A 69,252-nucleotide genomic window follows, 5' to 3' on the forward strand; every position below is an offset into this window, starting at 1 on the left:
GGTGCCTTCCTCCCTACGGCCAATGTGGGTCTGTGGTTGTCAGCGCTCACCTGCACACCTCACCCCACAGCAAATGGCAGAGGCATGTCCCACCCCAGCAGTACCAAACCCCCTGGCCCCACCCACAGTTCACAAACCCTGCCCACTCCATAGCCCCTACCCCTTACTGGTTCCTCCTACCTCCCTCTGATCCTTGACCCACAAAATGGCCAAAAATATGGCCAGTATCATAGAATCACAGAATCTTAGGGTTGGAAGAGATCTCAGGAGGTCACCTAGTCCAATCCCCTGCTCAAAGCAGGACCAACACCAACTAAATCATCCCAGCCAGGGCTTTGTCAAGCCAGGCCTTAAAAACCTCTAAGGAAGGAGATTCCACCACCTCCCTAGGTAACTCATTCCAGTGCTTCACCACCCTCCTAGTGAAATAGTGTTTCCTAATATCCAACCTAGACCTCCCCCACTGCAACTTGAAACCATTACTCCTTGTTCTGTCATCTGTCACTACTGAGAACAGCCTAGCTCCATCCTCTTTGGAACCCCCCACCAGGTAGTTGAAGGCTGCTATCAAATCCCCCCTCACTCTTCTCTTCTGCAAACTAAATAACCCAAGTTCCCTCAGCCTCTCCTCGTAAGTCATGTGCCCCAGCCCCCTAATCATTTTCGTTGCCCTCCGCTGGACTCTCTCCAATTTGTCCACATCCCTTCTGTAGTGGGGGGACCAAAACTGGACACAATACTCCAGGTGTGGCCTCACCAGTGCCGAATAGAGGGGAATAATCACTTCCCTTGATCTGCTGACAATGCTCCCACTAATACAGCCCAATATGCCGTTGGCCTTCTTGGCAACAAGGGCACACTGCTGACTCATATCCAGCTTCTCATCCACTGTAATCCCCAGGTCCTTCTCTGCAGAACTGCTGCTTAGCCAGTCGGTCCCCAGCCTGTAGCGGTGCACGAGATTCTTCCTTCCTAAGTGCAGGACTCTGCACTTGTCCTTGTTGAACCTCATCAGATTTCTTTTGGCCCAATCCTCCAATTTGTCTAGGTCACTCTGGACCCTATCCCTACCCTCCAGCATATCTACCTCTCCCCCCAGTTTAGTGTCATCTGCGAACATGCTGAGGGTGCAATTCATCCCATCATCCAGATCATTAATAAAGATGTTGAACAAAACCGGCTCCAGGACTGGCCCCAGGGGCACTCCGCTTGATACCGGCTGCCAACTAGACATTGAGCCGTTGATCACTACCTGTTGAGCCCGACAATCTAGCCAGCTTTCTATCCACCTTATAGTCCATTCATCCAATCCATACTTCTTTAACTTGCTGGCAAGAATACTGTGGGAGACCGTTGTGACGCTGTACCCCATAATGCTTTATGGGAATATGACATAACTGGAATATGTTTTGTGCTGCCTGTGCCATATAACATATCTCTGTAAAGGTTATGGTCTACTATATCTATTCATCCTATTTGTACACATATATCATTTTTGTACTTGAAGTTAAGAATATTGGCTGTATACTTGCTTGATTTCTAAGTAAGCTTTTTGAGGCTTTTGGTCAGCTTCTTTAGAAAGGAATTTGCAAGGTTAAATACCCGATCAGGAAGCACTTGGGGAACAATGCATCTTGGAATGCTCCAATCCACATAAGAAGTCTTCCTGGAGACATACAAGATACCATGTGGGCAATGGCTTCTGCCTGTAAAGACTGTGAGTCATGCATGGACATGTGACTTGCCCAGGTGACTCCAAAACTCCATCTTGGAGCTGGACTTTGCATGGGAGGGAGGAAGGGGTCTCCACCCACAAGAGAAAGTCTATTTAAGCCTGTGGGAGACCCCTCCAAGGGTCTTCAGCTGGCTAAAGAGAGGGCCTCTCCACCCCCAAAGATACCTGAAAGAAACTGGAACAAAGGACAGTGACTGCAAGGGGTCCCAGACTAAAAGGAGATTAGTCTGTAAAAGGAAGCATTCTGGAACTGGTGAGGATCTTATCTGTATTCAGTTTCTTACTGTATTAGACATAGATTTGCGTGTTCTATTTTATTTTACTTTGTAGTTCACTTTGTTCTGTCTAGTATCAGAGGGGTAGCCGTGTTAGTCTGGATCTGTAAAAAGCAACAAAGAGTCCTGTGGCACCTTATAGACTAACAGACGTATTGTTCTGTCTGTTACTACTTGGAACCACTTAAATCCTACTTTCTGCATTTAATAAAATCACTTTTTACTTATTAATTAACCCAGAGTATGTATTAATACCGGGGGGGGGGGGGGGGCAAACAGCTGTGCATATCTCTCTATCAGTGTTATAGAGGGCGAACAATTTATGAGTTTACTCTGTATAAGCTTTATGTAAAACAGATTTATTTGGGTTTAGACCCCATTGGGTGTTGGGCATCTGAGTGTTAAAGACAAGAACACTTCTGTAAGCTGCTTTCAGTTAAGTATTCAGCCTTTGGGGCAAGTAATTCAGACCCTGGGTCTGTGTTGGAGCAGACGGGCGTGTCTGGCTCAGCAAGACAGGGTGCTGGGGTCCCAAGCTGGCAGGGAAAACAGGGGCAGAAGTAGTCTTGGCACATCAGTTGGCAGCTCCCAAGGGGGTTTCTGTGATCCAACCCATCACAACCGTATCAAAAGCTTTGCTAAAGTCAAGATATATCACATCCACCGCTTTCCCCATAGCCACAGAGCCAGTTATCTCATCATAGAAGGCAATCAGGTTGGTCAGGCATGACTTGTCCTTGGTGAATCCATGTTGACTGTTCCTGATCACCTTCATCTCCTCCAAGTGCTTGGATTCCTTGAGGACCTGCTCCACAATTTTGCCAGGGACTGAAGTGAGGCTGACTGTTCTGTAGTTCCCCGGGTTCTCTTTCTTCCCTTTTTAAAATATGGGCACTATATTTGCCTTTTTTCAATCATCCGGGACCTCCCCCAATCGCCACGAATTTTCAAAGATAATGGCCAATGGCTCTGCAATCACATCAGCCAACTCCCTCAGCACCCTCGGATGCATTAGATCCGGACCCATGGACTTGTGTATGTCCAGCTTTTCTAAATAGTCTTTAACCTGTCCTTTCACCACTGAAGGCTGCTCACCTCCTCCCCATACTGTGTTGCCCAGGATAGCAATGTGGGAGCTGACCTTGTCTGTGAAGACCGAGGCAAAAAAAGTATTGAGTACTTCAGCTTTTTCCACATCATCTGTCACTATGTTGCCTCCCCCATTCAGTAAGGGTCCCAGACTTTCCCTGACCTTCTTCTTGTTGCTAACATACCTGTAGAAACCCTTCTTGTTACCCTTCACATCCCTTGCTAGCTGCAACTCCAATTGTGCCTTGGCCTTCCTGATTACACCCCTGCATGCTCTAGCAATATTTTTATACTCCTTCCTAGTCATCTGTCCAAATTTCCACTTCTTGTAAGCTTCCTTTTTGAGTTTTATCCCACAATCCTTTTCGGCTGCAGAGCATTATGGGGGATGGGTTGTGGGGAGATTTGTTAGCCCTTTTGTGGCTGAGAACCACTGGGCTGGAGGGCTGGGCTGTGGAGAAAGCTTTTCCCTAAATATTCCCCCCATCCCCCACCCCCTCTAGGCAGGAACTGGAGGGAGTGTGTTTCATGGTGTGCCCAGGAGCCTTTGGCACAGGCTGATGGGGAATACAATGAGGCTTTTGTTGTCGTCTCATTATGAATTTAGTGCTGCTGCAAGGTGCGGTTTGGCCCTGGAGGCAGAAATCTGCCCTTCCTCCACCCAGCAGGGACATCAAGAGCAGCAGCAGGGCTCCATGCCTCCTCTCTGACTAGAGGGGCTGCTTTTGTAGGAGAGGCGGACGCAGGAGCTCAGAGTGACTCAGCTCAGCACAGCCAGAGTCTGCCTCGCATCTTCCTCAGTCTGTGTCCTCAGGCCACATCCCTGGCCATAATGGAGAGATTAAGTCGGAGGGAGGGGGCAATGTAGAGGGATAAGCCAGGGAGGGAAAACACACCTTCTAATAGGATCTGAAAAGAGATGGAGTCAGGGAGGCTGACAATGACTGTTCAGTCCTGGCCCTGCCACCAAAGACTGCTGATCACTACAGGCCTGAGGCCGGGTTTGCACCCTGGATGGACAGGTGAAAGGATGCACATCCTGCTGTGCTGAGCCACCAATGTCCCCGGGTGCACTGTGGGGGTGCTGTGTGCAGGGGTCCCACCGTCTCCTCCCCTTTGTACCTCACTGCCCCACCTCGAGATGCAATGCAGTCAGAGCCATGCTCTGCCTGAGGTGCAGCTGGGTTTGCTTTTCCTCGGCTACAAAACGAGGACAATATTCAATTAAGTAATTGATTTGTATAACAGCAGCCCCCATAATTGGAGCCCATTGTGCTAGACACTGCACAAAAAGCGAGACACAGCCCTGCCCTGAGGAGCCTCCAGTATGAACACTCAAGGCAGACATGGGGTGGGAGGGGACACTGAGGCATCAAGCAGGGAAGTTACTTTCTCAGGGTCTGTGGCAGAGCCAGGACTAGACCCTGGCTCACCTGACTCCTGTTCATGCCCCTCTCTCACACCAACAAAGGGTTACATTATAAAAAGAGAATTGTTTGAAACAAGATTGATGCTGATTTCTCTGCAGCTCACAATCATTCCATGCCAAAGACTGGAGCTAGGGACCAAATCCTCAGCTGGTGTAAATCAGCAGAGTCCTATTGACTGATTTACACCAGCTGAGAATCTGGCCTTAGAATTATAAGTGTCCTTGGCACAAAGAGACTCATCTCAAACCCCATTTAGCTATTCTCCTGCCCTGCGGACATTTCCTTTCCCATCACTGCTGTTTCTGTGTCCACTCTCCTTTCTTCTCAGCTTCCTCCTCCTGGAATGTCTCAGCTTCCTGCTCTCCCTCCAATGCCCCCCTCCCCTGCATTCAAATCAATAACAATCTCTTTCTCTGGAGGGGAGGGCAGGATATGGCCTAGGAGGTGCATGGGTTCAAATCTGGACTCTGCTGGCTCCATCCTAGGTTAATATACCTCAACCCTGACCTCCAGCAACCCTGCTATTCCAGACCTCACCTCCCCCATAATGTGATCGAACCTGGGACAGCAATGCCCCCTTTTATTCCAGTCCTGGATCCCCCCACAGCTTTCTCAATATATCTCAGTCCTGTCCTGTATCACTCCCTGCTACTCTCATTCTGTTGATTGAGAATCTCCTACTCATTTCACAAAGGCTACTGTACAGACATCATCAGATGTCAGATTGCTGCCGACTTGCACTGGATCCAGACACGTGACCTAAAGCCGCAGCACATCAAAACCCCTTGCCAGCCCCCCGAGCTATCTAGTCTCCCTGGGAGCATGCACTGCTGAACACTCTAGCGAGCTGCAGACTGGGGGCATTAATAAACAGACAGTTATCCCAAATGTGCACAAACAAAGCTGGGATTTTGCAGGAAGCCCCGTGCAGCGAGATCGGGGAGGTCAATGCTGTCTGTGGGATGGAGTGGGAGGGGGTTATACAAAGCGCACGGTCTTGGGAACCTACCGAATGTTCCACTGCAGAGACAACAGCTGATGAAAGTGCAGAACCCATCAGCCAGAGCACTTCCACACGGCTGACCTCAGCCGATGAGCCTCACATGAGGCTGGCATGTGATCCTGCCAAGCTGGGTGGAGGAGAGCCTGGAGAGTCACTCACCATCGCTATCCCCTCTCAGGACGCATCCCCCGATGGCCTGCAGCGGGCACCTGTCCAAGCAGTCCCTAAGATTCTCAGGTGCAGAGGGCTCATTATGCTTGTGCCATTTGTGCCCGGCTTAGAGGCTGCCCAACAACACTTTCCCCTGGAATACGCCTGCAGTATTGCAGTGCACAGATAGCTCAGCGTAGGCAGCTGCTTCTGGTGGACACAAAATACCCAGTCAAGTTCTTCTGTTGTTTGTAAAGGTGGAAAAGCTTGGGGTGGGTTTGCTGATTATCCTTTTCAAGTGAATGGTCACTGGGACCCAACTGAGCCCTGGAGACCAGACCAGAGCCCTCTGTTTACAAAGCCAAACAGGTGCAGCCTAGACAGCAGCAGTGCCAGCTGTCCCGGACTGCCCCTCTCGGTGGAGAAGCGCAGCTGAATCCCCATAGCCCATTCCGTCCATGCTGAGAAGAGGCCCAACTCTGCTGATGGGGTCACCTGTCCACTGGGCAATGGACTGAAGCCTCCAACTCATTTCACCCAAACAGCCATCAGATGGGAACGACTTTCAGTTACTACCAGCCTGCGCTAGATTCAGGCCAGTGACCTAGGGGGGAAAAGGCCTGCACCCCATCTGCACTGTCTCACCTAGACTCTAGCAGTAATAACTAGGAAATGCCAGGTAGGCCCAAGCAGGGCAGTAGGTGCTTTGGCAATACCTCCGCTGTCATGGTTTTGATTTGTAATTGTAACACACACTGCTGGGTAGGGCACTGGCACCAGGGACTGAACCTGGCACTTCTGGATCGAGCAGCATGAGCCCCTGTGGCCCGAGCTAAAAGCTCCACCTCGGTTAACCAAGGCTGTAGCTGGCTCAGCAGCTGCTATATATGGCCTAGCCGCCATTAGCGGGGATCAGAGTGCCACTCTAAGTGGGTGTGGGTGGCACAGTTATCAGGTGGGGCCTCCCAGGGTTAGACTAAAGGGTCCCAGGTCCAAGTCATGTGCCTCAGCACAAACACCAACCCTGCCTCCTAGGGGGTTGGAGTTAAGCCCTGGAACAAGCCCCACACTTAACAATAGAACAATGCATTTAAATAACCCAGGCAAAGCCAGGAACAGACCTAGGCTAGGATCTCTAGCAGGGGTTGCACAGCCTCCCGTGCTTCCGGCACAGCCTGCAGCAAAACAGCTCTTCCCCCCGCCACGCCACATCTAGCTAGACATGCACAGGCTCTCTGCCCCGTGCCAATGCACTCCCCCCTCCATGCGGGTTGTCCAACTTATCCATGTGCTCTGCTCTGCTGCTGGCATGTGATATGAGCTCTGAATGGTGTGTCAGTTACGTGATCTCAGCTGTCCTGTCAGCTCCAGGCTGAGAGTTTACAAGAATTCCCTTTTGCCAGCAGCTGGCTCTCCTCCCAGCAACTTCCTCTCTGCCCTAGCTCCGGGCTCTTGCTTCTCCTTTGTTGCACAATCCAAGGGCAAAGCCACCCCTGGTGCTGGTTTTGGATTCAGAGCCTAATCCCTTCCTAGCAAGGTAATACAAGTGAGGGTATTGGATTTCCAAACAGCAGCAGCCACAATGAAATGTAATTCAAGAAAGGGACTAGGAGGGAAAGTGTGAATTAAATACAACCAGAGGGGAGAAAAGAAACAGCAAACCCATAGATACTGACAGCCGAGGGTCTGGAATCAGTGCAGCTGTCAGTAGCAGGACTAGCAGCAACCTAGACAGACCATTTCTGACAGGTCCTTGGGGCCTTGGTGCAGAGAGACAAAGAAGCAGGTGGTGCAGAAGGGACAATGGAGCTGAATGACAATCAGTGGGCAGTGATGGTTCAATTTGATTGCTGAGTTCTACAGCTGTGGGTACATGCATTGGACGCTGTGAATTGCACTTCAGCTCAAGGCAAGTATTGCTTTTTCATTATCTCTGAATGGCGTCGCCAGGACAACCTTTGCTGAGAAACAGGTATTGGGTGCAGTAACATGCAATATGCTGACAGAAGGCAGGAGCTATGTGGGCAGAAGAGAGCTGGATCTAGCCAAAATGGCTGTAGGATCAGTACATCTTGCTTCCAATAACCAAACACACCCAGTGGGGAGGGAGTTCTTCCTTGGTACTTTTAAAGGAATTTGTAACAGATTCTAGGGCACAGTTTCCAGGTCTGGCCAAGATTTTCAGAAGTGACCAGTGCCTCAATCTGAGGGCCCAACTGGAGACACATTAAAGGGGATCTGGTCTTCAGAAAGTGCTGAGCTCCCACCCGCTGAATATCAGGCCCCTATAAAGTGTGTCAAGTCAGACACCCAAAATCCCTGGTCACTTTCAAAAATCTTGGCTTAGATATTTTGTGCTTGTTAGGGAGAAATTCATCAGCATGAAGCCTCTGCACCACTTACGCCTCCAAACCAGGCTTACGCGGGTCTTGAGGTGCATAGGCCTTGTGCGAACTCCCCGCTGAGCAGAGGACTTTACCCCTTAGTGAAGATCATATAAAACAATGAGCATGTCTAGCATGTGTCATCAGTCGATCTCAAAGCACGCTACAAAGAAGGCCAGCATCATTATCCCCATTTCACAGATGGGGAAACTGAGGCACCAAGTGGGGATGTGCCTTGCACAAGGTCACCCAGCAGGCCCATGGCAGAGCCAGGACTAGAGCCCAGCTCTACTGAGTACCAAGCTGACACTCAATCCAAGAGGCTACACTGGAGAATCAGACCCTAAATATCCAGAAACCTTGTGCTTTGGAAACTCTCTACGTGGCTCATCTCACTGTCTTTCTTAGTGCTAGGGAACATTTTGTGAGTGCTCCCTCCTTGGTCATAGCCACCTTCGGGTGAGGATTTCCTTGTGCATTTGACTGGAGGGATATGAGATAGGGTTTTTGCTTCCTTTTCCTCCCGTTGCATTTTTTTATGCTGAGCCAAGTTTATTCCTGCCCTTGTTGGAGCATGTTGGCTAATGAAGCCGCTGCATTCCTGCTCAGACTAGGCACTTCAGCTCATAGAAACTGCACATGCATATAAATTCTATGACTGGATTTCACCTGCTCATGAACACACTTTCCAGGACCATCACAGGGTCTGTGCTGGCTTCCACCCGTGCAGATAACCAGCAGAGGACCTTATTGATAGAAAGTCCACAAAGGAGAAGTAACTACACCAGGGAGCAGCTGCAACATCCTCTGGATGCCTACAAGTGGCCAGGGCTGCCCCAGAAAAGGGTGGTATTGGCTAGGAAGCAGGCAGTGGTGGTAGCATGCAGTGACTCAATGGCTGGGGAAAGACTGGTAAAAAATGGAGCCCGCAGAATGTCTGTGAAGAGCAATATTATTATTTCCATCCTGGATAAAGAAACCCCTGCCAAAAAGCCCATCAGTAATGGGAAGAGAGGGGTCAGATTCCATGGGCTGTTTGCATCCCCCATCCAGCATCCTCAACACCTACATCCTACTCCCCTCCAGCCTCCAACCCACCGCTCCAGATTTCCAGTTCTCCCCCTTCCAAGCAATCCTTCCAGGTAGCTCCCCTGCCATCGAGCCCCCCACTTCATTTACCTGCTGGGCCCTAATCCTTAAATCCATCCCTGCTTGCTATGCTGCAAAACCCCTCACCCAGAGCAACTGATGGTGTCCTTCCTCTAGTCAGAGGGAGAGGACTGCCTCTTTCCCTGTTAACCAGGGTGGGAACGTCCTCAGGAGCAGACAATAGGTGACTCCACACCTATTTTGACATCAGAAATGGGGAGGTAAACAGGCCCAGTTCCTTTGCAATGTCTTGCCACTATAACCCATGCACATGCACTCTATGTGGTGCTCTGTCCCCTCGGGGGCTGCTGGCCCACATACAGATGTTGATAAGCTCACCCCAGGCTTGGCTAACAGAGCTGGCCCTTTTCTTTCAGACAGCTCCAACCCTGCGGCTGCTGCCACACCCCAGGGTGTGGTGTTACACCATAGTCTGCAGAGCTGACTCATTCAGTAACATTTCCCTTCCTCTAGCGGAAGGAGGCTCTAAACTTTCCTTCTGCGACTAATTTCCCCATGGCTGCAAACAGCTTTTTCCATTCAGAATATCCTGTTCCAATAGAGGCCCTTCTGAATCCTCAGCGGGTGAAATTCGTCCCTGTGCAGAAGGTCAGCACAAGGCCTAGGCACTACCTGAACTAGGCATTGAGATGCTTTCTGCACATTCGCAGACAACAGGCCTCTCACATGGTGTATGTGACGAGCATCAGTTTGCCCACTGGCGTATTTTATTAGGACAACGTTCGTGCTCTCAGTGGTTGTGCTGGTATCATTTTTCAGAAACCGCAGATTGTTGCACGGTTTGGTATCATCATTGTCGTATTTATTTATGGAGGCTCCTAACAAAATCTATGCAAGAATGGTATATCTCTATTATACAGCACACCGAGGCTGGAAATGTACCTTCTGCTTTATAGAGAGGAGACAAGCTCCCTGCCCAACAGGCTTTCAGTCTAAGGCAAGTACCGCAGGTATGCAGACTGTTGATGATGGACTGAAAGACGGAACTGTTGTCCTATGTCTTTTCTTTGGGGCATGTTTTGTCTTATCTGGCCCCTGTTACCAAGTGCCTCACAATCTTTAATGCATTTAAATTCACAACCCCCCTGTCAGGTAGGTTAATACTATTATCCCCCAGGCACTGAAAGATTATGTGACTTCAAGGCCACCCCATAAGTCTGTGGTTCCTCCTGGACCCAGCAATTGTTTTAAGCCACGGCCTAACTCTTGCTTCAGCACCTGCCCTCCCACAGGCAAGGCTGGAAGTCTCCTTCAGTAATGGGACTAACGCCTCCCCATTTGATTTTACCATCCAACAAGGGCATGGCCCCAAACTACAAACCCTAACCCAAAGCTTCCACAGTGAGTGACCCTGACCAAGCAGAGATGACACAGCCCTTTCCCCCACCAGTCACAGTTCTGCCACTGAGGGAACAGACAACCTGGCCCTGATCGGAGAAACCTTCTTGCCAAAGCAATTAAAAAATCCTCAGGTCATAAAAGGTTGCACTGTGCTGCCAATGGGTGTCACCAGGCTGCATCCGACCTGGGAGCACTGCACTGGCTGGAGTGCTGCGCCTCCCAAACACCAGCCCCATCAAATGTCACATTCTCTATGCTGCAATCAGTCAGGCTTGGACTCTAGCCATCTTCTCTGACGGTTCAACTGTCACAGGCCGTCAGTACAGCACAGCAACCTGTGAGAAAGAAGCAGGGGTAGATGGGTCGACAGTTGATGACAAAAGATGACTCATCTGTCCTTTCAGACGGTTGATGGAGTTGGTCTGCCACTTGCTCACTGTTCATCCAGTGAGCTATCTGAAACTGTGCGTAAGAAACCATTTGTTTTCTTGTAACCAGGAAGGTCACTGGACACTACTTCACTCTGTCTCAGCTTTTCATATAGGGCCTATCACAATGACATATAAGGGCTGTGAAAGGCTATGGACATGTGCAATCTTATGGGCAGGGACTTGGCTTCTGTTAGTACCTGTCTGGAAAGTGCCGACCACACTACTGGGGCTATAGAAATGAAATGTGATTAACTGCATCAAGACTCACCTACCCATGCAAAACACAACAGTCTCCTGCATTCCTTACCACCCTCCCATCCCGGGCAATGCTACTGATAATGCGATCCACCATTCCAGAAGACTTTCCCTTCCCTCTCCAACATACTGAAAAGCAATGAGTTCCCCACCTTCACCAAACACACACTACAGCACAAAACATTAACTGCAATCTACCATATTCTTGCATCAACAGATCAGTACATCTGACTATCACAAATTCCATGAATTCAGGAAGTTATTCTGCCCTCACTTTACTGAGGTTAATGTTAAAGTTTTGGTTTAGAGAGTGAGTTTGATGAGCCCTTAATCCTCCCTTTAGCTTAGCTGAAAAGGACTGTTCTTGTAAAAATGCTTAAAATATTGCAGTAGCAGGGGAAGTATTCTGATTGAGGCAGCTGGGCCCGTTGGTTGGCTGTGAGCTCTGGGTGACAGGAGCGTGCCCACACAGCCAGGGGATGGTGCTGTTATCTTTAAGATTAAAGCAGGTACAGGCTTAGTTTGTGTCAATATCTGGCGGCAGAGATAAACCCTGCCATCTGTGTAAAACACTCTGTGGGCCCTGTCTGTTGGTAAAGAGCTGGGACCAGAAGGAAGGCTGAGGATGGGTCTAATCAGTGATAAGATGCTAGCATGGGCTACTTTCTAAATCTTCCCCTCCTGTCTCTCTCTTACTCTGCCCTCCAGTGCTTTCCCCTCTCCAGCCATGGGGATGGATAATTCTCCTCTTGTGGAGCGGAGGCAGGTGGGGACTTCCAGTCAGAGCATCTCTTCTTTTCCTGACAAGTACTCCTGCCGTTCCACCTGCTGCAGGAAAGCTGGGAGACCCACAAACTCCCCAGCCAGGCCAGGCTTCTCCTGCGGATCCCACTTCACATTCCTCTGCCTGGAGAGTCCTCACTTTGCCAGCCAGGGAAGAGATGGCAGGAGGGCGAGCCCTCGGGGAAAGGCTCCCCCAAGTCAAGGAAAGAGAGATAACCATAAGAGGGCCCTTCATTGGCTTTTAGCAGAGGAAGAGGGACCCTGCACCCGTGTACTTTAATCCCTGCACATCAAACAATGATGGAGTAAACTCCCCATAGGGCAAGCACCTTCCTGATCTCCCTTCCTGGTGGTTGACTCATGCTCTATATCACAAGGGTTAATATCTCTTATCCATTTTTATGCTATCTAATGTAACTGCAGATGTTGTCAACATTGTAGTCTCAGGGATACCGGAATGAAAGGGGCAAGGCCACAGAGTCTTAAGGATCTAGCCAGAACCTGACTCCCCACCATCCCAATAAAGAAACATTTTGTTTCACTTTTCAGTCTCCCAGCCTCTCACAAACCACGCCCAGCTGAAACTAACCCAGCTGCTGGGGGAAGGAAAGAATATTAACATAATCATATACATTTCTACATAACAAAATCATATGAATCATATAAATCAAGGTTTTTGATTGCTACCAAGTTCTTGGCTTCCCTGAAATCCTGTAGCAGTGAGTTCCACTGGCTAATTATCTATTATATGAAAAACGATTCCTTTCTATCTGTTTTAAATATGTTGGTATTTCATTAGAGAGCCCTTTCTTCTTGTGTTATGAGGAAGAGGAATTAGAAGCACCCGATTCAAACTTTTGTGTACCATTCATCAGTTTCTACACTTTTGCTGTGTCCCTTTATGCACCAACAGACTGAGACGTAAGCCTTCTGTTCGACATGGAGTGAGGTTCAGGGCTCCTAGTCTCCTAGGGCTTGATTATTTCTGACCAACAAAGATTTATGGCTTAGGACACAGGGTTCACAGGGGCTCACAGTAAAAGGTTTAGGTCAAGGTTTTCAAAAATAAGAGCCTAACATTTCTAAATCCATGTTCAGGTTCCTACATAAGTGGCCTGATTTTAAAAAGTGCTGAGTGCCTAACAGCTACCATTGAAGTCAATAGCTGCTCAGCATTTTTGAAAATCAGAGCATTTATTTAGCTGTCTAACATTAGACTCCTATTTTTGAAAATATCAGCGGAAGTCCTCAGTTTATGAACACAACTGAATAACCCCAAGAAAGCAGGAACTAGGAGGCAGTTAAATCACTGGTCTAGGACTGAGGAGATCTGGTAACTATTCCTGATTCTGCCAATGGCCCGCTCGGTGATCTTGGGCATGTCACTTAACTGCTCCATGCCTCAATTTCCCCATCTGTAAAATGGAGATAATGGTATTGCCCCCTCTTTGTGAAGCGCTTTGAGATCTACTGATGTAAAGTGCTATGTGATAGCTAGGTAAAATTGGTGCTTTAAAAAATAATAATACCTAGAGCACTTTTTATGTATTGGTACCATTATCCACATTTTTCAGATGGGGAAACAGAGGAAGGAATTTACCCAAGGTCACCCAGCATTTCTCTAGTGAGGAACCTATACTGCCCCAGGTGCTTTGTGGTCTAGAACCCGAGTTGGGGGGTGACTCATGTCAGCTCTTAACTGGGCATATGGGTTTATACTTTGAGAAAAAATAACCCATCTCTTCTTGCTCTCATAATGTTTTACTGTGATATTCAGAGATCCCAGCCCAATGAATATGTGGTGATATGATGAATAGGAGCTGTCTGCTGTAGCAAGTGGGTGTGCTACATTACTCAGAGTGGTTCGTGAATTATTTCCAGCTCAGGGAAAAGACAATATGACCTTAAAACCAGAACAGATGAGTCACAAGCTGCTGCTGCTGGGTGCTCCATCACTGCAAACTCATCCTCTGAGTCTGCTGGTCAGAGACACACACATTCTTGCTGATGATACCAGCCATTATCAGAGCTAACCTCACACCTGCCAGGACCCCAAGCTCCTAGGACAAAGGGAAATTGGGGGCTGCCCCCGGTAGTCTCAGCAACCCAGAGCCCAATTCTCCACTCTTTAGTCTCTGGGGAACCCTCAAAGGCAGCTCTTGGCTCAGGTTTCTGACTTTTGGAGCCTGCTGTAACCACCTACAGGGAGGGAATCTGGCCAGGCATGGGGGCCTCAAGCAGTCATTTGTCATGCTTGGGTTTCAGCTTGCTCCCTCCTCCCTTTGTCACTGGATCCATTCTTTAGCTGCAGCTTCCCAGCTGGGATCTCAATGGTAATTTAGCGCTAACAATAAGCTCTCTGGGAGCCCTCATTAAAAAAGGGGAAGGAAAAATTCGCAACTGGGGAAAAGCAACAATGGGGAACAGAAAGATCTTTGTAAATGGTTTCCAGGGCCCTGAAAGACAGGGGGAGGGGCAGTGGGTATTCAGGAGAGGCTTCCAGCTGGGATGCAGGGCAGCCTGGCCTCTGAGCAGGCACATGGGGGATGGGCAATGGGGTGCTGTCCCGTTAGACGCCCTGCAGCATGGGCAATGAGGCATAGCACCGACACTACGGGGAGCCCTCTGTGGGGAACCCAGGCCGTGGCGCAATACAGGGTCCTACATAGAGCTCTCTCTTGGCTGGCACACCCCGTGATGAGATGCTGCTGCTGCAGGGGAAGAAAAAGGGAAAGGGAATGAGGTTGTGGCCCATTTAAGAGATACTGCTGCTGCACGTGGAGCTAAGGGGCGTGGACCCCTTTAACAGATGTTACAGCATGGGGGGAATGAGGGCTGCAGTCCTCTTCAGAGCTCCTGCTGCATGGGGGTTTTAAGAGATGCGGCCCCTTTAAGAGATGGTATTGCTGCATGGGGGGAGGTAAGAAATGCGGCCCCTTTAATTGCAGTCACCGCTGCCCCTGTCACTCGCAGGCCGCGGCCGAGCGCCTTGGGCGCCTCCCCATTGGCCGATTATCCACGTGGTGTCACACTTCCTTTCCCACCGCAGCTTGTGCCTCCGCTGGTTAAAAGAATCCGTCCGCCCCGCCTTCCCGCGCGAGCCAGGGGCGGGCGGCGGAGGGATCCGTAGGGCCGCCGAATTCACCTTGAGGAGCGGCGGGGCGGGGTTGCAGAGCGGCTGAAGCTTTCGGGGAGAACGGAGGTGGTGAGGAGCAGCAGGTACCGGGCGGGGGAGGTCAGCGCGGTGCCGCCACCTCCCGGGGCGGAGCGGGTCCTTCCCAGGGAGTTTCCGTCCCCCCGCGCTGCCAGCCGGCCCTGTCCGGAGGCGAGGTGCCGGCTGCTGGGCGGCGCGGCCCCTTTACCGAAGGGGCCGCGCTCTTGGTGGGGCGGGGATATCAGGGGTGGGGGTGCCGAAGCTCGCCCCTCCTCCGCGGAGCGCGCAGCCATCGCTGCCTCACACAGAGCGAGTCTGTCCGTCTGTGGCACGCGGGGGCACTGCGTGATCCGAGCTCCAGCTGCCCCCTCGGGATCACGTGGGGTGCCGCTGGAGCTCCACAGTGCCCGCTGGAGCCCCGTAGTGCCAGCCTGTTACAGACGGGGGGGTGGGGGGGCTGCAGCCCCGTAGCGCCAGCCTGTTGTTACAGGGGGGGGGGGGTGGCTGCAGCCCCGTAGCGCCAGCCTGTTACAGACTGGGGGCTCCTAGAGCCAGATGAGACCATCTGATGCACCACACTAACATAACAATGAGAGCTGCGTCCTGAGGCGGGACAAGCAGAACTTCCGTTTTCAGTTTCTTGCTTTTACTAATTCTATAAAATATGACCTGTAGAAAAATGCAATTTTACTCTTAAAGGCTCTGGTGAAACTCAGTCTTTTTAACCTTCACTGTTTCAGTGTTGCAGGGGAATCCACACCAGGGTGACATTCAGTAGAGGAGGAAAGGGTAGACTAACATTTGATGGAAAGTGAGGCAATTGAGAACCTTTCAAAAGGTTTTAACTCAAAGTTTAAACCTTGTTCTTCCTCTGTCCCTTCATCCTGTGTTTGAGATGTCCTCATCCTACAGTGACCTGTTAAACTAGCTCTCCTTAGGTCAGCCTTTGAATGGATCTTGTAGCATTGGTTAGTCTTGTGAGACAGGGTGGGATCATGTTGCATTGCATACCAAGCCTGGTCAAATGTGATCTGATTGCCAATAGAAAGGGCTCTTTCAGATACTGCAGTCCTGTAATGATCTGCATTTTGGAACTGATGCCATTTTGTGTGGTTGCAAGGGAGGATCTCTATAAAACATACTGCTATTAAGTTAAAATTGTGAGGCCAGTGTAATAGTGTGATAGAATTAATCATTAGAGATGCTAGATCAGTTGTCCTGGTGACCCCTTTCACATAGCAAGCCTCTGAGTGCGATTTCCCCCCTCATAAATTAAAAACACTTGTTAATATATTTAACACTATTATAAATTCTGGAGGCAAAGCGGGGTTTGGGGTGGAGGCTGAGAGCTTGTGACACCCCCCCATGTAATAACCTTGTGACCTCCTGAGGGGTCCTGACCCCCAGTTTGAGAACCTCGTGCTAGATTTTATCCCAACTTTCCCTTGCACAGGCAGGACTGAAACACAAATGCCCCATGATGGTATCCTGAGACTGTATGTGTGAAACAAAACCGGTCCTCCCCCCAGCATATCTCTTATGCATACTATTGTAAAAATGGCAAAGATTAAACCTCCTTACCCCAATGGGTCTATTGGCCCAAACTAACTGATAAGAAACTACTTTGTGGGCAAACTTGATGGGTCAGGTTGCTGCAGCACCATGCAGGGAGACTCTGGTGTCTGCTGGGATTGTTCAGTGGTGTGAAGGGGGTAGAAGTGCAGGTAGCACTGCTGTCACAACCCCTTGTGGCTGGCTGTGACACTGCAGCTTCAGAGGTGGTGGTCTAATGTGCTACAGCACAGTGCTGCAGTATTACAGCTGATGCACACTGCAGGAAAAGAAATGTGGAAGAGTTGTTGTAACCCTGGTCAAATAACAGTTCCTAAATTGTTGCCCTGGATTGAACCTCCACTTTTCATCTTAATATCTGGGGTTTTTTGGGTAGGTGATGTGTAAAAATAAACTGAGGATGCAAGTATCCCTCAAAAGAGGGAATTAAATACACTCCAGATAATGGTATTCTTTAAACAGGATTCCAGTGTTGGTAAATTTTGAAACTATTACCCTATTGATGGATGATCTTTGTAGTGTATTATGCCTCTAAGGTAGAATTAGCTAGAATACTGTACTATGTTCTACCTTATTCTGTACTTCCTGCTTTGTTTCAGATTAATACCAAACACCTCTGGAAAACAATTCTTGGTTTGGTTCAGATACATGGGTTTTCATATACTACCATTAGAGCCATGTCTTCAGATAGAAATGTGTGTACTTTTAACTGAAGATAGCTAGCAATAACCACACTTCTTAATTACCCTTGCATTTAAGGGGAGATGATGAGTAATCAAACTGGGTTGATATGGCACTGAAGTAACTCTGAGCTACTAAAAGGGGGAAGTGATTAAGCAAATTGCACTTATTTCTGGCTGCAGCTACATGCTGTAGAATTTGCAGAAAGAAGCTTGGGTTCAGAGTTGCAAGGTATTTCAGTTCAGTGTTTCCTGGAGTGCAGGGGGTCAATCAGACTGTGGGAGTAAGAGTTGAATCAAATGGAAAAGGGAGTATTTGCCACCTTCCACACCAAGAGAGCTGGCAATATCCTAAATGATGCTAACTTAGATCAGTATATGGCTCAATAAACTTGTTAGTGACTTAGTCATCTCTTCATTGCACAGGCAAGCGAAGGCCCCTCTTGAATGTCTCCTGTATTTTTCCTGTATTGTCTGTGTAAACATGTCCAATTTATTTTTTGATAGTCATCTGTACTTCACTAAAGACTGTGTTTTTTAAAAAAAAAAAAAAAAAAAAAAAAAACTTTGAAACGTGTTTGAACGGCTCTTTTTAGAGTCAGATTTGCATGAATGGTACTCTTGTTACAAAGCATTGAAAACTTCATTGCTGTCATCTCAGATTAATAAAAGTAGAGTAGACTTTTTAAGTGGTCATGGCTCTGGCATCCCAGCTACTTTGGGATAGAGCACCGCATAACAGAAAACGCTGCTTATGTTTGTATTACTTAACATTCAAAACGCTGTACAACCCGCTAATGTTTGCACAATCACTGAAACCTAGCAAAACAATTATAACTTCATCCAGCGTCAAGAATCTTAGACTTGAATCTGGTTATCTACAGCCATACATCAAGGGAAACTGAAGTGCAGTTAGCCTCTTGAAATCAAGAGCATTTATAAACAGACCTGGCCACTCTCCGCCTTTCTTCCTGTACCTCTAACCCTTCCCCCCAAATAGTGTTTGGGCCATGCTAGGGGTATCAAGATAATCCTTCACTAGAGAATTGAAAAGATATAGAAAGGTTCAAACATGGTTTGAGAACAGATTTGGGGGTGTGGCATAATGCATCTTGAGACTAACAGTTATAACTAGTTCTCACTCCCACTCTTCTGTTGTGGCTAGATAATTGCAACAAACTCAAGTTCTTCCAGCAGGAAAGTAAACATACTGTGAAATCATAAGATACTTAAGGCTGTTTTATGTCTAAAAAGATCCTTCTGAATTTTCTAGAGATGAAATCTACAAATTCTGGTTAAAAGCTCGTGGTAAATAAGGCAGTCAGTTTGATATTGCATTGAGTGCAGCATTGAGGCAATCTAACATCTAAGAATGCAGTTAGTCTATATCTGTGTGCCTCCACTCCTGGGTAAAACGCTTAGAATTTGGATCACCTATTTAGTACATAAATAAGACCTGCTGCTGCCAGCAGGGTAGGAAAGAGGCCACTCTTGATTACATAAAATCCAAAGCTGAATCCATTTTGCTAAAGCTGTAGATGTGCGGTCAGGATAAATCACGTGGGTGTGCCTCTTTCCTGTCCTCTGGCTTTGGACAGCAGCCTGTTCCTATTCCTAGGAGAGGCTATATAGTCCCACCTCCTCTGGAAAAGCAGCAGAGCTTAGCTGCAGTGTTGTGATGGATAGCACGTAGGCAAAAATAGAACAGCAGTAGCAGCTAACAGCCACTACTGAATGATGTGCGCAGAAATCTAGGAGGGATTTTAGTTGTGTGCTGTTCTGACTGCATCTATAAATCCAGCTAGGGCTCAAATCTTCACTCTACCAATGAATCTGCTTCTATTCCTTCGAAAGACATCACTGGCCTTATTTGCTGATAGCATAAGGGGGAGGACTCTTGGATTTTTCTGAAATTCTGCTTAATTGTAGTTGCTGTGGTAGCACATGCAATACAGATAAGCGATGCTAGCATGTTATGCCTGTACCAGGACTGCTAATTACTTTTGGAGGGGTTATATGATTTTATCAGCATCAATCTGACCCATTAATCAAACTTATAGTGAGCTCAATTCTTCAGGGGGTGCAGACTGAACTAGATCATGTTAATCTGAAAGCTAATCCATTCTCATCCAGGAAAAGTACTGATGTCTCTCAAACACAGCACCAGTGTGGCCTTCCCACCTATCCTTTCCAATCCAGTTAATTTGTGCTTTGAAAATCAGAGAAACCTTAGCATCCCAAAGCTGCTGGCTGAATGTCTGTCTCTGAAGATACAGGTTTAGAATCTGCAATTTGATGGTAGCTGAGAAAGGTGTTCTGAATCAATTGGGTGAAGCAGAAATTGCTAGGTGGTCCTGAATAATCTGTAGTATCTGTCATGCTGTCTGGAGTGGTTCATGATTGACTGCCAGCCTCAGGGCAGAATGTCAAAAAGTAGGATAGACACCCCAAACTGGTGGTATGTTCTATAATTGGATATCGCCAACCCAATAACACAGTGATCCAGGCATTCACATTTAACAATCTTACTATAGTCAGACAATCCCCATGGGCACTCCAGTCTATCTTGCCACCCACGCAAGCTGGATAAATGGTCACTTACAGTTAAGATCACAAAATATTCAGGTTGCTCCCAGTCACTTACCCTCAGAACAATTTGTACCTTAGATCTCACACCAAAGACAATCCTATTATTAACTAAGGATTTATTAACAAAGAAAAAGAAATTAGGCTATGTCTACACTACAGCACTTATAGTGGCGCAACTGTAGCGCTTGTGGTAGAGAAGCTCTAAGCCAATGGTCTGTCAGCTTAAAGCTACCACCTCTTGCAGAGGCCGGACATGTTGACAGGAGAAGCTCTCCTGTAGACATAGCGCTGTCTACACCAGCACTCAGTTCAGGATAACTTACGTCACTCAAGGGTGTAGATCAGTGGTTCTCAAACTTTTTTTTTTTTGGTATTGGTGACCCCTTTCACACAGCAAACCTTAGTGTTGCCCTCCCCCCCCTTCTAAATATAAAAGCATTTTTAACATATCACTATTATGCTGTAGGCAAAGCAAGGCGTAGACATACTTTTTTACAGGTTAAAGCAGGCAACATATAAGCACAAATGAATTAGTCTTAGGTTCCTAAAGGTGACCGATGTAGTTATATCTGTCCACTGAATGTCTGTTAGGGCTAACTCAGGCTGACTCTGGGGAATCTTTTTGTTTCCTAGCTCCAGTCCTTTGAGAGTTCAAACAGCAAAGAGAACCATTTCTTTTTGTGAACATCTTTATATGCCCTTCCCCCAGAGTTCAGCCTGATCTAGGGCTCCTGCACTCAACTCCTTCATGGAGGGATGGGGCAATCAACAGAGCTTTTGTCCTACAATGGCCCATTTAGTCTTGATAGTCCTTCTTGATGGGCAGAGGAACCACTCTTCCTCCTTGGGTTAACAAGTTCACAGCCAGCATTTTTACAATTTACATACCTTTACCCCGATATAACGCAACCCGATATAACACAATTCGGATATAACGCGGTAAAGCAATGCTCTTGGGGGGGGGGGTGCATGCACTCTGGTGGATCAAAGCAAGTTCGATATAACACGGTTTCACCTATAACACGGTAAGATTTTTTTTGGCTCCCGAGGACAGCGTTCTATCGAGGTAGAGGTGTACTACTTTGTAGCATGAGATACAGACCTTACAAATAAGATTAATGCATGCAGCAGTTTATAGAGTCTAAACATATCTTTATAAATCTAACACCTGTCTTGAACAATATTAACATACAGGTGAGCTGGTCTGATTTCCAGGTATGAGTTTCAGTGCTCAGCTGATGCCTTCAGCCTCAGCAAGAGCTGGCACCAGGTTTACCAGTATCACAGAAAAGATTGTTCCATTTTGGTGGCCATCTTACATAGTTATATAATAGTACAGGGCTATCCTCTGCAAAAGCTAAAGGACAGTGGAACAGTATTTTCTGCTGATCAGAAAAGGAGTTGGCAGACCCTTCTTAAACATATACATGCCAGAACTAGGGTTGTGTTGTAAAAGAATTCTAACTTGCTTTGGGATGGAGGTAAAATTGCTTAAAATCTAGGAGCCCCTTTCAAGCTAAACTTGATTCATAGCTTCTGGCTCTCTAAATATGGGTAGTAAACTCCCTGCTCCTGAGGGATTGGATTCCTAAACACACCACTAACTCATCTCACTCCTGCCTTCCTTTCCTTACTCTTCCTGTACCAGTCTTGAGTTGTAAAGGCTGTACAAGAACAACTCAGCATGACTGACTGGCTTTTTTATATGAATAAATTTGTACTCAGGACTGGTAGAAGACCCATCAGACTTGCTTCACTCATAGTTCAAGCTGACTTAAACCTGAATCTTCAGAGGCAGCAAAACTAGAATCCACTGCATGACCTGTCATGTTACCTGCATGCAGTCTGTTTTCTGGCTCTTATAGGCCTAAGAATATACTTTTAAAAAAACCCACAACTCTCCTTTGAGTGTGGAGGTAGCTAAGTAACGTCCTTCTGTGCCTGCATGCTTGTATTTATACTGTGGGAAAACACTTGAGAGTTAAAAATTGAGGTAAGATTAACCAAGTGCAAACTTTTAGATAATTCAACTTCCCTTTACTACTTTCTCAACAGTTGTATTATGAGACAAGACAATGAACATTTAGGCAGGAGATTAACCAATTAGGTGTATACTGCATGGGCAGGTATAGTGTGTGTGTGTGTGTGTGTAAATGGCAAGCCACAGTATGGGTTGGCATGCACTTGGCTAACTTCAAATAAGATGCTTCTTCCTATTGTACTTTCTTTCTGGCCTTGTTGAACTTCCTTAATTGTGGGCTTCAGAGAGGAGTGTGTTGACTGCTGTCTTCTAGAATGTTATTGTGCCCAAATACAGGTGATGGATCCCCTTTATAAAATCAATAACTGCTGTCTCCCATTTCCTCATGTGCAGTTATTGGGGTTTGATTTCCCTCATCCTTTGTTCCTTCCTTCCACTTCTGCCTCTAAAGGTTTAGCTGGCTGAGAAGCAATGTGACAGATCAAAACTTGTAACTACCTCCTTCTGTTGCAAGAAATTTGTCTAAGCTCTTCCAATGCTGGATAAGGGCTGCCCTTCTGTAGCCTTTCCTATCCAGTCACCTTAATTTTGATGATGTAAAAGGAAGCAACTGAGATCTGACCTCTCCTACCTTCTTAGATACTTCTAAGCAGCAGCACAACTAGAGCTGCATATCCCAGGCCAGTCTCCATTTTAATATCAAAAGGAACATACTAATTCTGAATAAACACAGACCAGTTCAGACATGTAAGTGCATCTTGCCAGAGACATGTGAGGCTAGGCTCTCTAATAAACTTGGGATTTACTAGTCGTGTGTCCTAATGAAATCAATCTGATTTATTCCTACTCTTTTATAAGATCTTCATTGTCTTGAGCAAGCCATGCTGATCTGCATTTTGCAGAAGTTTCTAAAATAATGTAAAATACCAAAAATAGTACTCAAATCTTAACCTGCAGCAGAGTTCAGTGAATGTTTCATAGAAAAGCACTGTAATTTATAAGCAGGGAAGTGCAAAAACATAGGGCACAATTATTAATTATTATTATTATTATTATTATTTATTATTATTATTATTGCAAAACTAAAGCCACATGCAGGAAAACACACTGTTTCTATGTTCTTGATGGTGCTTTTCTTTCCACCTCCAACTTCCCTGGCCCAGAAAAGCCAAGGTCACAATGCCTGTGATCACTATTTCTCTGACTTTTGAAAAGATTGTCCCTAATGGGATTCTGACTTCAAATGAAACTTTTAAAAAGCAGTAATCTTATCACAGAGTGAGTGTGAAATACAGAAATTTAAATTAGAGTCGTTTGTAAATGACTGTTATGGGTTTTCCATGAGGTGCTGGCTGCATTTAACACCCTCCCCCCTCCTTTTTTTGAAAAGCTTGTGACTCAGTAATAGCCTGAGAGCCAGTGGACTGTCAGTTTCCATCTCAATTGCTCATCCCTTGTACAGAGCCAGATGAAATGAGATGCTTCATATTGGTTCCAGAATTATCTGAATGCAAGACAGTGCATGCTGCACATTTTGATTTATTGGTGTCAATGGGCATGGGGAGAACTTTTGCTGCTACAGTTCCTTCTCATTCATTTATGAGAATATACATTATACTACTCCTGAATGCATTCAGCGATTTAGACTATACAAGGTGCTACATGATATAAAGGTTTTGCTTGAACTCTTCAGAGGCTTGCACCTGAAATCTAGGCTGTGATGACTGGCTACGGGATATTTGGGAGTGAACTAATATTAAACCAGCTGCATCTTAACTGCTCCCCTTCTGCAAATCAGTCTTCCTTCTTAGTAAGATCTAAGTATTGCTTCCCCCATCCAGAAGTTATTTCCTATTTTAAAGTCAGGCCAACCAGTAGGAAATAATTAAACAAATCCATCAGAGGACCAAAAGCAGCCTAAACAGTTGCAGGATCTGGAAGTCTGACACTCTGTGTTCATGTGTGAAATTGCCTTTTCAGGGAACTGCTTTGTTTTTAATATCTAGAAAACTCTTGCATAAGAGTGGGGAGGAAGTGGTTTGATATGAGGGAGCTAATGTCTCTCCTTCTGTACCACCTCCTCATGCTGCTGGGAAACATTAAACTATGTATGCTGGAATAGCCATGTACCTTAATGTAACCTTACAATGCTTCTAATATGGGCAGACTTTCATGTGCCTTCATTTCTACTTCAGTGAGTTAGCACCTTCCCATGGGGCTGGATAAGAGAATACTTGCCAGGGTATACTGAGGTTTTCAGTACCCTATGTCATTGCTGTAAGTCTCTGTATCATAATGAGGATGCAGTGAGTCAGAGCTGCCTTGCGAGAGAAACTGCACGTAGATGCAGAGAAATTGGAAGGCCTGACTGGCAGAGGTGGGTGAGGGAGGAGCTAAGCTTCCTGAGTGAACCATCTTAAAACAGCATGTGCTCTCCTGTGATGTCAATGCTTAATACGTGGTGGTAGGATCACAGGAGATATCACTTCTGCGAAGGGCTATAGGTGTAGTCATAATGCTCAAGTTTATCACAGTGCTATTCTAATGGTCAGGTAGTGTCTCCTTCAGACACCCTCAGCTTGAAGGGGTTTTATGGCTCTAGCCTTAATTTGTATGAGGGTGAAAGTTTGTATAGGTTCTCTGTGTGGTGCAGTATTGATTAAACTTAAGCCTGTTTAGCTGTTCAGACATAAAGAGTTGGTTTTAAACTCCTACAGGATTAATCCATAATGTTGATTAGGCACTTTGGGTATAGAAGAGACTTCAGCTCAAAAATGAACCTTTTGAGTTATACATCAAGGTGCATATTATCTGTAACAAGACTTTGGCACAATAATAATGTTCACTATGGTATAGCTACTACAGTCTGTAGATACTTAAGGGCAGAGACAGGAAACTGGTTGAGGGAGTAAGGATGAGGGAGCAGCGCAAACTATGGATGTATTTTGGACCAACTGTAGGAAAACTACAGTAGTGGTCAGTCTTGCTGTTGCCCGAATCCTCAAAACTGGTCACAACTGCAGGCAGTGTTCCTAGGCTTAAGCCCCAAGTGTAAGCATTCCTAGAACTCTGCAGTATGGTGACAACATCTGTGCTCTTGCATAGTAGCACACTTGAAGACTGGCCTACAGGGAGGGGTGTGAATTGTTGAGTGCTCCAACTGCCCCATGTAGACCCTGTTGGCATGAACTAAAAAGGCACCAGTGTGTGTTGTCCTGTGGACTACATCAACATGCACTAGGTACTTTTTTGTTTACACCAGCAGGGTCTACGTGGGGCAGTTAGAGCACTCTACAATTCAAACCCCTGTAGCCTGGATTGCAGCATCATGTAAACAAGCCCTAAGGAAGTCCAGTGTTCTGAGATGATTGGGTCAGGCAATGTTTGCTTATTATACAAGTCTGGCATATCTAACTGTGGTGCCATATAAACGAGCCCTTAAACAGTCTTTACTATGGTACTAAATGAACTTGGTTCCTGGCCTGATCAGTTAGGGGCTTCCCTTGGGCTAATGTTACATTAATATGTCTGCGAATCCATTAATATGTCTGTTAAAAATACCCTGTAAAATCACTACAAGGAGACAGAATAAACTGGCTGTAGAAGACATTAATATTTCATTTCATAACAACCATCTCCCAGCAATTTACCAGGCACTCTTCCTAATCTTTTGTTTCTAGTATTAGGGCTCCACACCAATAATTTGATTCAATAACTAGCAGCACCAGTCTGTACTGAGATTCCATTTTACATCATTTCTTGGGTAATGTATATAACTTAAATACTCATGCAGAATTGCTTCCTGAGATTTTTTTTTTAATCTCAAACAACTCAATTTTTGGTGTACAGTGTATGAGACGTGCTAAACAAATAGGTTTATTTAGATTTACCTGCCAGTCTAAAATAACTCTCTATCCTCTCTCCTAGGTAAAGAATCCCAGCAATCATGTCTAAGCACCACGATGCTTTCATCCAGACACAGCAGCTACATGCTGCCATGGCAGACACTTTTCTGGAGCATATGTGCCGCCTGGACATTGATTCTGAGCCAATCACAGCACGAAACACCGGCATTATCTGCACTATTGGTATGTGACTCTTAACACTTTGGGAGAGGGGGGTAATTGCAGCTGTCTCCCAATATAAAATTTAAGAACAGCAGAAAGACTTCAGTGTTCTCAAAGATCTGTAGAGTGAATAATGGAAAAATGCAAATATTTAACTTATAGAGAGATAAGATGAGGAGCATGGGTGAATTCATGAGTATTGCAACCATATCCTTTTCTCAAGTTTGCATGAATTCTGGCTTCAGAAGCGAACCCTATCCACTACTACAAAATATAAAATTGGATTAGCCACTAATCACACCCTTCCTACCTTGGAGACTGAAGCAAAAATAAACTCTTGCTCTGTGCCCCAGTCTTCCTGCATGCTGCACAATGATAGTTAAAGTAGCTTGCATTACAAACTTGTGCCCAAAGTAAGAGATGGATAGGAGTAGCTTCTATTAATGGCAGAGAATTGTCTGTCTTCGTGTGCAGCTAGGGAATTGACTGCTAGGAGTTTGAATTTGTGTTATAAAGTGAAATGCTCTTCCAATTGAGGCTCTTCTAGCTATTGCAGCTGGTTTTCTGTGCAGCATCATTATCCCTTTTCCCCATTAAATCTAAATTGGCAGATTGAAAATGAAGTAGTAAAGATCTAGTGTAATGCTATATGCTGCAGACTTTGGCTATGGGAGTAACATGCAGCCAGGGTTGAAGAATTCTTTTAATACTTGGGAATTGCATTTGAGAGTTACAAGTGCCCTTAGTTGGAGTGCAGTCAGTCTTTGCAGATGTCTCTTCATCTATCTTAGAGTTTGTATATTTGAGCTAGTTTGAGGGCATGCATGCAATTTCCAGAAGTCCAGCAAGCAAGGAGACGTTACTTCACAGATATTCAAGTCGCTTTACAATGTCTATCGATATGTGGTTCACCCTTTCCTACCTTGTGAAATAGCCCACAAACCTAGAACAGTTTCTGGTTTTGCTATCTTTGCCTTTAAAAGTCTGTAACAAAGTTAATCAATTGGTAGTAAAACTGTGGTTCCTTCTAGGCCCAGCCTCCTGCTCAGTGGAAATGCTCAGAGAAATGATTAAATCCGGAATGAATGTTGCCCGTCTCAACTTCTCTCATGGAACTCATGAGGTAAGGGCAGAGAGAGTCTGAATAAACATTGTCCTGACAAAAGTGCTTTCATGGGGCAGGGTACTTGGTCCACGGTGTGTGTGCTGCTTCAAGCTTCCAGCCTTAGGCAGTGGGAAGATATTTGTGATTTAAGTTGAGTCAAAATGTGCACAACAGGCCACGCTAAGCAAAGGAACAAAATTAGGGTGATCTCTCCCTGTACATATGTCTCTCTGCCCACAAAAAAAATCTCATGCTAGAATCTTCTATACCCAAGCCTTCACCCTTAGAAGCTTGCAGGAGAGGTTTGCTCAGGCCTAATCTTAGTCTGACCTGAGCCCACCCAGCCTGAGAGGATGGAGTTGTTTTCAGACTCAAACTAACTCTTCCTCCTGAGCCTGGGCCAGTGCTATTATCTGTAGCATATCTGTTGGGTCTGCACAGCCGCGCTTCTGCTGGCTGCTGCCCATTGGTGTCTGCTGTAGAGAGAGAGGTGTGCTGCACTGAAATGCCCCAGCACAGCAAGGTGGCAGTGGCTGACAGGAGCAGGGCATGCAGCCGCTGCTGCACCCACTTCACAGGCAGGAGAAGGTGAGCAGAGATGATCTGAGCCATGCAAGTTGTTTTCCCTCACCTGAACCCGACACTTGTGGTTGGGTTCCATGGTGTTCGGGTCCCATTGCAGGTCTCAAGCTTGCAGTTCATTAGAGGCTGATTAACCTTGGTATTTGCCACTTATGACAGTTTACTACACATGAGCATACGTTCCTAGTTAAACAACTACTAAATCGCTCTGATTCTTCCCCAGCTTCTGTCATAAAGCACCACTATATCAAGAGGGGATCTGTTCTTACACTCCATTTTTTTTCTTATGTGAGAGAGTGCTTTTAAGTATGCAGGAGGATGAGGTCCCCTGCTCTAAAGAATTTTCTGGCTAAATTGAATCAGCCTATTTGAGCTGCAATCTCTTGTAATAGGCATAAATGAAAGCTGCTGGGAAAGCAGGGGTGTGTGTGTGTGTGTGTGTGTGTGTGTGTGTGTATATATATATATATATATATATATATATATATATATATATATATATATATATATATATATATATATATATATATATATATATATATATATATATATATATATATATATATATATATAATTACACATACACACATATGCATGCTTCCTTACAATCCTTTAAGTGTGTTAGCAAATGCTAGTCGGTAAAACCTTTTTTCTAAGGGTATTTTGTTTGCTGCTGAGTCTGGATTTCAGTACTAAGCTAATAGGTCACTGCCACTACCTGACAGCTGGCATACAGGTGACCAGTTTCAAGATCCTTGAAGCATGGACTTTGCCTTTTGGTTGCTGGTTGCCTCTGAAAGAAGTTTTTAAAAAAACAAAAACAAAAAAACACTAAATCACTTGACTCATGTTACTATGTATCCTTAAGTGCCTCAGACTACCACTTAAAATTAGGTTGGGTAGGAACAAAAACGTAGGAACAGCCATACTGGGTCAGACCAAGGGTCCATCTGGCCCAATAGCCTGTCTTCCGACAGTAGCCAGAGCCAGATGCTTCAGAGGGAATGAACAGAACAGGCAATCGTTGAGTGATCCTCTCTTGTCGTCCACTCCCCACTTCTGGTAGTCAGAGGTCTTACAGACACCCAGAGCATGGAGTTGCATCCCTGCCCATCTTGGCTAATAGCCAGTGATGGACCTATCCTCCAGGAATTGATCTAATTCTTTTTTTGAACCCAGTTATAGTTTTGGTCTTCACAACATCCCCTGGCAAAGAGTTCCACAGGCTTACTGCATTGTGTGAAGAAGTACTTACTCTTGTTTCTAAACCTGCTTCCTATTAATTTTATTAGGTGACCCATGGTTCTTGTGATATGCGAAGGAGTAAATAACACTTCCTTATTCACTTTCTCCACACCATTCATGATTTTATAGACCTCTATTGTATCCCCCTTAGTCGTCTCTCTTCCAAGCTGAAAAGTCCTAGTCTTTTTACTCTCTCCTCATGTGGAAGCTGTTCCATATCCCTAATTTTTGTTGTCCTTCTCTGTACCTCTTACAATTCTAATCTCTCTTTTTGAGATGGGATGACCAGAACTGCATAGAGTATTCAAGGTGTGGATGTACCATGGATTTATGTAGTGTTGTTGTATTTTCTGTCTATCCCTTTCCTAATAGTTCCTAACATTCTCTTGGCTTTTTTTGACTGGTTAGTTCTGATAACCTGATTACTTCCAAGTCAGTATAGGGGTCCGCTGGAGTGGAATAAAATTCCATTTCTGCCTCAGCCACTGGTTTGCTGTTAACATGTGAATTGTATTCAGCAAACACTGATTTACTACTACAGAAATAAGCAGAGTGCTATTCAAGTTATGCATTTTGTTGTAGGCCGTGCAAGTTGCTGACTAGTGCAATCCCCTGTCTCAGAAGCAAACTCTTAGCTCCTTCAAATAAGTCCTGGGTCTCTGCTTGGCTCATTGGTTTGCAGGGTTATGTTACCTGACCGTTATGGAGATCATGCTCTGGCATTTGAAAGCACTATGTTAAATTTATGCGAGGAATACGATCATAAGAAATGCAAACCATTTGTTGTGGCAGGCAAGCCCCCTCAGAGTTTATATAAATAGACTAGATTCCTCTTTGTGACTTGAGATGTGGAAGTGATCCCATTCCCAAATATGGCTTCCCTGCAGTGATGCCCAGGCCTCCATGTTGACTGTCCTTTAGTCTTCAAAATGTCAGGGGTTGTAGTTTCTATAGGACACAAAGTAAGCACCTCAAGCTGTGTAACAACTTAGCTTCTTGCCCTCCCCTAAACTTTAAAGGGCACAGGGCATTAAAATGAACACAGACACTGCAGAAACCACAAACATGCTGACCTTTAAAGTTATGGAAAACTGAAAAATCTAACCATTGGAGTAGTGTCAGTGGCTGGGCTTCTGACAGTGGCCAGAGCCAGAAGCTGCTCATGAGTTAATTTTCTCCTTTCATAATCTCAGCACTTTCAACAGTTACCTGTCCCTTGGGAACGTTGTGCTCCTAACTTGGATGGATGTATAGGATAATGCAGAGATTCCAGTATTATCTATAGCAAAGTTTCTTGACACACTCAGGCCACAACAGGCTGTTCAACTGTAACTCCTCCCCACACACATCCTTCAGCTCTTTCCGGGACTCCCATTTAATGGTGCCAAAATTGTCAGGAATATTCACTGGGTTTGTGTACCTCAGTTACTGTGACCAACTTGACGCCTTATGTGTGATTTTGAGTTACTCCCAAAAACTGAGGTTCACAAGGTTTACATACTCCTGAAAACTTGATTGTAATAAATGCTCTAATAAGGGGAATGCTGCCTTCCAAGTTTGCCTACATTCCTATGTATAGTCTAAAAACTGATGCTACTTTCCTGGCACTTTTTCACTGCATATTCTGCAGACAGGTTTCTATTAAGGTTCTTATTTCATCTGGAGGCAACTGATATTTGCCTGAATAATTAACCTTTTACTTTCTCCATGCTTGTCTACCATATCTATTTTCAGGATGAAATGTCACACCCTTTCCAACTTGCATCGCTTTTCCTATCCTATTGTTTGTACAAGAGGAACAGAAGCTGTCACAAAGTGCAAGAAACTGTAACCATACTAGTGGCTGTAACAAAAATGAATAGACCAAAAACCAGATACCAATTATACCAAACCATAGATTGCGGAAGCCTGATGGGTAAAAGGTTGAAAGCTTAATTGGATGTTGGATAGACTTCCTCCAGCAGCTTCCAATAAAAGCCTCTGATGGAGTGTGGAACTTCATGTAAACTTGGTAGAAATATCACTGTAACAATGATCAAATGCGCTGGCTTCTGCCAGCTCAGATTGTCCACCTCCTTTTTATTAACAAACTCCTTTCCCTCTAGTTCTTAAGGTTAAGGTCAAACTAAAACAAAGCAATATAGGGGAGGGTGCGTGTGTTAAGATTATAAAAATTCCTAATTGTTCCAAAAGTCCACAGCAAGGTCAGGCAGATCCATGACTTTGTGTTTGGACTAAATTACTGTAAGGCCTGGTCTACACTAACCCCCCAATTCGAACTAAGGTACGCAACTTCAGCCACGTGAATAACGTAGCTGAAGTCGACGTACCTTAGTTCGAACTTACCGCGGTCCAGACGCGGCAGGCAGGCTCCCCCGTCGACTCCGCGTACTCCTCGCGCCGAGCAGGATTACCGGAGTCGACGGCGAGCACTTCTGGGTTCGATTTATCGCGTCCAGACAAGACGCGATAAATCGAACCCAGAAGTACGATTGCCTGCCGCCGAACCAGCGCGTAAGTATAGACAAGCCCCAAAACACCTCATCTTGGGTACACCACCAAGATGAGGCATGTGCTCTGCCAGTCCTGACTTTCATTTCTTGATCATGAAACTAAATCAGTCTTCTACCCATGGAACCATTTATTTTAATGTATATACATGAATGGCCTGGGACACCAGAGTGCATATCTAGTGTGAGCAATAATCCTCTCCCCTGTCTAGTAGTAGTACCTCTGTTCCCATCCATAAGGGGGTTTTCAGTTCTCTATTTAAGGACATTGTAGCTTCATATAAAATGCCTTCCTCCACCTGCCTTCAGCTCAGTGTTTCCATAAACTTGTATGTGTTCATGAATTCTCATCAGAGGCTTATGAGATCCTGAGGTTATAAAACCTGGAAAGATGCTGAACTGCCTGTACATCAGACTTGCTACAAACTAGAATGAGCAAAAGCATTTTAATCCGTCCCTTGCTGCTACATGTATTTTATGTGGAAAGGAGACAACTAGACTCCTTGTTACATCTATCAATTTGTTTCTAGTCCAAGCATAGTCTGTCTGAGCACCCTCTCTCCTCCAGCTGTAACCTGTCTTCAACAGCTGTCTGTCAGGATTTACATAACCTTGATCATGAAAAGCTTTCTTTACCCAATGTTGCTGTTTGATCAGGCTGAGCAAGCAGTTCTTTATACTGATCATCTGTGAAGTGAAAGTCAATTGAGATAGCAAGGAACCTCTCTCAGAACCCAGTTAACTCCTTCAGACCAAGTGGGTAGCAATACAACAGTGAGTGGGGTAAACAGAGTTGTATAGAAATTTCCCACATCCTCCTCAAGATAAATACTGTAGGCAGGGCCTATGGAATACTGTGCCAAGCTGGAGCTGAATTCTGCAGCAGCTTCAGACTCAACCTGAAGTTTTGCACAATGTGTTCTATCCAACTTTATGCTATCCTAAACTGTCTCTTCAGACCTTGCCATTTTTGTTCTGGAGCACTGCTGAAATTGTCAGGAGAAAGCTGGAGGTTCTTACATGTGGGTAGGCAGCAGCCAGATCTTTTGGCCTCCGGCGGGTGTGGAAAGCAGTCGGGTTGTGGCACTCAGAAGGCAGTTTGGGCTTTTGGTACCGGAGAGAGTTTTCTTTCCCAGTGCTGTGAGAAGGGGAGTGCTAGTTCTTCACCCTGGCAATTCTTGTCAGCTGAGCAGTCCACAGCATCCAAAGGTAAAGCATACTAGCTAAAAACTTCTGTTTGAAACGATTAATAACAAAGTAATATTGATGCTTTAAACCATCATTGGGCTTCCATGTTAGTACCCGTTGAGAGACAATGAATTACTTGCACTTGCCTGCCATTGGTTTTGGCTGTCTTTGCACGCTTGACAGAACTGAATCTACTTAGGCTGGTCTAAACAGTGTTTTTGTATGAATATAGCTATATTTAGGGCTGTGATGTTACCAATATATTTATACTAGTACAGTCCTAGTGTGGACTGTTACCCACACCACACACAGCAAGGTGCCTCTTACCAGGTAGCTTATTCCTGACTGGAAGAGGAATACTGGTATAAGTGCACAACGTAACTGTACCCACCCTAAGGGAGTTGTACCACTTCAACTGTACTGATAATTTACTCTTGTAAGACCTTTTCCATACACATGGCCTTCATAACAATGAGTAATCTTAATTAACTGAAAGCTTAGATTCTGCACTGTATTCCACTCTGATGGAGTAGCTGAGCATGGGGAAAGAGAATAGCAGCCTTTGACTGTAAGCTCATAGTGTCCAGGACAGCAAATGAAAAGAAGTGAGCTGAAAACTTTTTTTTTTCCTTCCTCCTCCCTCCCTGCCAGTACCATGAAAGAACAATCAGGAATGTGCGAGAAGCTACAGAGAGCTTTGCTTCTGATCCCATCACCTACAGACCTGTGGCTATAGCACTGGATACCAAGGGACCTGAAATCCGAACTGGACTTATCAAGGGAGTAAGTTTTTGTTGTGTATCAGGGGTGGCCAACCTGATCCTGAGAAGGAGCCAGAATTTACCAATGTACATTGCCAAAGAGCCACAGTAATATGTCAGCACTCCTCCCCCCCCCCCTGCTCCCGGCACCTTCCACCCACCTATCAGCGCAGCCTCCTCCCAATCAGCTGTTTGCTGTGCAGGAGGCTGGGGGGGGGGATTGGGGGAGGAGTGAGGGCACAGCAGGCTCAGGGGAAGGGGTGGGGTGGGGGAAGGGCCTGTGGCAGAGCCAGGGGTTGAGCAGTGGGGGCCCCTTCCCCTCCTCCTCCCTCCCCCCCCCCCCGCACATTGGAAAGTTGGCACCTGTAGCTCCACCCCCCGAGTCAGTGCCTATACAAGGAGCCACATATTAACTTCTGAAGAGCTGCATGTGGCTCCAGAGCCACAGGTTGGCCACCCCTGTTCTATACTATCAATGATTATACAGGCTTTCGTTCTACATTAAAAAATGCCTCTAAGGAACTAGATGGTCTTGTGGCTGTAATACTAACTCTGCTTCTGGACCAAAGGTTAGTGTTAACAAACCTCTGAATGAAAGAATGAAGCTGGACCATTTTCAGCCACTTCAGGTTCAGAGGACTGACTGTTACACAGTGTGGATGAATTGACTGTCCACTCTGCAAAACTGGAATGTGACCATAATGCTATGTTCCACCATAGCAAGCACGTCCCGTGCAGGAAAGTAACCTTGCCAGTCAGTGACTATTCTTTTCCATTGTTGGCTCTAGGTGTGTGTGTGGAATATGCTGTAGGTGTGGGAGACATACTTATAGCAGAGATTGCCACCACAAAGCTAGAAGTCACAACTGCTGTCCTGGGGGAAGTGGATATTAGAGTCATAGAGTTTAAAACCAGAAGGGACCACCAGATCATCTAGTCTGACCTCCTGTATGTCACAGGCCATCAACACTTGCACACTAATCCCAACACCCCACATGCCATTCTGTTACTAAAGTTTCCATTGTTGCACACAGAGTGGCACAGCAGAGGTGGAACTTAAGAAGGGAGCCACTCTCAAAGTGACCTTGGACAACGCCTTCATGGAAAAGTGTGATGAAAATGTACTGTGGCTGGACTACAAGAACCTCCCCAATGTTGTGGATGTGGGCAGCAAAATCTATATAGATGATGGCCTCATTTCTCTGCAGGTTAAGGGGAAAGGTATGTAATGATCAAGGGATTCCAATACCATGAACCCTGCACTAATGGTGATCTGCCCCTTTACATCTAGCTATTAACTTGTGGCGATGTTTCACTTGCAATTACCATTCCATTAAGCTCAGCTAGCTATTGAAGATGGACTAACTTGGTACTTTCCTGGTGATTGGCCACCCATTTTCACTTCCAGATTTGACCTAACACAATGAGGATGGACTTCTGACTTTGGTAGATGCAGTAAAACCACCTCCACTTCCTTCCCCTTAAAACCATGATTTCAGTAACTGAGTGATGACTTAAGCCAGGTTTCACTAGGCTGTATGTGTTCTCCTAAACCAGGGGTGGGCAAACTACGGCCCACAGGCCGCATCCAGCCCCTCAAACCTTTTAATCGGCCCCCCAGGAGCGGGAGCGGCGGCTTGCCCCACTCCGGCGATCCAGTCGGGGAGCAGGGCCCGGGGCTTGCCCCACTGCGGCTGGGAAGCGGGGCCCGGGACTTGCTCTGCTCTGCCCACCTGACGCTCCCACATGTTCAGGTGGGACCTGCGTGAGGGCACACATGTTACTGTGGCTGCACAACCCAATTACCAAACGCTCCTCACACATCATCAGAGCCTGGAGCATGCAAGCCCATGTGCCTGCTACTTGTTCTCTTAGGTGACTCTGCTGTTTTAGTAGTGTTAATTTTCCATTGTTGAAGATAAAACAAAGAATAGTTGGCCAGGAAGTGCCAGCTGCATTGTTCACATTAATCAAAGAGGGTGTGGAAAGGAGGTAAGTTTGGTTTAATTATATATAATAGTAAGTAAAGTATAACAATGTTTATTTCTACTAAAATGTATCTTTATTAAATAAAGTTTTCTTTGAATATCTCTGAATTGTTAATTTCATGAGCATTCATGGTCTGCCATACAATTTCCACCCCCAGATGTGGCCCTCAGGCCAAAAAGTTTGCCCACCCCTGTCCTAAACCCTTCATTGCTAGCTGCTCTGATAAAGCACAGGTCAAATTTTGATCATTAACTACTTGACAATTTCTGCCACTTACTGGGAAAGCTGGCTCCCTCCAGCTAGTTGAGTATCCCATGAACTTAGAGTATTAATATGCCATGGACTGTGCACAGACCAAGGCATATTAACTGAGTTCTCAAAGTGATGCAGAAACCAATGGGTAGGGAACTTTGAGTGGAAAAATCAAACAATTTTTGAAAATCAAACTGCTCTGGCAAAGAGGGAGAACTATACCCCCTGGCAAACTAGTGTCTGTTCCCTAAATAGCTTCATTGCAATCCTCAGATAGTGGCAGCGCAATATATCTGCATCAGTGGACAGAGCTGCTGATTCTTGTATAAAAGAATAACTAATTTTTCTGGCCTGGGGTGCTTATCTCCCTTCTGAAGGGGGAGTAATATAGGATAGGGAGACTTTGTGTATTCAAAATCTATCTGCTCCCTTGCTGCACCACGCCAATCCTTGTTTGTAAAATTAGATCATATAGCTAATGTGGGATTAGTCTTACTAGGAAGTGAAGTACCAACAGTTCTGTTCTTTTTTTTAGCTATCTGCTTTCATGGTAGAGTGCACTGAACTGTGGCTGGTGAGATGCGTCCTCCAGAGCTTCCCCCTCTTTCAGTGGTACTTATATTTGCAAGTGTTCTGGAACATGTGAACAGCCTGTCTAGAAACCACCAAATTGCATTTCTGTAGTTCAGCAATCATACTCACATGTTTATAATAGATATCTTCCCTTTTCAGGAATGGGAGTGGAGGTGAATCTAGACTGACAGAATTTATTCCCAGGAGCAGGATTTAGCAGACCAATGCAAAATGCAGGTGCTCCCGACCAGCCTGTGCCTAAGGGATTACCATAACATGATTGTCTATTGCAAAGGCACAAGACAATTAACTGTGCTGTCTGGTGGGCAAAACAACTCTGGCTATGAAAGTGTCCAGTCACCTGCTCTTCTCCAGTAGAAAGAGGAGATAGTAAGAAGTGACCAGTACAGAATAATGGTGAAGTGATGGGGGAGCAAGCAACAGACTATATGAAAGTAAGATGCTGACTTAAACTCATCCAATTTAATTCAGGTGCAGACTACGTTCTCACTGAAGTTGAGAATGGTGGTATGCTTGGTAGCAAGAAGGGTGTAAATCTGCCTGGTGCTGCAGTGGACCTTCCTGCAGTCTCCGAGAAGGACATTCAAGATCTGAAATTTGGTGTGGAGCAGGATGTGGACATGGTGTTTGCTTCCTTCATCCGCAAGGCAGCTGATGTCCATGCTGTCAGGCAAGTGCTGGGAGAAAAGGGGAAGAACATCAAGATCATCAGCAAGATTGAGAACCATGAGGGCGTGCGCAGGTGAGCTTTACCAAGCATGGCTTGTCCAAGTGACAGTAAATATTCTCTCAGGTGTGGGGAGGGGGGAAAGACACCCACTGGGAGCACAGATTTCATTTTGCTGAACTGCAGCTTGTCCTTTTGGTTCTTCTCCGCAGAAATGAGTCACTACTGTATTACTGCCTTCATTGCAAAACAGGTTAGCAGTTATCGCTGTATATCTATCAACATACTGTAACATACAAATGGGTACACTTTTTTTTTTTTTTTTTTAATCCTGGTCTTATGTACTTAACCTCACCTCATCAGCTCAAACTTCAGTAATTTGCAGTGGATTGCCTAGTACTTAATGCTAATTAGCAAGGTCTCTACTCTTTTCCTGTACCAGAACTTAATCTCCAATTCTAGCAGTAGCAGCCAGTGACACTGAAGTATTGACCATTTATTTCTCAAGTGACTCAACAGATATGTCTACACTGCACCCAAAAACAAAACAAACAAACCCACCTTCAGCAGCATGTCTCAGGCCCCAGGTCAGCTGACTTTGTCTGTGAGACTAAAAATAGTAGTGTAGATGTACCCAGTGTCACAACACTTGCTCCTTGTTCAATTTAGCAAACTGGAATCTGATTAGCTACCAAAATGATAATCTCTTCTCTCCTCTTAAAGATACACCTGGTATTGTAATTAGCCTTTCACATAACACAAGTAGGCTTTGAATGAGAATAGATTTTTATGGGTGAATGTAAATTTCATCCTCTACACACTTCTATCAATTAAAATTTTCCAATAGGAGAAGTAAGAAAACTGCTGCTTGATAACTTAGTCAAAATCCAGTGATTTAGACTTGTTACAAACAGACTAAAGCAGGGGTCTCAAACTCAAATGACCAGGAGAGCCACATGAGGACTAGTTCATTGGCCCGAGGGCCGCATCACTGACACACACACCCCTCGCTGCCCCCGGCCCTGCCCCCACTCCATCCCTTCCATGAGGCCCCGCCTCTTCCAACCCCTTCCCCGAAGTCCCCACCCCAACTCTGCCCCCTCCCTGCCCCGAGAGGGTGCAGGAGGGGTATGGTGGGGGCTCAGGGCAGGGAGTTGAGGTGCAGAGTGTGACAGAGGGCTCAGGGCAGGGAGTTGGGGTGTGGGGTGCAGCAGGGGGCTCAGGGTAGGGAGTTGGGGTTGGGGTTCAGGCAGGGGGCTCAGGGCAGGGAGTTGGGGGTGGGGTGCAGGCAGGGGGTTGGGGTTCAGGCAGGGGGCTCAGGGCAGGGGGTTGGGGTGCAGGCAGGGGGCTCAGGGCAGGGAGTTGGGGTGGGGTTCAGGTGGGGGTTGGGGGTGCAGGCAGGGGGCTCAGGGCAGGGAGTTGGGGGGCAGGGTGCAGGAGGAGCCCTCTGCTCTCCTCCCCCACCCCGGCTGCAGAGACATGATGCCAGCCGCTTCAGGGAGCAGCGCGGGGCTCAAGGGGGGGCAATCCCGCGGGTGTAGTTTGCCCACCCCGGCCTGGAGGTAGGCCGGGGGGGTGCGCGGGCCGCTTGGCGGGCCACAGGAAATAGCCCCAGGCAGTGTGTTTGAGACCCCCTGGACTAAAGAATGAATAGTAAAAACAGGTATGACTTGTAAACTTTAAGGATAGTTGCTTTGTATATTTTGACTTGTGTTTTAACATCTTGGAAAGCTTTTTGAATGCCATTATCTGTCATTAAATAACTGACCCCAATAATTTTACACAACTGTGGAAAATTTAAATTGATCTAAAGTTTAAAAATAAGCATCATTACTGTCCATTTAAATTGTATATTAAAAATAAGTGGAATAGCTTATGGGAACACAGTATTTGTAACTATATTGCTCAGATGATTGTGTAAACCTGTACTAAATGAAAAGTATCTGGTGGAGAGCGTGACTTCCACCTTTTCCCTGTAGTTCCCAAAATTGAAAGGTGTCTTGCAGATGGAGGAAAGAGTAAAACAAGTTTTTATTTTTTTGGCCATGAGGTTTGATGAGGTTCTGGAGGCCAGCGATGGCATCATGGTGGCCCGTGGTGACTTGGGTATTGAGATCCCTGCTGAAAAAGTCTTCCTAGCCCAGAAGATGATGATTGGACGTTGCAACAGGGCTGGGAAGCCCATTATCTGTGCTACTCAGGTACTTCAAATATCATTAGCTTTCTTAATCATAGTCTTTATCGTGTAACTTCTCTAGTAGTACTTGAGATACTATGCCCATTACTCACTTAGATATTGTTTCAAGATATCCCTATCAGAGCATGAAGATAACACACAGAGCGGAGCTGCAAAGTACAGTGGCTCAGCAGCTTTTCTGGATTCATGAATAAGACACAAGCAAACTGAGATTTCTATACTTGCTTCTCCCAAGTTAGTCAGTAAACACCTCGTACCTCTGTTCAACCAAACAGAGTAATTTGGGTGTGGGAAGAGATGCCTTCCAAACATTCTTGTGACTGGACCTCTTGCATGGGTTGGAATATATAAAAGGTTAAGCCCTAAAATATGGGGCCTAGAAACACTTCATCCAAGTGAAGAAACCTTTTATGGATTTGCCAATATCCCCTCACTTTTCTTTTCTCTTGTGTTCACTGGTCTGTCTCTGCATTTAATGGAGGCAGAAGATTAAGTTTCCGATACAGAAGTTAAATTGCATTTTATAAGGGTAGCAGGCATTAGTGATTAATAGTGGATTAACTCTTTCTGTGTAAAGGAGTCCGTTCTTCATTTCCTTCCTGTTATGACTTTGAAAACAATTAGAGTTGTGCAGGGTTTTATGTAAACTATTCTGCAGAAGGGATCTTGGACAGAGTATGCAGGTCTGTCACATCTTACGCGCATTTAACATGTGCGATTTCAGCTTTACGCGGTCAGCAAAAACAAAAAAAAGAAAAATAACAATTTTAATACTGGTACCTGTAGTGCAGGCGATTCCGCCCGCCATTGAACTCAATGTAATTTTGACTATATGCGGTTTTCGCTTTACGCGCTAACCGTGGAACGGAACCCCCGCGTAAGATGAGACAGACCTGTATTCAGATTTCATCAAGTAACTCTGCTCCATTCTCTGGGCTTTGTCTTGTGTGGAAAATCTCCAAAACTCTGCAGCAGCACTACAGCCTCAGTTGGGAATAGAGGAGATGCACAAATAAAATTTCTAAGTTGTCACTAATGGCAACTGAGATTCTCCTCTTCTTCCCCTGACACTTCTCCTTTGTGCTTCACGCTTGGAGAGTGAGCTTTAAAATAAGTTGATAGTGAATAGGTAGATTACTCTTTACTCCTGCGGGAATTCTGCACTTAAAATTTCTGTGCACAAAACTTCCAAATTCTGCATATTATTTGTCAAAATAACACAATATAATCACACCAGTTTCAATTATTTTTGGTCACTTATTTCAAAATACCTGTCAGCAAGTATGTCTGTAACAATACAGACAACAAAAGATTCAGGAAATGTTTTTTGACAGATTCCTTATTAGGCATATTAATACAGAACTCTGAGTAATTAATTTAAACTACAATATCATTTCTCGCACCCCTCTGAAGCAGTTCAAAGACTTGGGGGAGTCAGAGGTAATGGAGGAGCTGAGGGAGAGAAGTAATTGCTGGGACGAAGCCTGGGTGTGAACTTGGAGGGTTGTTGGGTATGGGTGGGAAAAATATGGAACAGATTTTTTGCGGGGAGGCGGGGAGGGATTGTTAAGGAGCTTCCCCCATGCTGACCCCTAGCCTCTCCCATTCAGTCAGGCACATCTGCCCATCCCCATGTGTCCTTGCATCCCTTGTCCACATGTGTCCCACTTCTCCATGTGGCCCTGTGCCCCCACTCAGCCACCCCTGTCACCATGTGGTCCTGCACTTCCACTCCCATTCAGCCCCTGCCGAAGTCTGTCCTCCCCCACTAGCCCTTATGAGCCCTTGTTTGACTCCCCAGAAGCCCCATGCTGTCTGTGTCCCTTGTCTCCTGACCTGGCCCAACAGGCACTGTGAAGATGGTAGGCTCTTTCTCTTTCCTAGTTGGCCGGGAGCTGCTACTCTCTTTTAGCACCACAGCGCCCTCTGGTGGGGGGGAAAGGCAGAGCAGCAGCAACTTTCCAGCTGAAGCTTTTTTCTGTGCAAAAAATTAAAAATATGCACAGCTCATTAATTATGCCTGTGCACAGTGGCGCAGAATTCCCACAGGATTAACTCTTGCAGGAGTTTTATAAGCAGCCCTCTGGTACTGGAAGGATCATCTTCCTGGTATCTCTGCAGCTGGTGTTTCAAGAATAGCCTGGTTTCCATTAGTAGGATATTTTAAAGGACCATATGCTCTGGACACTAGCCAGTTGGGCCTCTTGGTGTTTACTACAGTGCACGCCGATTCCTGGCACTGTCCAATTGAGACCTCCTCACTGGAAAAGTCCCTAGGTTTAAGTCACAGGTGGAGCAGTAAGTGGGGGAGACTGGGAGAAAGACCAAGACAAAACTATATTGTGGGGACTGAAAGGTGGGAAAAGATGGTGCAGAAGGGATGAAGGAGAACATTTGTTTGGTTGTTGTTGTTGTTTTTTTTAAAGCTACCCTTAACTTTCCACCTGCAGCCTCGCTAGCAAAGTGCTAAGATGCTATTTTGGCTGCAGTTTGTGGGCACTTCAGCCGCAACTTGCTTTCTAAACTAGTGTCTGTTAATTCTGCTTCACATATTCCTCTTCATAAAGAGTCAAAATAAACTGCTGAGAGGGCAGCTAAGCTTTTTTTTTGGGGGGGGGGGGGGGGGAGCACTGTCTGAATAGTCAGCAAACCTTAAAAGTTTAAACTACCCAGTTCAAAATAGAGAAGGTGGTGTACAACCTTTCCACCACTACTTTACTAAATGACTGCATAAAGGAAAGATGTCCTATAAACCTGAACAGTCTCACTTTTTAAAGGGAAGTGTGCAACTAATGAGCCAGACTGTAATAGCAACAAGCCACAACAGTGTGCATTAGTTGGCTATTGATGTATTAATTTCTCTGATACATGCCTGGTTGTGGATTATATTATATGAACCTAAACCTCTCACATCCCCATATTCAGCTCTTACCTTGCTGCTGATCAACTGGTGGTTGAATATTAATGGTACACAGCTGCCTTAAGTAAATGCCAATTGTAGCATCAATTAATTTTTATAATTCTTATGTAGCAGGTTCCTTGATGAAATCTGCTGTAATGGTCTGAGAGTTCTGTCGTAAGGTTTGGCATAACAGTATTCAAACTTCATACTTCAATATGTCATCAGCTCTGTTTCCATGCATGACACTGTTGTTCTAGTGGCCAGACAAAGCATACTTGCTACAAATAATCTAATCAGACTTACTGATACTTAACTTTGTGCTGTACCCTACAGTATAAAATGCTTTAAAACACATTCCAGTGCTTACATAGGTGTACTAGAAAAGTAGTTGGTCTCTTCCATAGTGGGGTGTTAATTTGCTCAGCCTGACTTCTCCTTTTCCAGATGTTGGAGAGTATGATTAAGAAACCTCGCCCAACCCGTGCTGAGGGCAGTGACGTAGCTAATGCCGTCTTGGATGGAGCGGACTGCATCATGCTGTCTGGGGAGACTGCCAAAGGAGACTACCCTCTTGAGGCTGTCCGCATGCAGCACGCTGTGAGTAATGCCTTTGCTTTAAAGGGTAGAATTACATAGTCCAAAGTGGAACCTTTCCAAAGAGGTAAAGGTAGCATATATCCCACTTCCTGCTTCCTCACTCCATCCAGATGTCTGGTTGTCCAAATGCATTCAGAGTCAAGTAGCTATACCTAGCAGTTCTATAATGGCAGCTCCTTGTCCATGCTCCCACTAACCCTTACTTTTTGAAAAAGTAAGTCTGTTCTCCCTTCTATTATTTCTCCCCCCCCCCCCCCCCCATTCATCTTCTTAACCTACACTTACATAGAGCATGGACTTGTAAGCCCACTAGACCCTGACCAGGAGCAGATCAGTGTGGTGCTGCCCTCTGCCACTAGATCCTTTATGAGAAATGATTTCCTTTATATGCCAGACATGCAAATGTCACTTGCCATGTGCTTTGTACTCATCACTTAGAGACAGAGCCAAGAGTTGAAGTGCAATGCTGAGAGATGTCTACTTCACAGTGGACTATAAGAAACCCTAACTTATGTTTATATGCCAAGGTTGAGCTTTCTTCCTTGTTACCCTGGTGTTGATTCCCTTGAGTCCACTGCTCTAAACTCTAATCTCTAACTCCACTTTTGACACCTTCTGTGCTGCGGAGTTGCGCCAAGGATCACTTTGACCTTGATTGAGCTCAACTCCATATACTGAAAAACAATTCAAATTTAAATAAATTTGTGTGGTGAGGGAGTGGGATGGTTTAATGGGGTGCTTGTTCCAGGTTTACTGTCCTGTTGCATTCAACAGCTCTGCATTTGACTACTGTTTATGGGGATGTTTCTTGCATGATGACTGACAGGACTTATTTTTTTTACATGTTTAAACTGCCAGAAACCTCTCTGCTCTGCCTTGAGTTCACCCAGCTCATCTTCCCATTAATTTAAGTTTAATGCTAAGTGTCTAGAAGTACTGATAATCTCCGGGTAACTGCTGTGAATTACAGTATTGACAATGCACTAGTTTGTCAGTTGCAGTTCAGGTTATATAGATTAATAAACATAGCTACTATATGTGCATTTACAATTCCTTACATAAGTATACTTTCTTCTCACTGTTAACTGTATTTGGTCTACATTCACTGGAACTTTTGTACACTTAGGGAACAGATGATGAAACCAGATTGTTGTGGGCCAGTGATCTTAAAGCATGTGATCGCTCTGCACTGTAAACTATTCACTAACTGCCTGCCTAAAGCTTCTCCTACTAGGAAATCTTGAGGGTTGACCCTGATATCTAAATCTGGAAACTTGCTGCAGTAAGACTTAATTTCAGAAATGAACTCTTGTGATCCAGTTTAGTTTCAGATAATCTAGTTTGACTAGCAGAAGTTCTTTAGATCTGGCCACTAGATAGTACATGGGTACTGGTGGTCTCAAGTGTTTGACCTTCCTTATTTTTTTAGTTACTGTAGGTACATCAAAGGACATGGTCAACAGATTCATACAAATCGTTCTAGAATTGATTTTTTTTTTTTTTCTTCACACAAGGCAAAATACTGCCTTTTTTTAATGGATGGTGGCTTTCAGTGATGCAGTCTTGAACTTCCATATTGTAGCTCATCATACCTATACTGCATTTATGCTAGGTTCTTAACTACCAGGTTAAGTTCTGAATACTTGGTTTCATAGTGGCAAAACCTATTGGAGAATTGAACCTCCAAGCATGAGGGGAAAATAAACCAGTGCACGCAGCTAAGAAGGTGAAACTGAAGCTTCTGATGTAATGCAAAATGGATGTGCCTACTGGCTTTGATGGTTATGATTCTGAAGGTTTTGGCCCCACCTTTTCTTAAACTTGGGCTATCCCCAAATCAGACCCAGCATGTGGAGGCATTTAGTACCGCTGCAACATTACTAGGAGTAGCTAGACACTTGCGTGTTTTTTCCTAAAGTGAATGCTATTAGAATGGGCCGAGTTACAGCCTCGGAGCACCAGCAACTTCTGCTTACCTCTTTTACTATGACACAATGAGTAGTTAATATCTGCACACATGGACTAAGGCTTGTCTGCACAAAGGTGCACGAAATCCCCAGGCTCAGCTGAGGGCAGTTTAAAACATTGAGGCTTTCTGTTGCCTTTGGGAGGGGGGGAAAAAATCTCACTAAGCTCTGTAGAGCATCTCGGGTCAAAACCTCAGATTATGGAATCTGGCTGCTGTGAGGCTCAGTTTCTCCACCTTTCCAGACTAAGCCATGTAAAATGGCAGTGTGACCGCTTACCACCATTGCAAGTACTGACCACTGTAAAACTAACTGGAAGGAGCTGCTCTTCTTTCTAGAAGAAAACAATTTATCCTAAACCTTAGCAGGGGGTAAAGAATCTGATACGACAGTGACTGAGCACTATAGAAATGTCTACACAGTTCAGACAAATTCAGGTTCCCCTAGCACTTATGCAGTCTTGTTACCTGCAGCTCCATTTACTAGAACTGCTCTTCCTAGAAGGAGGGTCTTAATACTGGGTTGCTAAGTTGTTTTTTTGTCACTTGTAGAGCACAATTTTCCCCCTTTCCAGGAGCATCAGGGTTTTACATGCAGTGTATGGTGACTGCATAATCCTCCTGGGTTGCTCCTGCTTTCTTCCCGGCTAAGTGTTTGCCAGTGGTAAGACTGCCCAATTCCAGTGACATCAAAATGAGCATGGACCACTTTTATTGATGCTTTCTTGGTCTAAAAATCAAGTCAGCTGATGAGAGTAGTAGGACCCTTATGTTCCTGCTTTCCAGCTTCTGTTATGAAAAATGTTTTACATATTTCAGCATCTTCTATAAATGTGAAGCAATACTTTGCTCAGACTCTAGTCCTTTATACAAGTTTACTTTTTTGTATTGCTACTCTGTATTGCCAAAACTTTGTTACAAAATACTCCAGCAGCAAAACTGGATGCTTAGCTAATGGACGTAGGCTCAAAGATCACTGACAGCTGCTACCTGTATACATAAGACAGTATTTCCATGAAACATCAGCTCGGTGGTTAGGGAGTATGGATCAAACTGGTTCTTCACACCTACACTGAAAACGATGAGATGCTCTAGCTAGGTGCTCTTCCTCCCCATAGCTTCTAGGAATGTTTATGGTATTTCAGACCCTAGAAGTACTTTTATGTACTAATCTAAAAGAATTTATCCTTTAGGAATGGGGGAGAAAGCTTCTGTTTAAACTTGGTGCCAGAAGTTTCTCCAGTATACTTGATATGTCCTTTCTACACCCAGTGAATCTCTCTGACCTGACATGTGTTGGTAGAATGTAATAATCACCACTTGGTGACAACTCTCTAATTTCTATTGGATAAGTAAAATTAACTCATAGTGGTAATCCTAATGTCCCCAAAAGATGAGGCACAGTACTCTAGGAGTTCAGTAGCAAGTTTCCAGATGTTGGACAGGATACCTCTTCCTGGGAAGGAAGCAGCTCCCAAAACTTCCATTGGTCCTGTCAGTTTAAAAAGTTGACAGCTAATTTGATCAGTGGGAAAAACAAGTCTTGAAACTCTGTCCTTGCCAGTTTGTCCGAAGAGCTCAATGAAATTCAAAGAAAGTAGGGCTATGTCTATACTGCCCTGTAGTTTGGACTATAGGGGAGTTAATAGCACACACCAAAGTGCTTTGCAGTAACTCTTCCATGTGTATGCAGTGAGTGCATACTAAGATTCCTAGTTCACATTAATGTAATCCATTGCCCAAACAGAAGGGCAGTGTAGACAAATCCTAAGGGCAGGTCTACTCTACAGACTTACATTGACGAAGCTGCAGCACATCTGCTGAAGATACTCTAAGCCAACAGAGCTCTCTCCCGTTGGCTTAATAGTGACCGCTTCTCACAGAGGTAGAGTTCTGTCAGTGGGAGAATTTCTGCTGCTGACATGGTGCTGTCTACACAGAGGGTTATGGTCTGTATAACTATGTCACTCAAGGGTATGGATTTCTTTCACACCTCTAAGTAATGTAGCTATACCGAAGTAAATATGTAGTTTAGACTAAGGGCTTGTCTACACTGGCAATTTACAGCGCTGCAACTTACTTGCTCAGGGGAGTGGAAAAAACACCCCCCTGAGCGCAGCAAGTTTCAGCGCTGTAAAGCGCCAGTGTAAACAGTGCACCAGCACTGGTAGCTATGCCCCTCATGGAGGTGGGGGTTTTTTGGGGGGGGGTTTGTTTTGTTTTTTAGAGTGCTGGGAGAGCTCTCTGCCATGACTACACAAGCCACGTTAAAGCGCTGTTACATCAGCGCTTTAGTATTGCCAATATAGACTAGCACTAAGTCTAAATGCCTTCGTACCCCACCCCACACAATTGAGGATGTGGTCACGCCCTACCACAAACTTGGAGAAAGCTGGTAAACATCCCCAGTAGGGAAAATGTTAATGGATCAACATGAATGATTTGCCATGGACCTTTGGGAGGGACTAACTTAAAAAAGGGGGGAGGGGGTGAGTTAATCTATAAAAACCTCTTGTATAGCAGGGAGCCTTTTGGTAAACTCAAGCTTATGCTGAATGTTGCCCAAAGCTGCCTGCCTTTGATTCAAGAAATGAAGATATACCGTAGGCTCCTGGTTTCCATGTTTTGGAGTATGCTATATGAAGTGGAACCTTACTTTATCCCCCTTTTTATCTAACAAGTTTAAACCCAATGTAATGAAAACTTGCAGCTAATACTGTGGCTTTTATTGCATTTAATTTGCATTATAATGTAATCTAGGTCAGTGGTTCTCAACCAGGGGTCTGTGGCACACTTGGGACCATGAGCAAGTTTCAGGTGGTCCGCCAAGCAGGGCTGGCATTAGACCTGCTCGGGCCCAGGGCAGAAGCCAAAGCCCACATCACCTGGGGCTGAAGCCCGGGCTCTAAGTCCCACCACTCAGGGCTGAAGCTGAAGTGAGCAACTTGGCTTCGCAAGGCCCCCTGTGGCATGAGGCACCGGGCAATTGCCCTGCTTCCCACCTCCTAACACTGGCCTTGGCTTTTATATGCAGAAAAACAGTTGTGGCACAGGTGGGCCATGGAGTTTTCATAGCATGTTGGAGCCTCAGAAAGAAAAAGGTTGAGAACCCCTGATTTAGGTGTCTCAGTCTGAATTATTGTTACAAAGGATCTTGTGGCTGGAGACTGGGACTCTGGATTTCCACATCCTCTGGGATATCTAGACAAGCCACTTATAATTTTTTTCATCTAAGTTATAAGTTAAGATGAGGATAACGGTGACAATTCATTAACATTTGTAAAGTGCTTGTCCTCACCTGGAAAGTGCCATAGAGTGAAGTGTATCTATTTAGATGGATTTAGTCTGTCTAAAGCCTCCATTTTTCTTGCTTGCTATAAATAACTTCAGCTAGTCCTCTTGAAGAGATCATCAACTTTTCGGCATGCTTTTCTAGTAAACTCTGCAAGCCTTCTTTATATGGTTGTGAAGGACTAGCATTGCCTAGTCAGACAAGAATTCTTGTCTTAAATGCTTTCTCTTAGGCATACTTACTGACCTATATAAGATTCCTAGATTATTGTACAAACTCACTTGGAATATCCATGGACTGTCTGTAAACTGGATGCGGAAGCTTCTCATGACACCTTACTTCTAGTTTTTATTCATAGAATGATCTTCTGTAGTTGTACACTTGACTAAGTTGAGTACATACAAACATTAAATGAGGGTTTCTGTACTCTACATTTTTTAGAGAAAACAACCATATAAGGAAGACTTGTTTCTATACTGTAAACAGTATTACTAAAGGGTAGGGTGGTGCAACTGTAAAGATTAAGTTTCTTGGCTCTTCTCTAAGTAACAGCCAAACCATAAAATGAGCCCACCTTCTTTGCGTATAAAGAATGAGATGGAAGATGGTGGCATTGTTCGCAATTGGACTGTTCTTGTATAAAAGATTATTCTAACAGTGCTCTGGGCCATTAGAAGGTGGGGGTGAACACACATGCATCCCTGAAGCAACATATACCATGCATTCTACTACTGTCTGTTCTCTGGCACACCTAAAAGTTGAGCCTCTGGAAAAGTGCAGAAGCAAGACCTACAGCAAGCTGACACTTGAGGCTTGTTTACACTCTATGGGGGAGTGATTTCTAAAGTGCACTGTTGTACATTAATTGGTGCACTTAACATAGTACTGTTTAAAACAATACTACATAAAATTACACCAAGGAGCTTAGTGTGCACCAGCAGTGTCTGCATCAACCAATGAATGTGCCACACATATGTGCTTTAGAAATCATACCCCATAAAGTACATTACCCCACCATGTAGACATGCCCTCATCATATAATTAAATGAGCAGTTTTCGTAAGGAAGTGGCCCCCCACCTTCCTTAGCCTAAACAAGTGCAGACAATTCAAAAAATGTAGCCTGACTTCAGGCCCTGGGGCAGCATGACTGTAAAGCTATCAAAATAATGTAGCATAAAAGGTCCCATTCTGAAAACACATGATCTGATGTACAAACTAGCTGTAGGAAATGGCACTGAATGTCCACTAGCCTTGGCACTGTTAGAATTCTAACCATGTTTGTCTGTATTAAATCTTAACCTCCGAGCCAAAGGACGTTTCACAACCCTACCTCTAATATTCTTTGCCTGCATGACTATGACAATTAAGCAAATTAACTCAATATCACATTACTCTCTGGTGTATCTATTTCCTTCTTTCTGTCACTCCTTTCTTCTCCCTCCCTCTTACCCTGGCCTGCAGATCGCTCGCGAGGCTGAGGCCGCAATTTTTCACCGTCAGCTGTTTGAAGAACTTTTCCGCGTCACTGCTAACAACAGGGACCCTGCTGACGCCATGGCTGTAGGCGCTGTGGAGGCCTCTTTTAAGTGCTTAGCTCCAGCTCTGATAGTTCTGACCGAGTCTGGCAGGTAGGGCTCAGAGAGGGCAAGAAAGACTTAGGCTCTAAAGATAAATAAGCGTTTTCACTCCACAGAGTGTGGGTTAGAGATGATCTAACCAAGACAAACTTCTTGTGCTTCAGGCCATGTTTCAATGGGTAGAAACACGTTCCACTAGAACACAGTAGTACACATCCTGTGAGCAGCTCTTACAGTTCAAAACGTCAACTTGGCATACACTAGCAGAATCTGAGTTTACATCATCCTTGTAGTACAGCAGGATTGGAGGTAGGTAGAAGCAGAGCAAGAGTGCCTGGCAGTTGAGCATGGATGTGAAGAGTGTGCTGGCCAGGCTGGGTGGGGTGACTTGGCAGGTGTCACAGAATTCAGAAGAGAAACCTCTTGATATCAATTATCTAGTGGATGAATGTTTACTAAATAGCATACCCCAATTGCTAATTTGATGCACAAGCAGTATGCTTGGCTAAACAGATGACCGCCACCAGCATGGTACCATACACTAATCTGGACTTGCTAGTATAAAACGGATAGGTAAATCTGAATATCAAAATAAAGGTTATGCTGTTGACATCCTGCCGGGCATGGCACCTCACCTTATCCTGTGTCACCTGAGCGCTGACTGACACGAATGTTGTATTCCCCGAATGCGTGTTGCTCTTATAGATTGCTCGCGAGGCCGAAGCCGCCATCTTTCACAGGCAATTGTTTGAGGAACTACGCCGGTTGGCCCCTCTGAACCGTGACCCTACGGAAGCCGCCGCTGTTGGCGCTGTAGAAGCTTCCTTCAAGTGCTGCAGTGGGGCTATTATCGTCCTCACCAAGTCTGGAAGGTAGGAGGTGAAAGGTTCCCTCAAGTGAAATGGACTTCAATGACCGGGGTGGGGGAAAAGGACGCCTTCAAAAGTGTGTTTTTTAAGAATGAATGAAATGGTAATCCTGAAGCAGCCAGAAAACCAGGCGACTTTAAAGCTAATGTCATCAGTCTGCAATACCCAGTTCCACCAAGAAGATGGACAAACATTTCAGAAATCTGTAGATATTTAGTCTAATTCAGTTCTTCAGCATTCCTCAACCATCTTGGCATCAGCACCAAGCACGTAGAATATTTTTTTCTGCTGATAAAATTGCATCTTCGTTGCCAGTAAAGCTGGCTGGAAAACTTTGACAGGAAACAACTTTTGAAAGTTGTTTATGGTCACTTTAACCAGAGAAATCTTGGATTGACAGTAGGTCAGAAGTTCACTGGATGCAGAATCGAGCTTTTTGAATAAGGCAGTACCTTTCAGCCCACATTTCCAGCTGGGTTGACTACAGTGCCAGCAAAAGTAAAGACCTGCCTGACATGGCATCACTGGCTAAACCATTATTAGACTATTGAATCCTCCTGTCTTCTAGTCCTGTGACCATACAGCAGACTTCAAGCACAGGACTACTGGGCCTGGCTTAAAGAAAGGCTTGTTTAAACAGGAGGCTAAAAATACAGAAGTTTGTTCCCTTTTGTCGGTTAACACTTCCTAATGTCTATCCTGCTTGGGTGTATAGGCCTTTCTTTATTATCTAGAATCCACTGTGATCTTAGACTAAAGTATCCAACAGACAAATCTGTGGAATATGCCTCTTAATACTAGGTTCACCCAATGCCTGTTTCCTGCACTGGCTTCCACTGCTTTGTGCCAACAGTGTGCAAGATACTAGTTCATGGAACAGCACCCTGGAATATCTTGGGATTTGACAAATGTTAATGCTATTAAGGTCACTTAATAGACCCTGTGTCTAGAAAATGCAGGAAAGCACAGTAAATGGTCTTAAACCCAGCTCATCAGCTTCTAGTTTCTCTAAACTGAGAACTGAATTGCTCCTCTCAAAGCAAGTCTTGGCTAATCATAAGGGGTTTTTTGGTTCTCCAGCCAGCCAGCCCCCCCCCCCCCCCCCCAACACACACACACAAAACTGATGGCCCTCTAGATGGGCATTATGAAGTCTCACCCTGAATCTGGACCCAGCAAGTAGTAGCATAGCAGATGTCCTCTAAACATACTCAGCAAATATTCTGCGTCAAGTTATGAATTCTTTTCTTTAAGGAAATTTTCAAGCTAGTGCTTGCTTTATTTCTGCAGAACAGGGAATAGCTGTAAGCATGAGAGTTTGCGTCCTTCTTGTACTTGTGCTTCCAATGTTTCTGTGTAAAGGGTTCCAGTCAGCCTTACACTTGACCTTTCTGAAGAGATCTGACCTTTGATATTTGAATATTTTTAGCTCTGGATTCTGTTACATCCTCTGAATACCTGGGTCTCCTTGAGCCACTGGAAGGCTTCTCTCACAGTAGAAAGGTTTTTGTGAAAGTGGCTGGGTTGATGAAACTGGCACTGCTGTCTTGTAAGCAACAAACTTTGACTGGAAATCTTTAGTATGAAGCAGCTTTGCTGAAGTTTGATTCACGAGAACTGGACCATAAGAATCTAGTTGAAACACAATTGTGCACCATATAATCCTGTTCTCTGCTACATGTTGAGCAGTAAAATATAACTATAGATATCATGGCCTTTTTCAGTTCCTGACAGATTCTGCTTAATCCCTGAGCACACACCGCCTTCCAGAATTTAACTTCCCTCCCAGTAGGAAGGGGTGGCACCTGTACCACTGCTCCAGCTTCTGCTGCTAGAGACTATGAATAAAGACCATTTGTGCCTACCATCCCATAGTTACTAGATGTCCCACATAAATATTTCCACTTTTTACCATATTTGCTTCCAGATCTTTGCATAAAAACAAAGTTGTGCAACAGATCATAGCAGGATAGGCCTATTACGTTATCTGTATTCATCTTTAAGCAGGTGAAAAGGGGATTGCTCCATATGTATCTGACCTGAGCTGTGTTTTGAATCAGTTTTTTAAAAAAAACCGTAGAGGTCCCTGGGTTTTTCCCTACAGTTTGCCTCTAACAGTGGCTCCCAGTGATTGCCTTGAAAATAGCCTGCTCTAGCAAGTCTCCTGTTAACACTTCAGTGACTGTGCACAAGGTATGATGCAGCAGAAGTCATTCCTTCTACCTGCCCTCCCCCCCCCCCCACCACCACCACCCCCCACACACACACCCTTCAAGGGAAAGGATTCTAGATCCCTCAGAAGAATTTGATTTCTTGTGACTGCAAATTCTGCCACAACTCTCCCAGGCAAATTAGCTGAACTCTGTGGATGCTCTGGAAATGCCAATGACTCCCCAAAATGGTTGGGTGGGTTGTTTTTTTTTTTTTTTGCAACAATGCATGCCTTCTCCCACACCAGGGACTGAATATTGCCTTTGCCAGCCATGGGAGCAAGAGACTCCACCTAACCCTATGATCAGATATGCTTAAATGAAAACTAGACAGAAACCGGCAAGCAAACCCCACCCTCCTATCTGGCAAGCTGTCACCACTACTTACATCCCCTTGCACAGTTTATTTGCAGTGATTTTTTTTTTTTTTTTTAACTTAAGGTTTCTTCCTTGTCAACCTTAATAGCATAGTGGTGATATTTGGAAGATTTTAGTTCCTTTCTCCTGCCCTTGAAAAGAGGAGCACTCAGGCCAAACCTTCACTGTTTTGCTCTGAAGAGAACAGGATCCATGCATGCTGCCTGAAGTGCCAAAGGGTCAAAACCACATGACTGACACAACAGAAGGGCAGCAAAATAAGTCTCACAATATCTGCCCACCTTGACATTACTGCCAACAGAACTACAACGCCCAGTGCTGGAAACATCCACCTTAAGTGTAGAGTGAAGTTTCCTAAACTTTTGTTTCAAAAAAACTGAAGTGGGATGACAACAGGCTTGGGGAGAAGAGGGAAGAAACTCCCCACTCCAACAGATAGTTTGCTATGCCCTAAAGCAAGACAGATGGTGTGGACCTGAGGCAGTCCTTCCAGGAAAGGATGCTGTGTAGCATGTCCTCTGTTCTTGTAAGTCGGGGGAATGAGGACCAGCCTGGCCTTCAAACTAAACTTGATGTAAACCTTGACTCTCTTGCATGGATTTTTATTGCAAGTAGTCTTCCCGGCCAATCTGTGCAAAATACCCGAGCAGTGTTTACCATTAGCTGTGTCCATGCCACTCAGTCTCCACATAAGTGGAGATAGCACCTACTTATAAGAAGAGCCATGATCATCTCTCTGATCTTGTCTTCTGTACACTACACTTGCTGTGAACAATTGAAGTTTCTCAAGCTTTTGTTGAGCTGCCATATATGGGATGCTTTTAGAGGTTAATCCTACCTTCCATTTTGTTCTCCCTCCTATCAGATCTGCTCACCTGGTGTCCAGGTTCCGTCCACGTGCTCCCATCATTGCTGTGACTCGTAATGGACAGACAGCACGCCAGGCCCATCTGTACCGTGGCATTTTCCCTGTGTTGTGCAAAGAACCCACCCTTGATGCATGGGCTGAGGATGTGGATCTCAGAGTTAACCTGGGCATGAATGTTGGTGAGTTATGTTGCTTTATCTTTACTGTGGTCAGGTAACTGATAGCTTATGGAAGAACTACCCCTTCAAAAGCATCTAGTTTGGGGCATCTTTTGCCTTCTTGCAGTGCCTTAAGGCTGTTAATGAGAAGAAATACTGCTTGTGACAAATGAATGGGCCGCCTACAATCACACCTCCTTATCCAGATCTGGTACTCAGACTGATAACTTCATATTAAAAACTGCTCCCCCTTCACAACAGGCCTTGATTTTTTAATAGCTCTAATGGAAAGCTGTACAGACAAATGCTTACTGGTCTGTCTGATGAGTGGCCACCTTTATTTGCCTTTTTTTTTAAAAACCAAACCAACCTAGGGCTGAGGTAAAGGGTAGCTCCTCCCACTGTTACAGTGCACTTTGCATTAACTGACAAAGGCCCAACACCAAAGTTCAAAATGGGCCGTATGAACCGGAATCTCATCTAGTGGTGGCACCTGTAGCTGAGTTTAAGGTCTCCAGAAGGAACAAATGGTGTAGGAGAGAGGTGAGGTGCCCTGTCTCTTTTCAGGGTGGATCAAACCATGATTGTTGAAGTGCTCTTATTGCTAGGGCAGCTGAGGGAAACCTGAGTCCCTCAGCCTGGTGTAATGATGCCATCTTGTGGCATGAGGGGGTATGTGAACAAGAACTAGGTGAAGCCCTTGGAATGTAAAGAGCAGCTACTAGGGCTAAATGAGGTCCAAGAGCGCTACTAAATCCATGTGGTAGCTCTGGTAGCCCCCTCTATATTACATTTGGACTTACAAGAAAGCAATGGTATTCCTGGTCTCTGGATGCAGACTTGTTGTGGTAGACATCCTAAAACCTAGTGATACTGAGTCTACTGGACATTATGGCATCTAATAGAACTGTTGGCATGAACTTGGTTTGCAGATATTCACAAATCTTTCTCTTCCAGGCAAAGCACGTGGCTTCTTCAAGACTGGCGATCTTGTCATTGTACTTACAGGATGGCGCCCTGGGTCCGGCTACACCAACACCATGCGTGTGGTGCCAGTTCCATGAACACCAACCCTCAAACTCTCCCCAGCAACACCTTCCCTCTTCCCCCTTCCCCCACTTTCTTCTCCTCTGCTCTACCCCCTTGCATTAGGCTGGCAATTGCTTGCAATGTTATCCGTGTGTAGAGTGGATATAGGTTGCTAAACACCACCAAATGCAGCAGCGGGGGAAGGAGGACCTTTAAGTCACCTCTAAAAGAATACTTGAAATGTTTTAGTTTTTGAAAAGTAAATGGCCTTTTTCCCCTAAGGTGATTCTGCCCTGAAGTAGTTGGGAGTTGCTGTATGAAATTCCTGCATGGTGACTGAACTTGTGCTGCTCATCCCCCTCTTTGTAGACTGGATACTACCTTAAGGGTGAATACTATGCCTTTCCCTGCACCTTTCCCAGGAGTGCAGGGGAAGGAGGCAATAACAAGGTGATCGTCTGAGTTCCAGTGTTAACACTCTGCAACAGGCGGAGTACAGCTCTGTACCCTGTAGGTTCAGATAATCAGCGGCTTAATTTAATGCCTCCCTTCTCTGCCATGTCCTCCTAATTACTCCCACTCTGCAAACTTGTACTCTGTCACCAATGCACTCCAGTTTAGGAGCTGTGGTAGATTAAGTCATGGGTCTATGTAGCCACACTTGCAGTATGTAAACTAGTCGTCTTGTCTCCCCCTCCAGATTTATAGTGGCTCGTTGCACTCCATAATTTTAACTCCACTACAGATACATTAGGTATCTAACACACCAATGGATGTTGATGAAAGATTAAAATGTGCTTAACCCTTTAAGTCCTAAAATAGCAACTTCCATGAGACATACTACTGTGTATCCCCCTCCCAGTGCAAATGGAGAGAATGACTCCAGGGTTCCAGTATACCTGGAAAACAGTGATTGAAACCTCCAGCACTGACCAAAGTCTAAGATGCAATTCAGGCCTGGGTTCCTTCTAAGTCACTTAGTTTGTCATTTATGGGCAGCAGGGAGAAATAGAACAAGGATAAAACAGGGGTTTTGCCTTTAAAGGGTTGAGTGCTGCATTTCCACTTCCTGTGCTGCTGAGAGCTCCTTTTGCTCCTACTGCAGTGTTGCATATCTGTCTGAGTTGAGTAGTCCTGTTTCCTGAGAGCGTTCTCCTATGTTGTAAATCTGGACAAGTTATTTACTGTAACAGGTGTATTGGGTTGTAGAGCACAACTATGTGCATCAATAAAAAAACGCTGAAGCACCCATCAGACTTCTGTTCTTGCTTGGTTTTTCCATTGGCAAGGTGGGAGTCCTTTGCGAAGAAAGTGACTAAGCCAACCAACTGAAACACGTCAATGCTTACAAACGATGTCTGAACACTAAAGGAGGAAAAATCTATTTTCCGTATTAGTTGAAAGCTATTTTATCCTTGGTTGTGGAAGGAATCCTCAATACTGTAGTTGGTTTGCAGCTAGCCCTCAGATGTGCCGAATCTATTGCAACTTCAGACATAGCTTTCTCTTGTGCAGACATAAAGATCACTTTATGCTACTTCACTTACCAGCTACATAACTTCCTAATCCAGTGTGGTAACTAGAGCAAAGCTGCTGTCATCTACCCACCAATTTGCATCACAATGTAGCTGGATGCTACACATGTGGTAACTCTTACTCCTGTTTTTAAAACTTTCTAGTGCGAGTCTTCCAAGTACCACATGTCTTGATATGGGAATGAGTCTTGCTCTGTGGGCTTCTGCTGTTCTGTCCTAACAAAACAAGGGCTGCCAAATTTTAAAAATAGTACATCAGAATGTAGCAATTGGTATCTAGTAATCTAGACTTCTGTTTCATTGTTCAGAAGCACCATTTGATACAAAACCCAAACCTGCTGCTACTCAAGTCGCACTTTATTTGCCAGGGCTAAATGTGTTTGAGGGAGGAGGGGAGCATGGAAAAAGACACCAAATCTCAGGAGCCTTGCAGGGAAAACACGGCTAAATAGTCTCTACATCAGTGGTTCTCAGCCGGGGATACACAAGTCTTCCAAAGGGTACATCAACTCATCTAGATATTTGCCTAGTTTTACAACAGGCTACATAAAAAGCAATAGCGAAGTCAGTTCAAACTAAAATTTCATACAGACAATGACTTGTTTATACTGCTCTATATACTACGCACTGAAATGTAATTACAATATTTGTATTCCAATTGATTTGTTTTATAATTATATGGTAAAAATGAGAAAGTGAGCACTTATTCAGTAATGTGCTGTGCCACTTCTGTATTTTTGTCTGATCTTGTAAGCAAGTAGTTTAATTGAGATGAAACTTGGGGGTACGTAAGACAAATCAGATTCCTGAAAGGGGTAAATAAGATGGGTGAACTAGAGTGCCTCGTGATAAAGGAGGATATTGATATAATAGGCATCACAGAAAGCTGGTGGACTGAGGACAATCAATGGAACACAATCATTCCGGGGTACAAAATATATTGGAAGGACAGAACAGGTTGTGTGTGTGGCGGGGGGGAGAAGTGGCACTATATGTGAAAGAAAATGTGGAATCAAATGAAGTAAAAATCTTAAGTGAATCCACATGTTCCATAGAATCTCTCTGGATAGTAATTTCCTGGTCGAATAAGAATACAACATTAGGGATCTATTATCGACCACCTGACCAGGACAGTGATAGTGACGATGAAATGCGAAGGGAAATTAGAGAGGCTATCAAAATTAAGAACTCAATAATAGTGGGGGATTTCAATTATCCCCATATTGACTGGGAACATGTCACCTCAGGATGAAATGCAGAGACAAAATTTCTCGATACTTTAAATGACTGCTTCTTGGAGCAGCTGGTACGGGAACCCACAAGGGGAGAGGCAACTCTCAATTTAGTCCTGAGTGGAGCGCGGGAGCTGGTCCAAGAGGTAACTATAACAGGACCACTTGGAAGTAGTGACCATAATATAACATTTAACATCCCTGTGGTGGGAAGAACATCTCAACAGCCCAACACTGGCATTTAATTTCAGAAAGGGGAACTGCAAAAATGAGGGGGTTAGTTAAATGGAAATTAAAAGGTTCAGTGACCCCCGCAAGCTGCATGGATGCATTTCAAAGACACCATAATAGAGGTCCAACTTAAATGTAATACCCCCAAATTAAAAAACACAATAAAAGAACTAAAAAAGAGCCACCGTGGCTTAACCATGTAAAAGAAGCAGTGAGAGATAAAAAGGCATCTTTTAAAAAGTGGAAGTCAAATCCTAGCGAGGTAAATAGAAAGGAGCATAAACACTGCCAAATTAAGTGTAAAAATGTAATAAGAAAAGCCAGAGGAGTTTGAAGAACAGCTAGCCAAAAACTCAAAAGGTAATAATGTTTTTTAAGTACATCAGAAGCAGGAAGCCTGCTAAACAACCAGTGGGGCCCCTGGACAATCGAGATACAAAAGGAGCGCTTAAAGACGATAAAGTCATTGCGGAGAAACTAAATGGATTCTTTGCTTCAGTCTTCACGGCTGAGGATGTTAGGGAGAATCCCAAACCTGAGCCAGCTTTTGTAGGTGACAAACCTGAGGAATTGTCAGATTGAAGTGTCACTAGAGATTTTGGAATTAATTGATCAACTTAACAGTAACAAGTCACTGGGACCAGATGGCCTTCACCCAAGAGTTCTGAAAGAACTCAAATGTAAAGTTGCGGAACTATTAACTATAGTTTGTAACCTGTCCTTTAAATCGGCTTCTGTACCCAATGACTGGAAGATAGGTAATGTAACGCCAATATATGAAAAGGGCTCTAGAGGTGATCCCGGCAATTACAATTAAGTCTAACGTCAGTACTGGGCAAATTAGTTGAAACAATAGTAAAGAATAAAATTCAGACACATAGAAGAACATAAGTTGTTGGGCAAAAGTCAACATGGTTTCTGTAAAGGGAAATCGTGTCTTACTAATCTATTAGAGTTCTTTGAAGGTGTCAACAAACATGTGGACAAGAGGGATCCAGTGGACATCGTGTACTTAGATTTCCAGAAAGCCTTTGACAAGGTCCCTCACCAAAGGCTCTTACGTAAATTAAGTTGTCATGGGATAAAAGGGAAGGTCCTTTCAAAGATTGAGAACTGGTTAAAAGACAGGGAACAAAGGGTAGGAATAAATGGTAAATTCTCAGAATGGAGAGGGGTAACTAGTGGTGTTCCCCAAGGGTCAGTTCTAGGACCAATCCTATTCAACTTATTCATAAATGATCTGGAGAAAGGGGTAAAAAGTGAGGTGGCAAAGTTTGCAGATGATACTAAACTGCTCAAGGTAGTTAAGACCAAAGCAGACTGTGAAGAACTTCAAAAAGATCTCACAAAATGAAGTGATTGGGCAACAAAATGGCAAATGAAATTTAATGTGGATAAATGTAAAGTAATGCACATTGGAAAAAATAACCCCAACTATACATACAATATGATGGGGGCTAATTTAGCTACAATGAATCAGGAAAAAGATCTTGGAGTCATCGTGGATCGTTCTCTGAAGATGTCCACGCAGCGTGCAGCGGCGGTCAAAAAAGCAAACAGGATTTTAGGAATCATTTAAAAGGGGATAGAGAATGAGACGGAGAGTATCTTATTGGCCTTATATAAATCCATGGTATGCCCACATCTTGAATACTGCATACAGATGTGGTCTCCTCATCTCAAAAAAGGTATACTGGCATTAGAAAAGGTTCAGAGAAGGGCAACTAAAATGATTAGGGGTTTGGAACGGGTCCCATATGAGGAGAGATTAAAGAGGCTAGGACTTTTCAGCTTGGAAAAAAGGAGACTAAGGGGGGATATGATAGAGGTATATAAAATCATGAGTGGTGTGGAGAAAGTGAATAAGGAAGAGTTATTTACTTGTTCCCATAATATAAGAACTAGGGGCCACCAAATGAAATTAATGGGCAGCAGGTTGAAAACAAATAAAAGGAAGTTCTTCACACAGCACACAGTCAACTTGTGGAACTCCTTGCCTGAGGAGGTTGTGAAGGCTAGGACTATAACAGCATCTAAAAGAGAACTGGATAAATTCATGGAGGTTAAGTCTGTTAATGGCTATTAGCCAGGATGGGTAAGGAATGGTGTCCCTAGCCTCTGTTTGTCAGAAGGTGGAGATGGATGGCAGGAGAGAGATCACTTGATCATTACCTGTTAGGTTCACTTCCTCTGGGGCACCTGGCATTGGCCACTGTCGGTAGACAGGATACTGGGCTAGATGGACCCTTTGGTCTGACCCAGTACGGCCGTTCTTATGTAGAGTAGTCTGGAAAGGTTGAGAGCCACTGATCTACACTGGTAGCTTATTCCTGGAAATGGACAGCATGGAGCTGCTTCACTTAAATCCCCCTTTCCTCCCCACCCCAGCTCTTAATAAGCTATCAACTTTGATTACTCTTCTCTGGGCAAAGATTTTGTACCTGTGACTTAATACAAGCAATATATATGGAGAACAAACTCATTTGTGTGGGTGTAGAGGGCTTAAGCACCTACAGATAAATAAGGGAAAGGGAGTAGTAGGTGTTCAGGGCCTTAATCAGACATCAAGGACCTTGCTTACAACCTATGTACCTATGACAGAATGGAATCAATACAGCTGGTCACCATAAAAGGGTAGAGCTCTCCTGAAAGGGGGCTAGTGCCAGCTCCCACTTGGACTAGGCTAATAAAATGAATGCCTTCCTTGAACTTGGAAGCATTCCACTCCTTAATTGTTTCCAAGTAGGGGAGAGGTGAGGGTGAACCAATTGCCTTTGGGTTGCAAGGTTCCAGATTAAGGTGATAACTGTAGATGTGCAAAACTACTTAAACAAGTGAGATGTTTCACAAATCACTAGCTGGCATAGCTGTTTTGGTATGAAGTCTCTTGGGACAAGACATTGTCGCCTCTTCTCATATCTGAAAGGCATCCTTGTTTGAAACCCACTGCCTGCTAAATGACTAGGAGGCAGGCTATCTGCCTCAGAGGCTATCCATCAGAATCTTGCCTAGTCACGCTGGAGCCCATGTCTGGCAAGTTTGTCTCTAGACTCTTCTTTCCCATACTGGGCCGGAACTCTTATCTTGAGGCCTATTCCTACATCTTTTGCATTCCCTTCTCCGGCAATGCTAAGTGTGAGGGCTCTGGCTGGGGGTGAGGGCTGGGGCAGATGGTTGGAGGGGGGGTGAGGGCTCCAGCTGGGGGTGCAGGCTCGGGGGTGGGGCCAGGGATGAGGGTTTTGGGGTGCAAGAGGGCAGAGGGTTGGGATGTGGGGGATGAGGGCTTCAGCTGGGGATGAGGCGTTTGGGGTGCAGGAGGGGTCTCAGAGCTAGGGCAGAGGGTTGAGGTGCGGGGGGGGGGGTGAGGGTTCCGGCTGGGGGTGGAGAGCAGGGAGAGAGGACTCCTTCCCCCCCCCCCTTTCTTGCTGCAGCAACATGGGGCCGGGGGGAGAGGCGCGGAGCTTAGCGGGAATTTGGGCCCAGAGTAACTTGCTGTGCTACAGCACACTTCACCTCTGAAGAAGCCTATAACAGCACTGGCCAAGAAATTTTTTAAAGTGAAACAGTATTACAGAGCATCCTTCTCTGCTGTTAGAAAATGACCAGTGAATAACCTATATCCATGTTCCTTTGGGAAGGGGTCATCACTAGAGACTAGCTCACTAACTCTGGGAAGTTGGGGTATGTCTACCTTGCAGTTAAGACACCTGAGGCTGGCCCGGGTCAGCTGACTTGGGCTTCGGGGTTGTTTAATTGTGGTGTAGACATTTGACCTCCTTCCCTGAACTATGTGCCTCGTCCCTCAGTTAAAAACTACTCTCTACAGCTCACACAGCAAATAGTGGACTACATGCACAACAATGTGTGTGGAACAATACTTGTGTATGCTGTACTGATTGGCTGAAGGGGAGGGGGTAGAAAAGAGTCCTCAAAAGCAACTGGAGCGTTCAGAAGACTGCTGATGGATGACTGAAAATACTGCTAGATCACTACTTTGAGTCCAGCTCTGCTGACAAGTGAGTTCATTAGCATGAGATGACCTATGCGAAAGAGTGGGTGGTCTTGGTTGGTAGGGAGCAGATGTCTCCAGTATGGTTGACCGTCTCGTCAGGGCTGAGGAGTGAATGGGTGTGAAGGCTGAACAGTCTTCCCCACCCCCATCCCCTTCCTAGGCACTCTGTGTCAAGGCTGGATGCATTCACTGCATGTGGGAAGTGTGCACTGTAGCTACACTTGTCCATATCTATTCTGAGACTTTTTAAGAAAGAAATCACCCCCCACCCCCTCAGGGCCATCAAGCTGCTCCTCTTCCCCAGCAGTCCAGTAAGTCCATTTTTAGTGTCCTCTTAGAACCTGGCCAGTACTGCTTTCTGTAGCAATTGATGTACTCCTCTGTATAACAGACGAATTCCTCCAGGCTTCAGCTGTGGCTTTTAATGGAATATTAGTCTAACCTGGCTCTTTTTTCCTTTAAGGTTGCAACACCTTTGATTCTTATAGCTGTGCAAGTAGCACTTTTATTTTTTCTGCTAGCAAGAATAGTACTATGCAGCAGAGAGCAAACAGAAATGGTGGCCATTAGGGGATATATATATTTTTAAATTTGCAGTCACAAAGTTATTTACAAAGTGCCTTTCATCCTCATGGGCTCCTTTTACAGATAGCATGTGTGTGTACGTATATATGCAGAGTGCAGTATGTACCAGTGAGGCAGTATCCACAACACAGCTACATGGGCAATGTTTGGGCTTACCATTGCTGCAGTGTGAACAGGGCTATAGGAACAGAGTGACTGATAGTGGGACCCTCCTTACATTTCATGTCCCTGGCCCCATTCTCGGACAGTGGTTCAGAAGTGACAGGGAACGGTGTCACCTCTTAGAATGGTCCTGCCTGTTCCTTGAATGTCTCCCATCCAAACACTGAATAGGTTTGACCCTGCTTATCTTGAGAGCACAGTGGAAGACTGGCTGTAAAATAATGGATTCAATAGTAGGAGTTAAAATGTGGAAGCGCTGGATTTATAGTTCACAGGCCCTCAGGTGCCCATGGTGAATTGATTAGGATGGTCCTAATTTTAGATCACATTTTAACAATATAAAGGATGGTCTATTCTGGGGCCCAAACTAGCTGAAATGTCAAGCCTCAAATTGTTTTTATCGTCTGGTTTTTGGATCTTCAAAATAAATGGGAGCATGCCCTTCTGAATTGTCCCAGCAGGGGGTGAGCTTTCACTGATGTTATCAAGTCAGACTGGAGACAGACTTAGGTTTGTCCCAGATTTAGCATCCTTCTGCTTTTTATTGCTATTTCTGTATTTTTTTGTAATGCAAATTTATTAATTAATACAGTGCCAATCCATGTGCCATGGCCTTTACAATAATAGTCAGCCTTTAAGTACATGTGGGTTGTTTTTTTTTATCTAATGTACAAAAAGCGAATTCTTCAACCTTAGAATTAAAAAGAGAGACTAAATCTGTAGTCCAGTTCCCCAGGGATGGGAAGTTAGGACCATCTGACAGCTATTTGCTAACCTAAATGAAATGAGTTTGATGGGGTTCAGATTAATTTCCTGGGTCTTGTCTACTCATACATTTATTCTTGAAGAGGGATAAGCTGTACTGCTAGATAGCATCTTTATAACTGTGCATTTTAGTGGTTGTATCATAACTATCACTAAAAATCACACCCCTAACCAATGTATTTATAGAGGTACAAAAAGTGTGTGTAATAAGCTTTAGGGGTCTACAGCACACAGGTCGTAGTACTGCTGGCAGGCACAATAATGAGACCAAGCTTAACTACTCAGGCAGAGAGTTGGTCATAAGAATGGCCATAGTGGGTCAGACCAGAGTTCCATCTAGCCCAGTATCCTGCCTTCCAACAGTGGCCAATGCCAGGTGCCCCAGAGGGAATGAACAGAACAGGTCATCAAGTGATCCATCCCCTGTTGCCCATTCCCAGCGTCTGGTCCCTCTGGAGCATGGCTATTTGGGGAATGGGGGGTAGCTCACACTGTTAGAGCACCCCTAGCAGGGCCGGCTCTAGGCACCAGCAAAACAAGCTGGTGCTTGGGGCGGCACATTTTTAGGGGCGGCATGGCCGGCGCCAGAATGCCGCCCCTAAAAATGTGCCCCGGCCGCCCTAGCTCACCTCCGCTGCCGCTCGCGCGCCGCTACTCGCCCTCCCTCCCAGGCTCTCAAGCCTGGGAGGGAGGGGGAGCAGCGGCGCGCGAATCGGCTGTTTCGCGCGCCGCGGCCCTCGGGGTCTCCCCCTCCCTCCCAGGCTCTCAAACCTGGGAGGGAGGGGGAGACTCCGAGTGGCCGCGGCGCGGGCGCCGCTTCTCCCCCTCCCTCCCTCCCTCCCTCCTAGGCTTGAAAGCCTGGGGGGAGGAGGCAGGGCTGGGGATTTGGGGAAGGGGCGGAGTTGAGGCGGGGCCGGGGGTGGGGTAATTAAAAAACGGGGGGGGTGGGGTGGCCAAAATTGTTTTTGCTTTGGGCGGCAAAAATCCTAGAGCCGGCCCTGACCCCTAGCCCTGCAAAAAAGGAGTGGGCATTGCAGCTGCCCATCCAACTTTCACTCAAAAAATTAAACTTTTTTCCTTACAAAGAATAGGAGAGAAAATCAGCCTGAGCTAAGTGGGTGGGGGGTGGGGAAGGAAGGCAGTAAAGGGATGGATTGCTCCTAAACATGCAGAGCTGGGCAGAGCTTATACCCATAGTTATTTGCTTCTGTGAAATGGAGGAATTAGAAGCCTGACAAGCACATGGAGCAAAAAGTTCTCTTCCCTTAAAGCTCCAGCAACTGCATTTAAAGCCATTGAGACGAGCGGAGTAGGCTGCTCTCATTTGTTTCCTCCTCGGGATAGACACAGCAATTAACCAAACAAAATCTCATTCGTTCATCTCCTTTTAAAGGAAGGGGACAGTAAGTCAGAGCCCTAACAACCAGGAGGGACAGGTCCCCATAGGGCCTTGGGGAGACGGAAGGCAAAAGGCTATCCAGAGTAGCTCACCACAAAATCATATCTTCAGGCTTCAGCAGCCCCAGCTGAAGCAGAGCTTTTCAGAGTCAGATTCGTATATTCCAAGGCCAGAAGAGACCGTGTGATCACCTAGACTGACCTCTATAACACAGGCTAGAGAACCATCCCTAGTGCTTCCTGCATCCAGCCCATCACTTCCAGTTGAGCTAGAGCAGGTCTTTACGATTGGCTGGATAGCGTTCTAAAGCACTTCAAGTGATGGAGAATCCATCCTATCCCTAGCTTAGTTGTGCCAGTGGTGAACTATCCTCACCTTTTTGTAGTCTTTATTTATAAGCAGAATTTGTCTAGCTTCAGCTTCCAACCGCTGGATCTCATGCCTTTTTCTGCTAGTTTAAAGAGTCTGATAGTAGACTGACAGAAATGGCTTCTCCATGTAGGGACTTGTAAGCTGAAATCAAATCACCTATTACCCTTCTCTTGGATCAGTGGTTCTCAAGCAGGGGTACGCATGCCCCTGGGGGTACACAGAGGTCTACCAGGGGTACATCAACTCATCTAGATATTTGCCTAGTTTTACAACAGGCTACATAAAAAGCACTAGCAAAGTCAGTTCAAATGAAAATTTCATATGACTTGTTTATACTGCTCTATGTACTGAACACAAATGTAAATACAGTATATTTCAATTGATTTATAATTATATGGTAAAAATGAGAAAGCAATATTTCAGTAGCAGTGTGCTGTGACACTTGCATTTTTATGTCTGATTTTGTAAGCAAGTAGTTTTTAACTTAAGTGAAACTTGGGGGTACGCAAGACAAATCAGGCTCCTGAAAGGGGTACAGTAGTCTGGAAAAGTTGAGAGCCACTGATGATCTAAATATTTTGAGTCCTCTTTAGTCTCTCACAGTAAGTCCTTTAGAGCTCGACTCATTCACTCCGTCTCCCCAGTACATCTGTCTAGATCTTTCTAACTAAGCCTTTTTACAGATTGTTGCTTTGTGAAATACCTGACTAGCATGGCAATTGCAGTGAGAGTTTGTCTATAGAATTCCAAAACTGAGGTACTGTCTTCTCATCCTCAGCATCCCAGCTATGGCCAAAGCCCAGGGCTTTTAGTGAGAAACCTGGCTCTTTTCGGAGATCTCTCTAAACCCTGGTGGAGTCTGTCCATGCTGCTAATGAATAGACTTGGCTGGCTAATGGACAGCATGCTCTGTGCAGAATGCGTGTGGTTCAGACCAGCACATAGGGTGAGGGTGTGTGGCTGAGGGGCTTTACCAGACATTCCAGACCATCTGCACTGAGCTGGTCACAGCTTTAGTGAGAAGTACAAGCCACTGTGTACTTTGGGAAATCACCCCACTAATCCTGCTAAAGGTCTGAGTTCCAGAGGAACAAGAGAGAGATTGAGAGGCGCACACAGAAGGCTATTTACACATGCTCTTTAATTAGCACCAATGCAACAACCTAGTGGAGGCGAGAGAACAGGCTCAAGGGAAGGGACAAGGAGTCAGAGCTGCTTTATTTAAATGTGAGGCTCTGTCAAGTTGTATTCACACTAGCACAGGCACCTATACCTCTGAGCTGTACCTGAAAAGAAAGTTATAGATAGCAGGGTTGTGACAATCCCCAGAACCAAAATGGGCTCAGGCCTGAACCTTGTTAAGTGTAATTAGCATTTGATTCTCCTAGCCCTCTCAGCATAATGGTTGTTTTCAAGCTTGTGTCATGGCTGCCATCTTGGCCACCAGTCTGGGGATTGAACTGGGGACGTCCAGGGTTAAGAGCATGAGCTGCTGCCTCACTGGGACTGCAACAGCCTCATATCCTCTATGAATCAGGCACCGCAAGGAACCAGTAACACTCCCCAGTGCGTTGTACTTAGACACCTACACTCATACAGGTTTGGCCCTGATTCCCACTGCGTCTTCTTTCACCGTTACACCCTGTGTCAACAGGTGTCAAATGTTCCCCGATCAGTGCAGCAGAGCAGCCTTTTATACCCACTTTTCCCTGGTGTAAACAACTCCACAAGGTGCTAGGCAGTGGAAGATCAGGCCCATTAACATGCACTGGGGATTTTTGATCATCACAAGAATGTTTTGGTCTGGGTAAGAGGATTTCAGCTTAGAAGAGTAAATCCCCAGCTGCTTCTTGCCAAACAGGTCACCGCCGTGGACAGCGTTAGCTCGACTGACTTCCCAGAGCGTGGCTTGGAGGGAGGCCAGAAGAATGAACAGAGCGTGCTAATTTCCACAAGCTGCAGGGAGCAGCGTGTATGGGCTCCCTTAGCACCACTGTGGTCAGTGTTTGTGTCATCCAGTGGGAGTGGAGTGTGTGAGATGGGGGCTTGAGTGAGTGAGAACCTGTTTGAAAAAGCAAACTACAAAGTACTCCAAATGCTGCTGCTGCTGCTACTGTATTCTCAGCCCACCAGGGTGGGCTAATGGCCAGAGCTGGGGACTGGGAGCCAGGACTCTTGGATTCTAGCCTAGTAATGCCACTGATTTGCTGGGTGATCTTGGGCAAATTTGTCTTTGTGCCTTGCTTTCCCCATCTATAAGGTGGGGTAATAATACCTACTTCCCACAAGGGGTGAGGCCCAGCAGCTCTTTGAGATCCCCAGATGACAGGCATTTAGCATGATTTCAACTAGCTAGGGTGTGGTTTCCTAGGAGTTTGACACAAATGATCAGAGGGCTTGAACTGTGTAAGGTTTAAAGAGCTCAATCCACCTAGACTGGACTAGAGACAACAAATCAAGACTGGATGTTTTTCTAAAAGGTCTGCTCCAGGAATTATTGTGGGCCCGTTCTCTGGGCTGGGATTGACAGGAGGTCAGTCTAGATGATCGCTATGGTCCCTTCTGGCCTTGGAATCTCGGAATCCTGCTAATGATGCAGGACAGAGCTGGGCTCCTGCATGGGCTGTGTCGTGCCAGGAAAAGGGAAATGAGGTTTGTGTTGGTAAAGTCAGCAGGTGCTCCCAGGGAACACCAGGCGCAGAGATGGGGAGTACAAAGAAGCACTTGTACTGCACACAGTCACTTAACTGACCATAACTACAGTCCAAAGAGGCAGATCAATAGGAGGAGGGGGTCCAATAATCAGGGCTCAAGATCCATAACTGTCACTGGCTGAACGTGTTCTGTACTTTGGGGGCTGGTTTTTAGAGGCACCATGTACTCACAGCACAACATTTGGTTCAAGGGTGTCTCAGGATGCCAGAATTATTGACCACTTTGTAAAACTGCAGGGCCTTTTTATAAAAAATTGATTCCTGATTGGCTTCAACTCCATTCTTTGTAAAACTTTCCCCAGTAAGCAGGGCTGGCTCCAGGCACCAGGCAACCAAGCACATGCTTGGGGCGGCACCTGGTAAGGGGCGGCGGGGGGAGCGCGGCGCGGCATTCCGCGGGGGGGGGGCGCGCTCCGGCAGTGCGGCGCTCGGCTGGGGGGGGCAGGCTCCGGCGGCGCGGCGCTCGGCGGGGGGGGCGGCGCGGGCGCGGCGCTGGGGGGGGGGTTCCGGCGGCGCTCGGCGGGGGGCGCGGGCGGGCTCCGGCGGCGCGGCACTCGGCGGGGGGGCGGCGCGGGGCGCGGCGCTCGGGGGGGGTTCCGGCGGCGCTCAGCGGGGGGGGCGGGCTCCGGCGGCGCGGCGCTCGGCGGGGGAGCTCGGGGGGCGGCGCTTTTTTTTGTTGCTTGGGGTAGCAAAAAAGTTAGAGCCGGCCCTGCCAGTAAGCATGGGTCAGCCAGCCAGTAATCAGAACCATCCAGTAATGTTGCTGGCTCAGAGGCACCCCTCTAGCAATCCTGTCCACATAGATTCCGTTTCGTCCAGCTGAGCGTTTTAGCAGCTTTGATAATATTTCCAGAATTCTTGCCTTTTCCAAACCAAACTTCCCTAATTCCATTCCTGATCCCCAAACAGAAACAAACAATGCAATGAAAGGAGATGCTTGTTTGCAACACACAGACTAACCCAGGGAGAAAGGAAAACATGATGGTTATCTCCTGGTCTGTGAATCACAGGGCAATGCAGTAGTAACACATGCTGTAGCTTTGATGAGTACCATGATAAGGCAAGGATATGTCCTGTAGTTTATACCCTGGGTTTGTTTACTGCCCAAACAGGACAGGATAGTGAGCTACCCTACAGAAAGAGACTCAGAGGAGAATGAAGTCTTAGCTGGGGGGGACACGTAAAGACCTTTACAAAGGAATCTGAGTAGGACACACAG

General features: G+C 45.4%; 1 protein-coding gene across 2 annotated transcripts; it reads left to right on the forward strand.

The window, feature by feature from the left end:
- Positions 1–15,129: 15,129 nt before the first annotated feature.
- PKM (pyruvate kinase M1/2) lies at positions 15,130–56,278 on the forward strand. 2 transcript variants are annotated; one of them, XM_065411509.1, is made up of 11 exons: positions 15,130–15,265; positions 25,950–26,110; positions 27,121–27,212; positions 33,371–33,502; positions 34,515–34,701; positions 36,787–37,057; positions 39,033–39,183; positions 42,526–42,678; positions 50,220–50,386; positions 53,837–54,018; positions 54,955–56,278. In XM_065411509.1, the coding sequence occupies exons 2-11, from the start codon at positions 25,969–25,971 to the stop codon at positions 55,059–55,061; spliced, it is 1,584 nt and encodes a 527-aa protein (XP_065267581.1). In that variant the 5' UTR covers positions 15,130–15,265; positions 25,950–25,968; the 3' UTR covers positions 55,062–56,278. The 2 variants fall into 2 exon arrangements, with proteins under 2 accessions (XP_065267581.1, XP_065267582.1); XM_065411510.1 differs by having other exon boundaries at positions 15,130–15,251.
- Positions 56,279–69,252: the final 12,974 nt, after the last annotated feature.

This window comes from Emys orbicularis, chromosome 10 (assembly GCF_028017835.1).
Source record: "Emys orbicularis isolate rEmyOrb1 chromosome 10, rEmyOrb1.hap1, whole genome shotgun sequence".
NCBI classification, from domain to species: domain Eukaryota; kingdom Metazoa; phylum Chordata; order Testudines; family Emydidae; genus Emys; species Emys orbicularis.

Coding starts and splice junctions, on each gene's coding strand:
- PKM (XM_065411509.1), top strand. CDS start 25,969: ATGTCTAAGCACCACGATGCTTTCATCCAGACACAGCAGCTACATGCT. Junction 27,213..33,370: donor TCTCTCATGGAACTCATGAG/GTAAGGGCAGAG, acceptor CCTCCCTGCCAG/TACCATGAAAGAACAATCAG. Junction 34,702..36,786: donor TCTGCAGGTTAAGGGGAAAG/GTATGTAATGAT, acceptor AATTTAATTCAG/GTGCAGACTACGTTCTCACT.